The sequence below is a fragment of the Podarcis melisellensis genome (assembly GCF_964234715.1).
Source record: "Podarcis melisellensis genome assembly, chromosome: 3".
Lineage (NCBI taxonomy): Eukaryota > Metazoa > Chordata > Lepidosauria > Squamata > Lacertidae > Podarcis > Podarcis melisellensis.
This window is the reverse complement of record NC_138530.1, coordinates 108927237-108998854: the sequence shown is the minus strand read 5'-3', so window position 1 is coordinate 108998854 and position 71618 is coordinate 108927237. Positions and strand designations below refer to the sequence as shown.

The window sequence follows — 71618 nt, the reverse complement described above, 5'->3', positions numbered from 1 at the left end:
ACGCCAGGCACTTCTGTCTTCACTGTTTACCTTCTCACCACCTATTCATCTACTCACACTGGTGTGCTTTCGAGCTGCTAAGTTGGCAGGAGCTGGGGCAGAGCAACGGGAGCTAACTCCATCGCACAGACTTAAACTGTCGACCTCATGATCAGCAAGCCCAAAAGGCTCCTTGGTTTAGACCGCAGTGCCACCCGCGTCCCCCTTTTTTTTTTTTTAGAGGTATAATAGTGTTTATTCATCATGGCCCAAAGTACTTTGAGGATTTTCAGATAATTTATTGTTCTCCAAGTTCTTCAGAATAATAAGAGTTTGAAAATTTGGCTTCCTTTTGGTTTCTGAAGTTGCTTTGATCCTGTATCTCAGACATCAAAGTGCTCTCAAGTAACACCTGATGGACCGTAGGCCCTTTGATGTAATTGCATAATCCAACACAGGTGATACCTCAGTTGGTTAGAGTGTGGTGCTTTTAACGCCAAAGTTGCAAGTTTGATCCCCATATGAGAAAGCTCCATATTCCTGCATTTCAGGGGGTTGGACAAGATGATCTTCAGGGTCCCTTCCAACTCTACAGATCTATGATTTTCAAGGAGTAGTATTGGGCACCTTTCAGCATCATCATCTTGAGACAGAGAAAACACTTGTACTCAAGAGTTGGGTGAAGGTAAAATGACTGGGATGGGATGCAGGTGGTGCTGTGGGTTAAACCACAGAGCTTAGGACTTGCCGATCAGAAGGTTGGCGATTCGAATCCCCGCGACAGGATGAGCTCCCGTTGCTCGGCCCCTGCTCCTGCCAACCTAGCAGTTTGAAAGCATGTCAAAGTGCAAGTAGATAAATAGGTACCGCTCCAGCAGGAAGGTAAACGGCGTTTCCATGCGCTGCTCTGGTTCGCCAGAAGCGGCTTAGTCATGCTGGCCCCATGACCCGGAAGCTGTACGCCCACAACCACAGAGTCGGGCACGACTGGACCTAATGGTCAGGGGTCCCTTTACCTTTACCTAAAATGACTGGGATAGCCCCTCTCTCTCTGATGTGTGAATCTTCTGCCTTTGTCTTTGCTAAAGATTTTCCTTAGATACTTGTAAAGAACGGAAATATTCCAAAGTCTCCAGTTCTCTCTCTCTCAAGGACATTCAACCCCCACAGCATCGTGCTCGTCAACACATAATAAAACATTACATCCACATAAAGAGAACCTGATTTTGAAGCAGGGTTTCCCCGTTGGAGCCCACCAAGTGTCCAAGGTTCAAACCAAGTCCAAGGTGCTAATGATCAGAGTTTTGAAAGGAAAGCAGCAGGGAACGGGGTGTGTGTGTGTGTGTTGTTTTCCTGCACAGGGTCTCGAGACAAGGTTTTCATTCAGCAGCTACTGTTCATGCACGGAAAGATTTGGTAAAGAAACCCCACGGAGTTCAAAACAACGTGAGCAGCCCCCTCCCCGTTTCCAGGCGCTTTTTTTTGCCAGAGATAACAAAACAGTAACCCAGCTGATATTTGCAATAGCTGCGAATTTATGAAGGGAGGCCAAGGTGCTACCCCCTCGCACCCCATCGGCAAAATGGCAACTCCTGGAGTTCCCCTCACAGCCAAGCAGCACTTTCAGAATCCCCTAAGTGCCCTTGCAAAAGCCTTTCCAGAAAGACCCAGCCAGGTTTGTTAATGCATAAAGCAGAGTTGCTGTCTGCCTAACATTTACCTTGGGATTAAAGGAGAGGGGAGAGGGGACCTTGGACTTTTACTAAGCTTTAAACTCTGTGATGCCTTGACGTAATAGGAAGAAAAGTTGGCAGCTCTAACCTGGGTTTCTTACTGTGGATGTGAAAGCTTCAAGGCTTCCCCTCCCTGAATCAAAAAACAGACCTTTACATGGCGTTATTGTACAGAAGAGCAAGTGGTCTGTGTCCCTTAATACTGCTTTCTTAACCACCTGGCGCTGTCAGAAGGAACCACGCTGCACTGGGAAAACACATGAATCACACTTCCTTGAAGCTTGCCTTAAATAATAATTCTTTTTTTCTTCTTCTTTTAGTACTCAAGAGACCATAAAACTTCACGTGAAATCACTTCAAGGCACAAAAAGCCACCAGCCCCCCAATTGCAAGAAAGAATAAGACTTCACAAGCCCAGCCGCTGCTTGGCTCTCTCCCGGCGCCAGAGAGGAGCACAAAAGAGCTGCTTGGATCAACCCAGACCCAAATACACAGGGCCAACCCAAGACACAGGGCTGCCTGGAGCAAAGGACAACATGGAACCCCCCTTTCCATGTACTGGACTGGTAACAGGATCTTATTTTAACCCTGGCCACAGGGTAGCTTTAAGAGCGCACAGAAGGCAGCCTGGCGCACACAACTCTGTCCGCCAATCGGAAGGAACAGCCATGGTGACTGCCACCGCTGTCCGCTTCTGCATCCACTGCCCGAGGCAGCTGCCTCGCTCTGCCTAATAGTAAGACCAGCCCTGCCAATGCACCACAGGCAAATGTTCAGGGGTACTAAAGGAAGGAAATAGCTGGTGGTTGCTTTAAAAAGCGAGCCAAGCTACGTGATGCAAAGGTGTTTGCTACTAACCAACCATAGCTGGCTGATCACAATCGCCAATCATAAATATGGCAATCGGACTGAGCCAACTCATTCTTTTTTATATAAATATTTTTATTAAGTTTTCACATAATACATCTTTAAAAAAAAATCACATGTTACCATTCTTATTTTTCTGGGACTTCCCATATCGCTCAATAAGACGTGGTATCTCCACTCTTTGAACTGAGCAAACTCATTCTTTGTGTCTGCTTTCTAGGAACAGCTCAGTTGGTGGAGCATGAGACTCTCAATCCCAGGTTTGTGGGTTCAAGGCCCGCCTGGGGCAAACTTTCCTGCATTGATGACCCTGGGGGTGCCTTATGATTCTAACTATACCCCAGTGTTCTTGCCTGTCGTCATGGCAGGAAGGAAAACCAAGTAGATCTCGGCTGCAACACTAGTCAAAAGCTCCAGTCTCCCAAAACCCAATGGGTCTCAGGAACTGGCAGGACACCAAGGAAGGGGTAAAGGATCCCAGCGAGGGGTATAGCTATGATTGGTACATACTGGGACAACCTGAAGATGGGGAAGGGGAGGTCGGGGATTTAGGGGGTACTCACGGGATATCAGAGGATGTTGTAAACCACCAGAACCAGAGGTGTCCCTGTCTCCGTGGGCATGGCGGTGCTGGGAACAGTGGAAAATGCACTCCAGGAGACTGAGGAAGGCAAGGGAAGACAGCCCAGCTCACTAGTGGACCAGGAAGAGATCATGAGGCTTGTTAGGTCTGGGAGGAGGCCTGTGGTCACTCAGCTGGTGAAGATCACACATTTGTTAAGTGGAGAGACACAGCTGCTCAGCTGGAACAAGCTCAGGTGCATCAATCAAGATTGGGATGGATAAAAGGGAAGCAAGGCAGAGACTCTGTCTGCTTAACCTTAGCTCAGTTGGTGAGAGTGCAAGTGAAAACGCCAAGGTTGCAAGTTCAAACCCCAGCAGTAATACCTCAAAACATGCAGCAAAGAAAAGCATGGGAATATAGTATGTAAAACCTTTAAAATGTGCCCTTCCAGTGAGCCACAAAATGTCCCATTTTAAAAGCTCTTTCCAAGCTATCCCACTCCCCTAGTGTAGTGATAGACCCACACAAACGGTTTCCTTACAAAACTCTCAATACACAAAACTCTTTCCTACACAGCAGTCAGAAAAGATGCACAGGCAGTCAAAACATTGCTTAGTAACGAAATATAAGTGCTTTTAAACTATTGGTAGGGAAAAAACACTTGTTTCAGACTCCTTTCTGGTCTGAAACAAAAAGAGGTTGGTTAAAGCATGTGCTCAGAGCTCCTTGCATACTGAATTCCACATGGAGAGAAAGAGACCTAACAAAGGCTCGGTGACCCATTTCCTCTCAAGGTGGGAAGTGATGTCACAGGCTAAGCCTGGCAGGACAGCTTTCTCTATGGTTTAACCCCTTCCCGCACTAATTAGACATGCTAGGGTTATTTGAGGGTGGAACCCTACATGTACTTGGGGGAGGGGTCACAAAGAGCCACAAAAAATGTGTGGATGTCTTGTTTTTAATTACAGTTTGAGCAACAAATGCAACATGTAGAACTTTCAAGCTCTGAACTGGAGACATTCTCAACGGACGTATAGCCATCATACAGCGTAACCAGGTTACGCCAACCCAGGAAGTGCCCACAGTTCAGCTAGCTTTCTAAGAGTACTCTAGGAAGCCAACTTTTGCGTGATGCCCTATGATGAAGAGAGTGTTTACAAATGGGCTTCCATGTTGCCTGACGCCAGAGTTTCACATGAAAAGGAGCTCTATTAAGAGAGCAGGACCCTTAGGATGAGGTTGAGAGTACAATCATGACTTCAGAAGCCAGCTTTCCCCGTGCTCCCAGTATTTGATTTCAGGCTGAAAGCCATTCGAGGAAGCCAAAACAAGCACAGCCAGTCCTGCCTCCTTCCCCAAAAGTTTGCTTCATCTTGGAGTCTCTTGCATTTCCAACAGGACCAGGGGGAAAAAGCCACACTGCTTCATTTATCAAAAAGGAATTACTCAAGCCCCAGTTTATTAATGTTCAGTAGTTCTCAGTTAGACAGACAAGTTGCACACATAAGCGGCATTTTTTTTAAAAAAAGTCCTTCTGGTGTTATGGAAATGGTAACATTAAATAGTACTTTGCAACAGAGTTTTTCTGTTTAGGTTGGCTTCGGGAGTCAAAAAAATAAAAGAGCTCAGTGCTAAGGGGTAAGGTGAAGGTCAACAAAAGCCTGATGGGGCTGGGATGTTCATTGTGCAGAGGACAGGAAACCCTTTGACTAAAGACTCCTCATGGCCTGTGTCCCCCATATCACAAATATTCTGGAAAAGTGTATTCAGCAGAAAGATGGATTTCAGCTAGCTCAAGGAGCTGCTGTCTGTTGGCAAGAGCCACCTCCATTCACCCAAGTACTGAAATTAGGTACCTCAACCAGATGTGGCAAACCTGTGGTCTCTTGGGTACATCAGACCCACCAAACGATTGGCAGTGGCAGTGTTAGGAACTCAGATATATAAGCCAGGCATCATCATCATCATTTATTATTTATACCCCGCCCATCTGGCTGAGTTTCTCCAGCCACTCTGGGCGGCTCCCAATCAAGTGTTAAAAACAGTACAGTGTTACATATTAAAAACTTCCCTGAACAGAGCTGCCTTAAGATGTCTTCTGAATTTCAGGTAGTATTTCGTCTCTTTGACATCGAATGGGAGGGCGTTCCACAGGGTGGGCACCACTACTGAGAAGGCCCTCTGTTTGGTTCCCTGTAGCCTCACTTCTCACAATGAGGGAACCGCCAGAAGGCCCTCAGCGCTGGATCTCAGTGTCTGGGCTGAATGATGGGGGTGGAGGCGCTCCTTCAGGTATACAGGACCGAGGCCGTTTAGGGCTTTAAAGGTCAGCACCAACACTTTGAATTGTGCTCGGAAACGTACTGGGAGCCAATGCAGATCTCTGAGAACCGGTGTTATGTGGTCCCGGCGGCTACTCCCAGTCACCAGTCTAGCTGCCGCATCCTGGATTAATTGCAGTTTCCGGGTCACCTTCAAAGGTAGCCCCACGTAGAGCGCATGGCAGTAGTCCAAGCGGGAGATAACTAGAGCATGCACCACTCTGGCGAGACAGTTCGCGGGCAGGTAGGGTCTTAGCCTGCGTACCACGTGGAGCTGGTAGACAGCTGCCCTGGACACAGATTTGACCTGTCCCTCCATGGACAGCTGTGAGTCCAAAATGGCTCCCAGGCTGCGCACCTGGTCCTTCAGGGGCACAGTTACCCCATTCAGGACCAGGGAATCCTAATCCACCTAATGGCTCCCTATACCAGGGTTACAGTCGCCAAAACGGAACGTCTAGTTGCTATTTTGGGGCAAGACAGCTCAAAAGTTGTATTTTTCAACGCTTTTTTGGTCCCTGAAATTTGTTCTGATCGCGCTGATAAAATATAATGGATAGAATCCTACAGGTGGTGTTGTTAGTGTGTAGAAACAGTCAAGATCCCCAGGCAAGCACCTCCAGATGGTGGTGCCTAGTGCCTGGTGAATTTCAAACATCGCACTGACAAAATTTGCTGACAGCATCAAACATGGTTCCAAACGTATTGCTGTGTGTGATCATTACATGTTGAGTAGGGAAATGCCATTATCTCCTGTGCCTTCAAAGAAATGTGCTTTTATGTATACCATAAATGTATTGGCCTTTTGGGGTTTATTGCCACAGCATTGTACAGTGGTACCCTGGTACTCAAACGCCTTGGTACTCAAACGCCTTGGTTCCCAAACACTGAAAACCCGGAAGTGTTCTGGTTTTTGAAAGTTTTTCAGAAGCCGAACGTCCGATATGGCTGTTGGCTATTGTTTCTGGGGCACCTGCACCAATCGGAAGCTGCGCCTTGGTTTTCAAACATTACGGAAGTCAAACGGACTTCCGGAATGGATTAAGTTTGGCGCTTTTGTTTTTGCTATTTATTTTGCGTTTTTGTTCTTGAGGATTTTTTCGGTTCATTTGTTTTTGTGACTGTGTGGAACCCAGTTCAGCTACTGATTGATTGTGTGACTGAGGAAATGTATAAAAGCCCCCATCCAAACAATTACTATCATCAGTGCAGGTAAGGAAAAAATATTAATTTAATTTTTTATCATCTACAATACTCTTATTTATTTTACATTGCAGTACACTGATTATTGCTTTCATTTTATGGATCAATGGTCTCACTAGATAGTAAAATTCATGTTAAATTGCTGTTAAATTCATGTTAAATTGCTGTTTTAGGGGTTGTTTTTAAAAGTCTGGAATGGATAAATCCATTTTGCATTACTTTCTATGGGAAAGCTCGCCTTGGTTTTGAAACACTTTGGTTTTGGAACGGACTTCCGGAATGGATTAAGTTTGAGAACCAAGGTACCACTGTATACTAAGCACCTTGCATCTTGTCCTTTGGATTATTTTCCTATCCAGAGAATTCTACACACATCCTTGTTAGATATTTGCCATTATTTGTTGGATATACCAAGAAAAAAACACACCAAGAACTCAAGCCATTTGTTGGATGGCTATTAATCTGGAGCAATCTCTAACCTTAACGTACAAATCTGTTGGTGGGGTTTCAGCTTAAACAACCCCATTAAAAACAGATGCTCACATTGATGCTGTAAAGTCTGAGGGCCTGAAAAAAACGTTTGAAGGAACACTGATCTCAGACTCAGCACCCTGGGACACAGAAATGGGAATCGCACCCCCAAACCCTTTCACTCCAACCACAATCATAACCAAATTAGCCTGTCAGTGTGCAAGTTAGAAGTCAGAGGAGCACTGCTCCAAACTTCTGGGACATTCCACCCAATGATGATGACCTATAAGCTGTTGCAGAACTTTGTGATTTCCACTTAATTATCAGAGTGTTTAACTGGCCCAAGTTAGTAAACACTTTTTTAAGAATCCCCATTAACCTTCACCTTGGTTATCAGTCAGAGCAGCTGTTCTTAATGCAGAGGGGCTCAAAATCATAGAAAAGCAATCAACTCTGGGCTTTAACCAGGCTTCCTCAACCCTCTAGATGTTTTTGGCCTACAACTCCCATGATCCCTAGCTAGCAGGACCAGTGGTCAGAGATGCTGGGAATTGTAGTCTCAAAACATCTGGAGGGCCGAGGTTGAGGAAGTCTGGCTCAAAGAAACATAGAACAACAAACCTATAAGCTCATATAAGCGATAATTCTCAAATGGTTCGCATCGGGCACATGTTAATTCTCTCTCCATCTGCTGCTCAGCCAGAACATGGCAACCTTTCTCAAGCTGGGTTGGACTAAGTGCTAGAAATCCCCTTGGCAAAATTTTGGAATGAGACCCCCTAGCACATAAACACACGGCTTCGCTGTCCAATCTCTGAATTTATATTATCAAAAATAAACACTTTCTGATGTTTTCTGTAACTGACATGCAACGGATTCCACATTGCAGCAAATACGATAAGTGCAGTAAACAATAGAAATTACACTTCATTACACACGGAGAAACATTTGCTTAGCTTTCGTGCATACAAAATCAGGTTGCCATGCAACTTTCAGCATCCCACGGTAAATAAAGCGTGGAATTTTACAAACCAAGACAAGCATCGGGCTGTATCGACCCTCTCAGATCATGCCGCAGCTTGACTTCTTTCTATTCCATCATCATTTAGCATCAAGGACTTCTTAAAACTGTTGGAGAAAAAAGCTATTTAACTACTACAACACCCTCTGGTGGGAAGGAGATGTTCAAGTCAAGGATTAACCTCAAAGAGCATTTTTACACTCTGGGGGCTAAACTGCAGTTGGCAAGTTCAGTGAAAGGTTGTAGATGCATTAACTGATTCTACGGTCTTGTCGCTCACGGAGGGCACTTCAGAGTGGCATGTTTATTGAGCATCCGTCTTAATTTGTTTGCAGGGAGATTAAAAGGCACCGGCTATTTAATAAATATCCATCTTGTTTTGTTTGTGGGGAGGTTAGTGCTCTAGAGAAATGGGATCCACTGAGGGATTTGCAGCCATCCTTTGAGTATGAGAAGGCATTGGAAACTCACCTTGAGAAATGTTGCAATGGGCCCAGAAGGCGTGGCGACTGCTGCACTGGATCAATGCTGAGCAGGCAAAAAAAACCGACATAGCGTAAAAAGATGCTCACATCATCTGCCAAGTGGAGATGGAGAGGGCAGATGAAAAAAGCATTTGCAAAGAGTGGGACTTGTCTGCCTGGGAAGCAAAACTTGCATTGGAAAGGATGATAAAGCAAGTAAGTTATGAAATGTCTAGGATGCAGAAGGCACATCTCCCATGAAAGCAGTTGGCATCTGCCTCTGCTTCAGGCTGAGAGGTGCTGTGGGATTTCAGGTGGGCAAGTCTCTGTCGTGGCAAAAGGATGCTTGTGGATCTCCTTCAGGCAGGCAGCATTGGCATGAATGGGATTAATTTCTCAAAGCTAACCACCGACCGCTGGGGTTTCCGGAACACCTTTCTCCACTTCCCTAGCTAAGGACAATGTAATCTTGGCCTTCTGTGTGAAAGGACACAACAGAAACGGCAGTTTTAAATCAGACTGGGAGAGCCTCAGAGAGGACTGAGTTTTGGGGCTCTGTAAGCTAACACCATCTAAGCATAAATGGGAAACTGATGTGGAGCAATGGGTTTCGCTATTGATGCATTTTGGCTGTGTGACTCCATCCATGCCCAGCTCGTACATTTGTAAATAACATTTGCAAATGTTGCAAAGCATCTTTAAACCCCAGTACAGTGGTACCTCAGGTTACATACGCTTCAGGTTACAGACTCCGCTAACCCAGAAATAGTGCTTCAGGTTAAGAACTTTGCTTCAGGATGAGAACAGAAATCGTGCTCTGGCGGTGCAGCGGCGGCAGCAGGAGGCCCCATTAGCTAAAGTGGTGCTTCAAGTTAAGAACAGTTTCAGGTTAAGTACGGACCTCCGAATGAATTAAGTACTTAACCTGAGGTACCACTGTAATACCTTCTTCCAAAGGAAACCAAACTTGATAAGGCTTCAGTCTTTAAAAAGAATTATAATACTCTTGTTTCAACAACAAGCACTTTAGTTTGCACCGTTTAGAGCAGAAGTGAATAATATCAGAGAGTCTTAAGGCACCTCTTACATTTTGGCTAAAGAATCTGGAAAACCATAGACGCCAATGTTATATTACTGCCAACAATCCGCTAACATCTTCCAGGATACTTGGTTTGACAAATGCTTGGTTCTCATCGATACAATAAGCCTGTGTTTGCGGCTCTGCCTTTTCAGGCTGTGGGGGCTCACATGACTGATCTGTCACACACACACACACACACACACACACACACACACACACAAAACTAGGTTAGAATTCTTCTTTCCTCTGACAGCTAGTTTTCTATGTAATGGGGCTTGGGGTGTGGGGGTGAAGAGTATTCAGTCATTTAAGTCCTCACCTGCCGCATGAAGAACCCACATACTGGTTGACTACCTCAGTGAGAACTAAGTCAACATTAGTGCACACTACATAAGCCCTGAGCTTATGTATTTTTTAAAAAAAGATTTTTAAAAAAATCAGCGGCTAAACTACTGAGATTCTAATGATAGGGTTAGCAGCCATCACTTATCTGGGAAGCATGAAGCAGTCTGACCCCTTCTCTCTCCCGCAGCTCTTTCCATACGGCCAGGTTCCCAGAACCTCTTTTATGACAGAAACATTACTTCAGAACTCCCAACAGGAGAGAAAGTGGTAAGGAACTTCCTAATGGAAGGTAGAACAGGGAACACAGTACAGTGGTACCTTGGTTTCCAAACAACTTGGCTCCCGAATGCAGCAAACCCGGAAGTAAGTGTTCCGGTTTGCAAACTTTTTTTGGAAGACAAATGTTCGTTTCAGCTGTTGGCATTGTTTCCGGGGCCAATCAGCCAATTAGAAGCCTTGGTTTGCGAATGTTTTGGAAGTCGAACGGACTTCCAGAATGGATTGAGTTCAGGAACCAAGGTACCACTGTATTGCTAAGAAATAAGAAATAAGACCTAGCCATGGTGGGTTTTCCATCGCTTTCATTTTTCAGCAAATCCTTTATGATGGGCAACTATTTGTCTAGTCATCTCTTGAGATGGGCTCTTTCATGTTGAAAGTCCCAGTCAATAGCTATCAAGTGTACCTTCAGACTATCCTCGTGTTGTGGGACGGATTCAAGCATATACCAGAACTTCAGGATGATGGGAAGGCCATAGCTCTGTGCTGGAGCATCTGCACATGGAAGGTTCTAGTTTCAGACCCCAGCATCTCCAGGTAGAGAAACCAGCCTGAAACCCTGAAGATCAGTTGCCAGTCGGTGCTAGGTGGACCAGTGGCCTGACTCTGTAAAAGGAAGTTTTCTATGTTCCTGATTAAAGTGGGTGAAACGGCTCTCTCTTTGTCCTTCCAGATGTTGTTGAACCACTCAAGCCAAAAGCTTTTAGGTGTGGACATAATTCTGTTTTGCTTTCCCCTCCATCCAAACAAAAGGCATTATTATAGTTCAAAGATACATCCCATCAGTGGTGTACGGTCAGTGGACTAGTCCCCAGAAGGGTTCAAGAGCGCTCCCGCCACCTTCCCAAAGCCTGCTTTCTTTGGGAAGGAGGCAATAGGGCTTTAGCATATTGTCAGAGGCCTGGCACCTCCTTCCCAAAGTCTGGGAAGCTTCTGTCCAGCTTGGGAGGGAGATGCAATGCTCACACACATGATGTCAGCGCCCCAACCCCAACTGACCTCGAAAGATGGCATCTCTTGCCCTAACTATTCCCCTATGGAAAATCTCACTGCACATCTCCTCGGCATTCCATCCAGGAAGATGCAGAATACAGTGGTACCTCAGGTTACATACTCTTCAGGTTACATACGCTTCAGGTTACAGACTCCGCTAACCCAGAAATAGTGCTTCAGGTTAAGAACTTTGCTTCAGGATGAGAACAGAAATCGTGCTGCGGTGGCAGCAGGAGGCCCCATTAGCTAAAGTGGTGCTTCAGGTTAAGAACAGTTTCAGGTTAAGTACGGACCTCCGGAACAAATTAAGTACTTAAGCAGAGGTACCATTGTAGGCCCATGAGAAGTGTGGCCTGGGCTAAGACCTGAGGGTTTGAAAAAGAGGCCTGGACCACCCCCACCGCCTGGGCCTGAGTTTCTTCTCCCCTGATATAACTAGTTTTCAGTGTAGCTAGGTGTGTACCATGTAAAAAGGCCTTTTCCACACCTCCATTTCCCCAGATCTTCAGCTTGCCAACCTCTGGGAAACCCAGATTACCTTCCTTCATAGCTGCCAAGGGTAGAGTTAATTCAGGTTGCTATGTTTAGAGCCCAGCTTGGGTAGGATTAGATAGTTAAAAGCAATGGCAAAGAGGTATCTTTCAGCCTTCACACTGGAACCGTTCTTTTCATCGAGTGCACCCTCCAAACATCTGCTTAGCGTTTTAGCAGCTCAGCCGCTCCCAGTCATGTGAGCCAAGAACTTCAAAGCAACACCACTAATATCTGTGCAACTGCAGTTCAGCAGTTCCCATCAGAAAACGCGCAACTTTGGTAATTAATGATGTATTTAGATCAGCCCATTTAAGAACAACGCAGGCTCTTATTTGGGCAATAAGTACTCACATTTCATTGCAAATGACTGAACACTGGATAATAATAAACAGGATATAAACCTATCTATCAAGGTGTTGCCAATATTTTCCAATACTGTACTTTACGCATTAAAATGATGCCTTGATATATTTGATATATATATTTGTGGAAGATTAGGCCTGTTAATCCAGCCTAAACCTGTACTGGAGGCATAAATTCACTTTGCAGTTTGCTGTCAACTAATTTGTAACCAACTGGACAAGTTACAGTGCCGGCAGCAAATACAGCTAGATCTTGGAGGCAGCCCGTGGGTCTCTCCGCACCAATGTTCTGTCTATTGCTTCCACATTCTGACAACCTAGAAGGGGAAAAAAAGGAAAGAGCAGGGGAGATAAAAGCAACTTGTAGTCCGAATTATTTTCTGTTCCTAGTGACCGCTCCAGTCATTTTACCTGGGGGACGGGTCTTCTCCTATACTTGTTCAACCATATCAGCATCAGGACATGTTTTGAAAGACCCCACCACCTTCTGGAGCTTAGATGGGTGGTGATCACTAACAAGGTGCGACCCCTGGAACTGGCGGAAATGACTGGCAGAATCCGAGACCAGGGAGAAGAGACGGTGGAGGAAGATTGGAATAAATTTAAAGACTATTTACAAAGGTATTGTAAGATCAATGAATGTTAGAATGATGTTGGAATGAATTTATGTGACTCTAGCAGAAATGTAACAAAGATTTAAGAAAAATAGACTGTTAATTGGTGAAAGGAGGGAAAGTAAACTTATATTAGTATCAAGAAAAATTCTCAGGACAAAAATTTGAAAAGAGGGAAAGGATTTGCTGAAATGGATAATTGACTTAGAATACAAGAAAGGGAGGTGTGAGGAGGTCAGGGAAATAAGCTAATAAAAGGAAAGTAATGGGAAGATTTGTTGTATTGTTTCCTTTTTCTTTTTTTTCTTACTGATTTTTCTTTTTTCCTTTTTGTATTTTATTTTTTTCTTGTTTAAAAGGATGGTTTTTTTATTTCTCTTTTTGTACTTCTAAAACTTTAATAAATATCTTATAAAAAAATAAATAACAAGGTGCGACCCTGTGTCTGAACGCCCCTCTCAAAGTAGCCCATTTGCCATAATCCCATCAAACTTCCAAGCGGCAAGTAAAGAACTCATTTTTCCATGCTGTCTCCAGTGATATTGACGCCAATGGGAGATTCCCACCCACAAGGCAAATCCCACCTTCAGAGGAGGCAGGAGTTAAGCTCTCCATCCATGCTTATTTGCCATCTCGATAATTTATCAACCCAATCCCATGTGCTTTAGAATGTGATTTAAAGGTACAGTGTAGACAGAGCCAATAATTCCAATATATTTTGCATCTTACCAGAAAGTGCCATTGCCAACTGGAACTCTTCTTTCAATATCTTAAGAACTTCCTTCACACCTTCTTCACCCTAATTAAATTAAGCATATCACATAAACATAGATTTTGAGGTTTCAGCTTTAAGTCAGGCAATGCCCTCAAGTGTGGTGGCAAAAATATTGGTTTGTTCAGTAAACACCGAGTGGTCTTTCCAAATCCTGCCACTTGGCTGCTACCGTGAGATATAGCATGAGTTCTGCTATAATTACAATGCTTTGTCCCCTATAGTTTAAGATGGCTAGACTGGTCGTATGCTAAAACAAACAAACCATGAATGAATGCTGAAAAACAGACACTGGACAGCAAAGAATTCCATCCCCAAATTGGAACTAACTTTCATCTGTCTTCAATTTAAAAGGTGGGGAAGAGCGAGAAATCTGGATCAAAGAATTCCATCCATTAGTCAAAAAGCAGAAAAGGCTTTGCATAAAATAGAACATTTGTATCAGTGTATTGGAAAGGAGATTTATAGCTATTTTAACCTACACAATATACAAGTCTTGAAAATCCAATGCATCCTGCCAGCAGGACTTATAAGCCGAATCCCTCCCTATGAGTCCAACTCAGTAATTAATGTGCAGATCTGCTTTTCCAGTAAACTAGCAAAAGCTACGGAACAGGCATTCGTACTACTGCTTTAAATTACCTTATAGGCAAGTCCCCAGATGACAGGCCGTCCTACGAACACAGCTCGGGCTCCAAGGGCGAGGGCCTTGAGGACATCTGTGCCTTTCCTTACTCCACCATCTAGGAACACCTCCACTTTTCCTCCCACAGCCTCAATGATCTCAGGCAGGACCTCAACCTGCAAAGGAAAGGGGGACAGGGGGTGGGAACAGCCTCTGAACACTTTCAAACTACCGGGGCCCAACGTTTGTTTGTTTTTATCAAGCCGCCATTTTTATTTCCATGTGTGAGAATGTAAGTTTGGCAAGTGCAAATGTTAATTAAAAAACGAATGATCCAAAGCGGGGACAGAGAACTTAAGGCCCTCCAGATTTTGCCCAAATATGGCTCCCATCAATCTTCATGATTGCTGGCTGGGACTGATGGGAGTTGGAGAGCAACAACATCTGGAAGACCCCAGGTTCCCCATCCCTGATTTGAAACATCAACACCTGGCGCCAAAGAGACCCAGTTGTGACCGAAAGCACTTGTGCACATACTCTGGGATATCACTGGTCCTATACTGCACACTGCTCTGGAAGGTCCACTGCCACCAGCACTTGGGAGCAGCTTTCTGGGAGTCCAATGTGTCAGTTTGCATTTCTTAGTGCAGAAAGTATTGATTAATTCAAGAGGGTTCTGGAAGCTTTCTTGTGTGAAAGAAACAAGCAGAAGGTTCATGATGTTTGAGTTATTCCTTCAGAGAAGCTGAGTACAGCTGGTTTAAACTGGTTCTCTTATCTCTTCTGACAAGATCATGCTGACTATAAAAGTAGGGCCAGAAGGAGCCTGGGTTTCACTTTCTCTTTCTATCACTTTTCCTTCTGGTGTGGTGTTCTATACATAGCATGCTTAGTGTAAAGGTTTAGACTTATCATAAGTTATTGTAAGTTTAAGTGAAGTCTGCTGCAACTAGATTTCTTATGGACAGTGCCAGTCCTGAATGTATTGGATTTCTGATCGTGATGCTCATTTGCCTTCAGCAACAGTAAAGTTCTGCTTGATGAAATACAATCGCTCCTTGTCTCTTTTTGGGGAATCCTGCAACGTGTTTAAGTTTTCACTCTGCTAACTATATGTTGCAGTTCAGCTCTGGATCAATACTAAGTAGAATTTCAATGACACAATAAGAAAATTGGCTTCCAGGTGGAAAAATCAAAACTAGAAACAGAGCTGTTAGAACCTAAGACTAAGATTGTGTCAAAGATGTATAACTTGCTGCTGAAATGGAACACCCAGGATGAAACAGTGAAATCTGCTATGATTAAATGGGCACAAGACGTTGGACATAACATTATGTTTGCTGACTGGGAACAGTTATGGACCACAGGTATAAAGTTTACGGCATGTAATGTCTTAAGAGAGAATATTATGAAAATGATTTACAGGTGGTACATGACCCCAGTCAAGCTTGCAAAAATTTATTATTTGCCCAATAACAAATGTTGGAAATGTAAAGAAAATGAAGGTACATTCTTTCACCTTTGGTGGACGTGCCCAATGATTAAGGCTTTCTGGGAAATGATATATAATGAAATGAAAAAGGTATTTAAATATACCTTCCTGAAGAAACCAGAGGCCTTTCTCCTGGGCATGGTCGGCCAATTGGTGCCAAAGAAGGATAGAACTTTCTTTATGTATGCTACAACAGCAGCAAGAATACTCATTGCAAAGTATTGGAAGACACAGGATCTACCCACTCTGGAAGAATGGCAGATGAAGGTGATGGACTATATGGGATTGGCAGAAATGACTGGCAGAATCCGAGACCAGGGAGAAGAGTCGGCGGAAGAAGATTGGAAGAAATTCAAAGACTATTTACAGAAATATTGCAAAATCAATGAATGTTAGAACGATGTCGGATAGAAATTAAGTGGTTTCCAGCTGCAATGTTTAAGAGAATATGGAAAAAAGGTTTAGAAGTAGGTTAAAGCTTATTGATAAGGATTTGCTGAACTAACAATTTGAATTGGAATACAAAAAAAGGAGGTGTGAGGAGGTCTGGGAAATAAGTTAATGGAAAATAAGTTATGGAACCTTTGTGTGTTTTTAATTATTTTTATTTTTTTGTATTTTTGTTATTTTTTTCTTTTTTCTGATTTTTTATCGTATTAATATTGAAAACTTTAATAAATATCTTTTAAAAAAAAGAGAGAGAGTTTCAATGACACAATGGCACTGCAGGGAGGGAGGAGTAGAACAGTTCTAGCGCATGCATCCCTTTGAGTTGCAGCCCATCCCCATAAAACACAAGCATCTTTTATGGGAAAGTGCATCCCAGACAGCACCATCCCTCTGTGCCCTGTGCCCTGCCTCCTTCCCATGGCACTGGCTGCTTTAACAAACTGTAGGATTGGTTAGTGCTTGAGCTGTTTTATCCTCCTTTCATTTGGCTGCCTGATTTGTGCTTGCATGCATCCACCATCTTAACCAAGTCCTATTGAATTCAACGGGGCTTACTCCCAGGGAAGTGGAGTTAGGATTGCAACTTTAGACTGTTAAGAATGGAGCCTTCAACTGCTGAGCCTAGACTAATTCTATTGGAGTTAAAAGGGACAACTCCATTAGATTTTTTCTGACTCCAAACAGCATAGCAGTAAGATCAGCAGAATGACTCCCCCTCTGATCCAAAAATATTTGTGTGGATATTTGTGCTGAAGTGCTATGGGTGCCATTCAGTTACTCAGAATGAATTCCTCATCTCAGAATTCTTTAATTCTCAGTAAGAACAACAAAGAAAAACAAATCTTTTTGTGACAGAAGTTTTCAGAAGAAGATTAGTAGGTGGGAGTTGGATGGCAATGAAATTCAAATAATACAGTTGTACCAGAAGCTGTGTTGGATGTTCGGGTTCCAAAGAACATTCACAAACTGGAACACTCCCGGGTTTGCGGCATTTGGGAGCCAAAACATTCAAGTCGCAAGGCTTTCATCAACCAAGGTATGACTGAACGGTTTAAATGTCTGCTCAATTGGCACCCCTTTTACACTTGCCAATAGGTGGTAATTAGCGGAACCAAAAGGGAGTGGTGTGGTTTGAGGTGGAAAGGAAGGACCCAAGGGAACCACTGACACTGCGCCCAAGCATGCCCAAATCCTGGAGCGAGCCCTAACTCCATTGCACTTTGTGTTTGGTGCATTGGGTTGGTTTTTAACAGAGCTCCCGGCACCTGGTGCAGGCACATATGCATGCCAGAGGGGCGCACGGAGGGTGATCCCACCACAGCACCCCAACCCTCACCGCCAACACAGCTGGAGCAACCTCGCCCTGCACTGGAGCCAAACAGGGCCATGCTGCACCTCCTGCGCAGGGGGGAGCCCAGTCAGCCGACACAGCACTTGACAGGCGCAAACTATGTTCCCCATGTCAGCACCCCCAGCATGGCATGGCCCAGTGCTCCTCTCCTTGAATGCTGGTTCCTCTAACACCGGGAGAGGAGGGCCGGGCCAGACTGTGCAGTGAGCCTGCTTCATGGACCCTCAAAAATCCAGGGCCAGGGCTTCCCTGGCACCCACATATTATGCCCCTGAGACCCAGGTAGTGAGATATCCTGCAGCAACAACAGTGGCAGGGGCATTTGCAGACTTTAAAAACACAAGAAAAGTTATATGAGAACAAATTTCCTAAAAGATACTACACTGCAACAAAAAGAACAGAATTCAGCTAAGATTCTACTTTTTTATCTGTTGCTGTCGCTTAATTGCAAGGTGAACATTTAGCTCGTTTTGTGAAATATGGCTGCGAAATGGGAGGGGAAAAGTTCTTGTTTAAGAACTGTGTTGTGGCTCCAGTGAAGATAACGGATAGGCCTCTCTTTTGAACAGGGCAAAATAATAAGATGCTAGCAGACTGTTGAATTGTTTCGGCAAGGTAACAAAACCACTTTATATTGCACGCCAAAACCTGAGATCTGGTAATTCAGCTCTTTGCTCAGGACAGGTGAATGTGAGAAACCTATGACAGATGACTGATAGATAGCTGATATGATGGATGATAAACCTGTGACCAGGCAGTTTAACTACATGCACAGGACCACTGGATATAACAAGGCTATGATAGATGAGTTCAAAGTCTCAAAGAGTCCTCCAAAGTCTAATGTGTTGATGGGTAAGGAGCTTATACAAGTAGAAACCAATGTTTCATACACAGAAAACGATGCTGCAGAAGACAAGCAGAGGCAATATTCATTTCTTTGAAGGCAAAACAGAGTGGCCAGAGGGAATCAAAACTTGCAAGTTCAATTTGCTTGTATATTCTTTCTGACTGAGGTTTCTAGTCATCTGGCACACAATAAAAGGGCTTGTTTTTCCTCTTTAGGTTTTGCTTTGTTGCCAGAAATACTTTGGTTCCACTTCCGCATATGTATGCTCACTTTCACATCCAGGCAGATTGTGCCAAGTGCTGTTACTTGAGTCTCATACAAGCCATAATTAAAGCGCACATTTCATCAGTGTGTAACAAGACACAGGGAAACATTCACCAGTTTGGACTTGATTTGTTCTCAAAACCAAAATAAAGCTAAACTATGTAGTCAGGTTTCAAGAACGTAAGGGTTTCAATCAGACACTAAATAGTTATATTTCCCCCTCCAGGGCAAAAAATACATGCTTTACATGTGTAAGATCCCCGGTTCAATCCCTGACATCTACAGTTTAAAGTTTTCAGGGCTGAATTTACTAAATATATAAATTATGAGTACCTTTCACCCACAAACCCTGACAGCCAAAACTTATGGCAACAACAGGGTTTTGCCAATACCATAGGAGCCAATTCCTAGGGGCCACAGTCCCTTCGTGTGCCACCCCCCCAAAAAAAATTATGTTCTGGAACCTAGGAGTAAATCAGGAAGCAATCCTTTTTTAAAAAAACCCTGCAGCTGAAAGCACAAGGCAACAAGGCTTCTAGCTCATTTTCCAACGATCAGGCAAACCATAAGGTAAAGGTAAAGGGACCCTTGACCTTTAGGTCCAGTCATGACCAACTCTGGGGTTACGGTGCTCATCTCACTTTATTGGCCGAGGGAGCCAGCCTACAGCTTCCGGGTCCTGTGGCCAGCATGACTAAGCCGCTTCTGGCGAACCAGAGCAGCTCACGGAAACGCCGTTTACCTTCCCGCCAGAGTGGTACCTATTTATCTACTTGCACTTTGATGTGCTTTCGAACTGCTAGGTTGGCAGGAGCAGGGACCGAGCAGCAGGAGCTCATCCTGTCGTGGAGATTCGAACCGCCGACCTTCTGACCGGCAAGTCCTAGGCTCTGTGGTTTAACCCACAGCACCACCCGTGTCCCCAGGCAAACCATAGGCTAGCACATATGCCTAGAATGCACCCTTGAAAGCCACATTTTTATTTGTATACCCAACTGTTAATTGCTTAAACTGCATTTAAAAAAATTTGTCAATCATTGCGGCCAACTCTCAGTTGCTTTACTAATACTTACGGTGGCTGGAACTCCATCCAACTGGCGCGCACCGTGATTTGACACCAGGATCCCATTTACGCCATGCTTCACTGCTTCCCGAGCATCATCGGCTAGGGAAGAAAACACGGGGCCTTTACAAATTGCAGCTGTCATTGTGGGAATTACAACATCCATAAAACTCTTTAATGAACACATAGAACTAAGGCCAGCTTTTCTGAAGAAGTTGCGCGAGGAATGCGATTCAGCAACTAAACTTCACTGTGTGACTGTCTCCCAAGTCAAAGACAACATTTTAATTGTTATGGGAAGACCCTTAGTGAAGGTTAATTCTGTGTCCAGGGCAGCTATCTACTAGCTCCATCTGGTACGCAGGCTGAGACCCTACCTGCCTGTGGACTGTCTTGCCAGAGTGGTGCATTCTCTAGTTATCTCCCGCTTGGACTACTGCAATGCTCTCTACATGGGGCTACCTTTGAAGGTGACCCAGAAACTGCAATTAATTCAGAATGCGGCAGCTAGACTGGTGACTGACTGGGAGTGGCCGCCGGGACCACATAACACCGGTCCTGAGAGATCTGCATTGGCTCCCAGTACGTTTCTGAGCACAATTCAAAGTGTTGGTGCTGACCTTTAAAGCCCTAAACTGCCTCGGTCCTGTATACCTGAAGAAGTGTCTCCACCCCAATCGTTCAGCCCGGACACTGAGGTCCAGCTCCGAGGGCCTTCTGGCGGTTCTCTCCCTGCGAGAAGTGAGGCTACAGGGAACCAGGCAGAGGGCCTTCTCGGTAGTGGCTCCCGCCCCGTGGAACACCCTCCCTTCAGATGTGAAGGAAATAAGCAGCTATCCTATCTTTAAAAGACATCTGAAGGCAGCCCTGTTTAGGGAAGTTTTTAATATTTAATGCTGTATTGTTTTTAGCACTTGATTGGAAGCTGCCCAGAGTGGCTGGGGAAACTCAGCCAGATGGGCGGGGTATAAATAATAAATTATTATAAATTATTATTATTGTTGTTCTGAAGAGCTGGTAAATGTTCATTCTACTGATCCCCATCAAAACTAGCCCTTTGGCTCAGAGATTTACTGTACACAGACAATAACGATTACCTTAATCTCTCTCACACACAATGTAATCATTTCGTATTCCGATGGCTTTCGATTCATTATAAAAACAGAGAAAGGAAGAGGCCTCATAATTCCATATATCATATGCAGCCCAGAGGAGAATGTGGGCCTGTTTGTACAGTATATTGAGCAAGTTTAGACACAATCCATTTCCTATTGTACCTTCCCTCAAAGTTAGATACAAGCAAATGTCAGTTCTGACATCCGCTTAAAGATAATTGCTTTCAAAAGGAACAACACTTTATAGCTTATTTTATGGGTTTGGACTAAACCTTAAGAAGTGTTACATTAACCAAAAGATTCAATTTCCTGGAAGACCAGGGATCCCAACCTACCCCTCAAGAAACAAGAGGCAAACAAACAAATTCCTTTAGGGAAAAAAGAGTTCATGATCTAAAATGCTCCAAAGCTCCAACCAGCTAAAGAATGTGCCTTTCATGGTTTATAAAAAGAAAAAGCTGGCTTTGTTTTAACAATTTACACACTTACGAGATAGAATGTTGCACATTTCTTCTACAACTGTATGTTAAACATTCATCTTCTAAGGTGTACTGTCATACCTCGGGTTACAGACAGTTCAGGTTGAGTTTTTTCAGGTTACGGAAAGCCGAAACCCGGAAGTATCGGGAACAGGTTACTTCCGGGTTTCGGCAGTCGCGCATGTGCAGAAGCACTAAATCGCACTTTGCTTATGTGTAGAAGTGCCAAATCGCACTTCTAAATCCCAAATGCGGGTTGCGAACGTGTATCCCACACAGATCACGTTTGCAACCCGATCGTCCACTGTACTGCAACTTACTGAATAAATTAAATTAACTGAACAAAATAAATTGCCATGCTCTGTGACTTCGAGCTCAAAGTGCATAATAATAATAATAATAATAATAATAATAATAATAATAATAATAATAATAATTTATTATTTATACCCTGCCCATCTGGCTGGGCTTCCCCAGCTACTCTGGGCAGCTTCGAACAAAATATTAAAATACCGCAATACATCAAACATTAAAAGCCTCCCTAAACAGGGCTGCCTTCAGATGTCTTCTAAAAGTCTGGTAGTTGTTGTTCTCTTTGACATCTGGTGGGAAGGCATTCCACAGGGCAGGTGCCACTACCAAGAAGGCCCTGCACCTGGTTCCCTGTAACTTGGCTTCTCGTAGCGAGGGAACCGCCAGAAGGCCCTCAGCGCTGGACCTCATGCACATGTTGGTTGGGTGTGGGTGGGTGCAGATAGGGACACATAGTAGCATTCATTTTAAAAAAGAGATGATTCAGACCAGCACTGCTAATACATAACGTATATTCTTTATTAAGCCCTTTATCAGCTTTCACACTAACTCAGGACTGGTGAGCCTGGTATTCAGTTTGCATCTTCAAAGCTAAGGGAACAAAAGAAAGACAATTTGGCTTCTTGCTTAAAATATAGGGGGAGATCCAGCCTTCAGGTGAACTTGAAAGCCCTTTTGTGAAGGACACTTGAAATCTTGAAGTGCTTCCTAGCCAATCAAACATAGGTTTGGTAGGAAACATCCTCTCATCCTGGCCTGCCAGATTTTTAGCAGCTCCCGTTTCTAGACAAGATGGAAACACTTTGAACCAAGGTGATAAGTGTGAGGAGAGAAGGAAAGAAGGATATAAAATCAAACTGCAAAAATAAACAGGGCTGTTGAGAAAAACATATATTCTGTTTGTCATCAAAAATAGCCTCTGCATTCTCTCTCTCTCAACCTTCTGTAAGCCTCGTCCGATATCCCTCAATAGTTACATTTAACTCAAGTTGAACAAACCTCTAAGGATGCCTTTGGCAACAATTGGCAGCGAAGTCAATCCTCTGAGCCACTTCATATCCTCCCAGTTGATTGATGGATCAATTGCCTCCGCTACATAAACAGACAGGCCACTGTTTTCGCCATAGCCCGTCTCCGATGAAAATGCCAGGTCATTCGTTTCAAAATTTTTCATTCTGGAGTTCAAGAGCGGGGGAGAAAACACTTTCAGAAAACTCAGCTGGATGCGGAAAAATTTAATGCCAGTACAGCTTCAACTCTCAACAAAACCTCTCAAATGGCTATTTAAAATAAATTAATTAATTACATACTTCACATTTAATGAATGGACTTGGAAGCCTCTGAGGTACCACCTACTGATTTGTCTACCGTGGTGTGGAGCAATGCATCCTAAATATTTGAGGTGGTCTTGTGGTCATTGACAGCCACCCAGAGTGGCTGGGGAAACCCAGCCAGATGGGCGGAGTATAAATAATAAATTATTTTCTATTATTATTATTATTATTATTATTATTATTATTATTATTATTATTATTATTGTGGCACATGTCATTATAATGAAATGATTTTAGAATGTTGTAACATTTTACTGTTGTTAGCCGCTCTGAGCCCAGACTCAGCTGGGGAGGGCGGGATATAAATAATAATAATAATTATTATTATTATTATTATTATGAAACTTATTATGCTTTTATATTCTGCTGGAAGCCGCCCAGAGTGGCTGGGGAAACCCAGCCAGATGGGCAGGGTATAAATAATAAAATTGTTGTTGTCGTTGTTGTTGTTGTTGTCGTCATCAGCATCACCACCATCATCAATCTCAGAGCTGCAGGTCTGAGCCCCAAATTGGGCAAAGGATTTCTGTATTGCAGGGATTGAACCAGATGGCTTTGGGGTGTCTTCCAACGCTACAAATCTATGATTCTATTATGTTAAAACAAAGTACTTCATGACACGACGTGTCACTGACTCACAGAATTCATTACCATATGAAATTGTGAGAGCCACTGGCTTTAAAAGGACATTAGCCAATGGGTTATTGGCAGCTATTGGGCATGACTGCAAATAGAACCTGCATGTTCAGAGGCAGTACAGTGGTACCTCGGCTTACAGACGCTTCAGGTTTACAGACGCTTCAGGTTACACACTCCACTAACCCAGAAATAGTACCTCGGGTTAAGAACTTTGCTTCAGGATGAGAACAGAAATCGTGCTCCGGCGGCGCGGCAGCAGCAGGAGGCCCATTAGCTAATGTGGTGCTTCAGGTTAAGAACAGTTTCAGGTTAAGAATGGACCTCCGGAACGAATTAAGTACTTAACCCGAGGTACCACTGTATACCTCTGAAGACCTGGTGCCAAGGGTGCCAAAACTGAGATGCCCCACAAGGGTGTTTCTCTCATATACCCTCATCGTGGCCGCCTTGTACACATTTGGCTGGCCATGGCTGAAAGCAGCTTGCTGAACTAGATGGATTCCTCAACTGAGCCAGCGGTGTCTGTTTTGCACCACGGTTCAGGATTTCAGCATCCGGAAACCAGGAGTGGACACCTACCCTCTATTCTGTTCTTAACAGTGAGGAGATATACAAAGTTTCCATCCATCAGCAAGCATGGTAGGTACTGATGTAGATGCCTCTCCCTGCGCTGAAATGGGGACATGCTTGGTCCTGTCTAGGGACGCAGGTGGCCAGAAGCGGTTGAGTCCTGCTGGCCACATGACCCGGAAAGCTGTCTGTGGACAAACACCGGCTCCCTTGGCCTGAAAGCAAGATGTGAGCCAGTGTGGTGTAGTGGTTAAGAGCAGTAGTCTCGTAATCTGGGGAACCGGGTTCGCGTCTCCACTTCTCCACATGCAGCTGCTGGGTGACCTTGGGCCAGTCCCACTTCTTGGAAGTCCCTCAGCCCCACTCACCTCACAGAGTGTTTGTTGTGGGGGAGGAAGGGAAAGCAGAATGTTAGCCGCTTTGAGACTCCTTCGGGTAGGGATAAAGCGGGATATCAAATCCAAACTACTCCAAACCCCGTAGTCGCCTTTGACTGGACTTAACCGTCCAGGGGTCCTTTACCTTTTTTTTTTTTTTTAACCTTGCTTGGTCCTGTCTCTTTTACAACATTTTTCAGGAGACACAACATCCGCTTTGTATTATGCCACACCCCATGGAAGCCATTTGGTATTATGCCCTGCACCCCTGTCAACCATTTTGTGACTGCTGCCCATGGTGTTCTCTCAAAATTCCAAATGTGCCCACTGTCCCCAAAGTGTTGAGGAGCCAGGGCGGATAAAATTTATTGATTTTAAAAATAAAAAATTTTAAAAATCTGATTTTAAAAAAATTAAATTGGGTTTTTAAATTTAAATTGGATTTTTAAAATAAAATGCTTTGGGAGAAAAAATCTTTCTAAAGATAGTTTTATATTTAAGTTATATTATAGTCCAAAGGCTATTCATCAGCAAATAAGGTTTTAAATTTTTCATCTGTTCTAAAACTCAGTCTAAGTTTTTTTTAAAAAAAATTGTTTAACCACACCAGTTAACTAACATGGATACATATGCTATAATGCTATTGTTTTAGTTAAATAATTTTTTTAAATTGTTATTAAGGAAATGATTATTTTTCTCCTTCCAATAAAGTGCAGCAGAAAAGTTGTCCAAATATAAACAGTTAACTTATTAAACCTCACAATAATTTCATAATTATCCATCAATGTATTTCTAAAAGTACAACCAAATCAGTAATTTTTATATAACTGTAAAAAACTACTCTGAAAATTTATTATTCCAAAAAAGAAACCTTAATCTGGCTGTAAATATTAAGATTATAGCAGCAAGAATCAGTATTTTTATTTTAAAAAATGATTTAAATCAAGTCTTACTGAGTAATGGGACTATGGGATGCGGGTGGAGCTGTGGGTTAAACCACAGAATCTAGGACTTGTTGATCGGAAGGTCGGCGATTTGAATCACCACAATGGGGTGAGCTCCTGTTGCTCGGGCCCTGCTCCTGCCAACCTAGCAGTTTGAAAGCACGTCAAAGTGCAAGTAGATAAATAGGTACTGCTCCGGCGGGAAGGTAAACGGCATTTCCATGCACTGCTCTGACTTAGTCATGCTGGCCACAGGACCTGGAAGCTGTACGCCAGCTCCCTCAGCCAGTAAAGCGAGATGAGCGCCGCAACCCCAGAGTCGGCCACAACTGGACCTAATTGTCAGGGGTCCCTTTACCTTTACCTTTTACTCACTGGTGATTTAAATTGATGTGATTTAAATCAAATCCACCCTGTGGGGAGCCCTGGTGTATAGGATCTGAGCACCAAAAGAAGTGAAGAATGCTGGAAGATGACCAAAACCTGTAAGTACCTGTGTTCTTTTGGAATGCAGACATAAAGAATCAAATCTAGCACACGGGGGGTGGGGGGTGGCACTTTATCTAAATTAATTCAGTATTGGAATGATTGGTATTAATAATTGTATTATAAATTGGTATTGTTATAATGAGGCTATTATTGGATTGTAATTGAAAACTAATAAAACATATTTTTTAAAAAAAGAAACAACAACCTGTAAGTACCTGAGATTCGGGGGAAGCTGAAATTTGTTGCGCACATCATCTAAGCGTTTCCCAAGAAATGGTGTATCTACAGTCACAAAGATGCCTTTGTATCCAGCTTTTTCTGCCCGCTTCACTAAGGACCTGGTGACTTCACGGTCTTTATAGATGTAGAGCTGTAACCAACGAATTGCCTCTGGAGCCTCCTGGGCAACTTCTTCTATAGATGTTGTGGACCACGAACTCAGCATCATTCCCGTTCCCATTGATCTGCAAGCTAAAGATCAGGAAGTAAGTGCCTCCAAATATTTTCAATAATAATACTAATACTAATACTACTACTACTACTACTACTACTAATAATAATAATAATAATTTATTATTTGTACCCCACCCATCTGGTGGCATCCAAAAATACACTAAAATGTCACACATTAAAAACTTCCCTGAACAGGGCTGCCTTCAGATGTCTTCTGAATGTCAGGTAGTTGTTTATCTCTTTGACATCTGATGGGAGGGCGTTCCACAGGGCGGGCGCCACTACCGAGAAGGCCCTCTGCCTGGTTCCCTGTAGCTTTGCTTCTCGCAATGGGGGAACTGCCAGAAGGCCCTTGGTGCTGGACCTCAGCGTCCGGGCAGAACGATGGGGGTGGAGATGCTCCTTCAGGGATACTGGACTGAGGCTGTTTAGGGCTTTAAAGGTCAGCACCAACACTTTGAATTGTGCTCGGAAACGTACTGGGAGCCAATGTAGGTCTTTCAAGACCAGTGTTATGTGGTCTCGGCGGCCGCCCCCAGTCACCAGTCTAGCTGCCGCATTCTGGATTAGTTGTACTTTCCGGGTCACCTTCAAAAGTAGCCCCACGTAGAGCGCAAGTAGTTCAAGACCCTATCAAGAAACTAGGTACTACACATTTATATTATGGGCTGGGGGGGAAATCTCTTGAGCTTTCTAATTGCTCTGTTCTCTTTATAGCAGCCAAAGGTGTGAATTTTATCAAATCAGCACTTTCTGATATTACACGAGAACCAAAACACAGCCACAGTGCATTTCGTCAACCCATCAAAATTTACAAAAATGCATTTGCTATGGTAAGATATGTATAAAAATGAGTATACGTTTCTGAAAATAATATACAGTTGGGAGACATTGCTTGCAAAGCATGTGTACGTTAGTCAAAACTGCACTAGGTGGCACATTGGAAGATGGCTGACAATAACATCTCTCCGACCCACACGAGGTAATTTGGAGGCTATGATGGGGGTAATTAGCCTCCTTAATCCCCCCAGGATTGTGGGGGGGGGAGACGGCCCCTAGCTGCTGTGTCCTATAGCACCCCCGAATTTGTGGGGGTGGGGGCACTAGGCACAAAGCCCTCCTGTGGGATTCCGGCACTCCTGGACGCCGTCCCTGATTCGCGCGGCTAGTTGCAAGGATCTTCAAAAGAAACAATTTGGACGAGATAAATTGCACATGCTTCAAGGAAAAAGGGGAGTAAAGACTGCTGACAGAAGAGATCTCTGATAACAAGACAAGAATAAAATATGAGAAGATACGTCAAGATACGGTACGACAAATGACTGAGGGGGGAGGGGGGAAAAACCTGCCTTCCCTTTTTTATGTGATTTAACAAGAATCCCCTCCCCTAATGAGTCAGAAATCAAGGACTTAAGCTGTGTATTTAAGGCTGTGTGGAGATAAACTTTCGATCCAAAGCAATGTTTCAAGATGAAGCTGGAAAGCTAAGAGTTTTGGAATGACACAGTTAAAAATGCCGTCGCCATCTTGGGAGGCATTGTTGGAGCTCTTGGGTCTGGGAGGAGAAAGAGAGAAATAGAGTTGTTTACATGTCGTGGATCAACTCCTCGGTGGGACTTAAGAGCAACGAATGCCCAAATTTATGATGGAAAGAGTGATGTTATCTACGAAGGAGATATATGGAAACCATCTGGACTTAGTGGAGGAACGGGAAATCCACACAGGATTATTATACTTGCTATCGGCTTAAGGAGACTAACAGAAGAGATCGTAAAGGAAAAAGAGAAATTATATGAACAAGATATGATGTGGAAACACCAAGATAAGACTGGATAGAATTATGAACTTTGTCTGGACTGATTGGGACTGATTTGGACATTAACGCAGTAATGAGAAGATGATCTGAATCCCCCTTTGGATCTTGAAGTATGGGTTCCCCCAACAAAATTTAAAAATTTGGGTTTGTAATTTGGAATTTATGCAATGTGATTTAATTTGATGTGATTGGCCAGTTAATAAAAAATATTTAAAAAAACAAAAAACAAAACTGCAGACGGGCCACAAGTTAGTCACCCTTGCTTTATGTTCTATTCCCTGAATTACCTACAGTGCATTGGGAGAAAGTTTGCACACTTATTAATTATCTAGACACCCTCACAAGGAATAAGCCAGAAGAACATTTCTAGCTTAGTAGTCACGGAACTGGGTTCCACCAAATGCATGGCTGCTTCAGTGGCTTCTGTGGGGCAAGAGGTCACTTGGACCAGAACATTGTAGCTGGACTTCTCCACATTTATTTCCATCTTTTATCAACTACCCCATTTATTTCAACACTGTTCTCAGTACCTCCAGGTACAGAATTCATATAATCATTTTATTGATTGATTGAATTTATATATCGCCCTATACCCGGAGGTCTCAGGGCGGTTCACAGAAAAGATGACAATCTACAAAATCAAAGTTAAAAACAATAACCCAATAACACCCCCCCAATTAATTTTTACATAAATAGTGTTCATCACTGAACAGAATATGCTGTTTGGGTAAGGTGACTAAAGCTCCAATTAAGGCTTAGAATAAAACCAAACACTTTTTTACTTTAGATGTCATCAATATTATGGTAATTTGCCTTTTAAATAATATACTGATTTCTCTGAAACTTTTCAATGTACCAAAGATCACCTAATCAGAAAATAAAAAAATAAGCACTGTGTTATGTATTTACCTACGGTGGTTACCTGAGTGACAGCTTAACATTAAAATGCTTAGGTATTGAGAAATACTGTATCTCACTAGACATAGGTTTTTTTGTCCTCAGGATAGCATCACCATTTAGGATACAAATGCACGAACTTCTAGATTATGTACTATATTGCAGGCATAGCAGACTGTCCCAAGTACACTTTAAGCAATATTATTTCATACTGAGATTCTTGTATCGGTCCCTAGTGACTGCCATTATAATAATCCTTTGTGTTGATTGGGATTACTGGGTTTCTATTCAAGGTATTAGAGCTCCACCATGTGGAACATCTACTTAATCATAGCATATTCTTGCAATTTACTTCACTTCCTAAACAAACCATTCCCCTCAATCTCTCCTGCTCTTATTGAGAATTTATGCGGACTGCTTTATAAAAAAAACCACAATGTCCCCATTCCAACATTCACAGAGTCCATGTAGTGGTGGCTCCAAGCCGCAGCCCAAACATTTGAAGCCCTCTCCCCATGTGCAACACTCCCATCTGAGTGGAGCAGAACCTCCCAAGCAATTCTATCATCTGCCCGATAATAAATGTTGAAAATGTAAAGAAACTGAAGGTACATTCTTTCACCTTTGGTGGACGTGCCCAAGGATCAAGGCTTTCTATAATGAAATGAAAAAGGTATTTAAAGAACTTTAAGAAACCAGAGGCCTTCCTTCTGGGCATTGTCGGCCAATTGGTGTCAAAGAAAGATAGAACGTTTTTTATGTACACCACAACAGCAGCAAGAATACTTATTGCAAAGTATTGGAAGACACAAGATCTACCCACTTTGGAAGAATGGCAGACGAAGGTGATGGACTATATGGGACTGGCAGAAATGACTGGCAGAATCCGAGACCAGGGAGAAGAGTCGGTGGAAGAAGATTGGAAGAAATTTAAAGACTATCTACAGAAATATTGTAAAATTAATGAATGTTAGAACGATGTTGGATAGAAATTAAGTGGTTTCCAGCTGTAATGCTTTAAGAGAATATGAAAAAAGGGTTATAAACAGGTAAAAATCTAAGGGTAAGGATTTGCTGAACCAACAATTCGAAGTGGAATACAAAAAAGGGAGGTATGAGGAGGTCCGGGAAATAAGTTAAAGGAAAAGTAGTAAATGGAAAATCTGTGTGTTTTTAATTATTTTTATTTTGTACTTTTGTTATTTTCTTTTTTTTCATTTTTATTGTAACACTTTAAAAAATCTTAATAAATATTCTATATAAAAAAAAAGAACCTCCCAAGCAAATTCCTGAGAGCTCCCTGGGGCAGAGACTCCATGTAATCAAAACAAGATGGGCATATGGGTTGCTTCCAGGTGGCCTGTTTAGTGAGCATCCAGCCAGCTTGTTTGCGAGAGAGATTAGATGGCAGCCTGATTTCTTTGCAAGGAGGTCAGTTGGTGTTACGCCACAATTTCCAGTGCATTTTGCCATCCCTTTCCTTACTGCAAAAAGTCTTATTTATTGCATCAGGATATTTGTTTTGAAACAGCTCCAAACCAGCTTTAATTGTGTAGCCTGAATTTGTCGGGATGTGATTGAGTCCACCTGAAAATAGTGACCGTATAGAAGTGCCCATGAGAGGAGCCATTGCTACGTGAATATTTATAATGGATTCTGTTAGTTCTTTTTATTATTATTATTAAGGATTTTCTTGTTTTACAGAAGTGTAGCGCCTCGTATTTTTCTTCTTCTTCCATGTAACGTTCTTACAAATCCATTTCATTTGTTGAGGCATTCGACCCCACCCCCATCCATCTTCCCTCTCTCCACCCCCCTTTTTTTTCTTTCTTTTTTCTTCTGTTAGTTCTTTTATAGAAATATATATTATTGCATCTCCTCTGGGGGATCTGCTGTCTACTTTTAGAAAATAAAGCAAATATAGTCGTCCTTGGTTCTCAAATGTAAACTGTTCCAGAAGTCCATTCATCTTCCGAAAACGTTCGAAAACCAAGACGCAGCTTCCGATTGGCTGCATCAGCTTCCTGCACTTCATTGGAAGCTGTGGAAGCGCCGATAGACGTTCAGCTTCCAAAGAACATTAGAAAACCGGAACACTTACTTCCGGGTTTTCGGCGTTTGGGAGCCAAAACGTACGAATACCAAGGTGTCCGAGAACCAAGGCATGACTGTAAGGTAAAGGGACCCCTGACCATTAGGTCCAGTCATGACCGACTCTGCGGTTACGGTGCTCATCTCGCTTTACTGGCCGAGGGAGCTGGCGTACAGCTTCTGGGTCATGTGGCCAGCATGACTAAGCCACTTCTGGTGAACCAGAGCAGCTCACGGAAACGCCGTTTACCTTCCCACCGGAGCGGTACCTATTTATATACTTGCACTTTGACGTGCTTTCGAACTGCTAGGTTGGCATGAGCAGGGACCGAGCAATGGGAGCTCACCCTGTCACGCGGATTGGAACCGCTGATCTTCTGATTGGCAAGTCCTAGGCTCTGTGGTTTAACCCACAGCGCCACCCATGTCCCTCTTAAGGCACGACTGTAGATTCATCATAATTCTTCATTACTCTCACCCAAAAGCAGCTCAATACTGCCATCCAGGAACTTCCCATTGCATGGAAGTTGTAACAACACGATTGTGCTCCTTCCCTCTTAGATGGTCCATCTTTAAACTTTACCTCCATTAGGTTTCAGCTCCTTCTAAAAAGCCAAAATGACCACAATGTCAACTTGAAAGCAACATCTCAAACCAAGTTGACCACTAGATGGAGCTGGTTTGTCAGTCACTTGAAATTTCTTGCCCTCAAAAAGGAGTGGATGTTCTGTGTCAATAGATTCCTGTGATGTGAGCAGTCAAGTGAAGCTGGGAAAGCTAAGAGAATATTATCCCCAAGTACCTTTGGGAATGTGTTAGATGTAAACTGAGGCCAAAACTGACAGCACACTACTCAGAGTGACAGACACACTGGTATGGAGGCCTTTTGCCAAGTTTCCTTGCAGGAAAAAAAGAATGAACGGGGAAACTCATCAAATTCTTCATAACCAACAAACATCTGTAACCAGATGACCAAGTCCACAGGTCTATGTATGGGCAGTATAAGAATAAAATGCCTGTTTCATAGGATTTAAAAAAAAAAAAATCAGAAGCTTTTCCCTACTAAACATAACCACGTTCCTTAAAATAAACGAGAACTATAAATTACCTTTCTCACAGAGAAACACAACTTTTAAATATGATGCGATGCTCACAGTCACAGAAACTTAAATATCCTGTCCCTCCTCAATGTCACTTGAAAGCATTAGGGGGATGGTTATTGTGAGCAATCCATCCTGTGTTGGAGGAAGCAGTTCCTTTGACAGGCAAGAGTTGTGTGACATCCCTACACCTGCTGGGTGGAACTGATGGAAGCTGAAGTCCGACAATGTCCGGCAGGCTAGTCCCCACGCAATCCATTTCTAATACAGTGGTACCTTGGGTTCCAGATGCTTCAGGTTCCAGATGCTTCAGGTTACAGACTCCGCTAACCCAGAAATAGTACCTCGGGTTAAGAACTTTGCTTCAGGATGAGAACAGAAATCGTGCTCTGGCAGCGTGGCAGCAGCAGGAGGCCCCATTAGCTAAAGTGGTGCTTCAGGTTAAGAACAGTTTCAGGTTAAGAACGGACCTCCAGAACCAATTAAGTTCTTAACCCAAGGTACCACTGTATACTAACCATCAGAAGTAAAGGACTTGCATGCCGCGTTTTGAAACGTAACAATGAATTTTAGAACTGGAATGGTGTTGTCTTCATTTCTTGGCAAATTTGACAAAAGCCAACATCTCAAAACTACACAGAGAGGTTCATTAGGGTGGAGGTGTGGAACTCTGGCAACTCTCTCCCCCAACTCTGGCAACTTTGACAGGAAGCTGTGGTCCTCGCAGCGCCGGATTTAGGGTGATGTGGGTCATTCCCCCGCACAAGGGGCACAAAAGTGAGTAGATCCATAACTGAGAAGCTCCCATTTGGGCGTGCCAAATGTTGGCCTCACACAGGATGCCTTATGACAGATTACCAAAGTCTACCCCTGGTCCTAGCTTCCTGTCAATCATCTGGTGTCATCAAACTTTTCCTTTGCAGCGTGGGAAGAAAATCCAAGTCAAGCTAAGCTTGAAGTTATAACCTGCCAGCTGATGGGTGGTGACTGTGAGTTCACCAGAATTCCTTGTGCCCCGTTTGGGGCAAGGGTCAACGGGTTTGCCAGAAGGGTTTGCCAGAAGGCTCTCTCTCACTGTCAACCAGCTGATTGTGCATTGGCAAAGGGGAGCCTTGCTCTCACTGCCAATCAGGAGTGTGTTTTACAGTTTCCCAACTCTGAATTGACAGGCATATCTCTACCTGCGTCACACCTGATGTCAGCCATGATTAGGATATTGTTTTGAGATGCCACAAAGTGGGGAAAGCTTTGTTCCGATTAAAAAACAACAGCACTAGTCCAATCAACTGAAGCTTTTAATTCTAGGTTCACATTTAAACCCCAGATCACTTCTGCCAGAAACAAGTGATTTTGGGAAAGGTCCGAGACAGTGCAGGACAAACCAACCACCTTGGCATCAAATTTCATCAGTAAAACTCCTATGGGTGTGTTTTTTCACATTTCAATCCAATCTGTGTTCAAAGCTAGACGTTCTGCTAAAAAGCAAGAATAGTAGCAGGCCTCTAATTGAAAACTGATGCCTCATTCAAGGCTTGCTCTTGGCACTATTTATATGCCCTGAAGGTACTCATTTTTATGGTTGTTTTGGCTCAGGGTTGTGGACAGAGCAACTAGAAAATTCTCAAGTTTCATTTTCTCAGGATTTCTGCTTTAAACAATGAGAAGCAATTTTGGCCTTGGCCTAGCATACCTGAAGGAGTGTCTCCACTCCCATTGTTCAGCCAGGACACTGATGTCCAGCTCTAAGGGCAGTTCCCTCACTGTGAGAAGTGAGGTTACAGGGAACCAGGCAGAGGGCCTTCTCGGTAGTAGCACCCACCCTGTGGAACGCCCTCCCATCAGATGTCAAGGAGAGAAAGAACTACACAGCTTTTAGAAGACATCTGAAGGCAGCCCTGTTTAGGGAAGTTTTCAATGTTAGATGTTTTATCGTGTTTTTAATATTCTATTGGGAGCCGCCCAGAGTGGCTGGGGAAACCCAGTCAGATGGGCAGGGTATAAGTTGTTGTTGTTGTTGTTTAGTCGTTTAGTCGTGTCCGACTCTTCGTGACCCCATGGACCAGAGAACGCCAGGCACCTCTGTCCTCCACTGCCTCCCGCAGTTTGGTTAAACTCATGCTGGTAACCTCGAAAACACTATCCAACCATCTCGTCCTCTGTCGCCCCCTTCTCCTTGTGCCCTCCATCTTTCCCAACATCAGGGTCTTCTCCAGGGAGTTTTCTCTTCTCATGAGGTGGCCAAAGTACTGGAGCCTCAGCTTCACAATCTGTCCTTCCAGTGAGCACTCAGGGTTGATTTCCTTCAGTATGGAGAGGTTTGATCTTCTTGCAGTCCATGGGACTCTCAAGAGTCTCCTCCAGCACCATAATTCAAAAGCATCAATTCTTCGGCGATCAGCCTTCTTTATGGTCCAGCTCTCACTTCCATACATCACTACTGGGAAAACCATAGCTTTAACTATACGAACCTTTGTTGGCAAGGTGATGTCTCTACTTCTCAAGATGCTGTCTAGTCCTGTCATTGCCCTTCTCCCAAGAAGCAGGCGTCTCTTAATTTCGTGGCTGCTGTCACCATCTGCAGTGATCATTGAGCCCAAGAAGGTAAAATCTCTCACTACCTCCATTTCTTCTCCTTCTATTTGCCAGGAGGTGATGGGACCAGTGGCCATGATCTTCGTAATAAATTATTATTAATTATTATTGACAGCTTTATTTATACATCTTCTGATAAGAGGCACTAGAAGTTCTGGGGGTTCTCCCAACTCCCCAGGAGTCATTTTCAGGGTGAATGGAGGAGCACACAGAGGAAGAGGAGGGAAGTCCCACTACAACAATGGAAATCCTTGCACAGGGCGTTCGCTGATGGAGCTCAATAGGGGAATTCCACCCAAGGTTTCTTTAACATTGCTGAGCTCCTTCCTGGGTTATATTATTCACAGCTGGGTTTTCCAACATACCTCTGGCGGTTGCAATTTCTCCATCCGCATGAGCCATGCATTGCATGGCAGTCGCTGCTACACATATCGGCATGCTGAGTTTCTGGCCCAAGATGGAAGTCGACAGGTCCAGAGCAGACACATTCCTCAGCATCCGAGGGTACAGTCTTAACCTAGCACAGATGGAAATGGAGAAGTCAACTTATCAGACAGACGGGAATCATACTCCAGAGTTTGCACTGCACTTTTTGTCTTTGTTTACTGGTGAGCAAACGCTATCATTTAATGCTCCCACCGGTACGGACTGGAACCAGCTCTTCCTTAACTTTCTTTTTTTAAAAAAAGCTTTTACTTATACTTTTCAAATTTATACATTTCATTAATTTTACAATCAGTTTAACATTTCAGAGTTTGACTTCCTTCCCCCCTCTTTCTGCAGTTCCTTAAATTTATTTTTTAATATCTTCTGCATATCCAAATTCATTTTATTTGCTCATTGAATTATCTACTTCAAATATAAACTCCTATGAAACTGCAGGTTATTACAATAATCCTGCCAATGTTTTCATCTGTTTGCACTTTATATGTAAATATTCAATAAACCATTTCCATTATTTTATAAAAAGTTTGTTATCTTGATTTCTTATTCTTCCAGTAAGATTCACCATTTCTGCATAATCCACAAGTTTTTGTATCCATTCTTCCTTTGCCGGGACTTCTGCTTCTTTCCATTTTGGGGCAAGTAGCATTCTTGCCCCTGTAGTAGCATACATAAATAAATTTCTATACAATTTAGGTAGTTCTGTCCCTATAGCTGTTCCTGAACCTTCAGGTAGTGTGAAGATACCCAGAAGAAGATAATTTGGGTGGCGACTTCAAAGTTCTAGAAATGTAAAGAGGCAGGGTCAACACACACTTATCAACTTTTGGCAGGTAAAGAAGGTCTGGCAGGAAAGCAAGTTACCGTATTTTTTGCTCCATAAGATGTGCCAAACCATAAGACGCACCTAGTTTTTAGAGGAGGAAAACAAGGAAAAAAAGTATTCTGAACGAAACAGTGGATGTATGGTTTTTGTGGTTCATGCTGTGGCCACAGACATGTGATCTGATGGTGAATTTGGGGTGACCCAATGCAAAAATCCTGAGGATCCATGTGGATCCGTGCTTTGTAACCACATTTTTGCACCATTGCAGACCCAGGAAACACTGGGTGCGTGATTTCTTTGGTACTGGCTGTAGCCATGGACATGCTATGTGATCTGATGGTGAATTTGGGGTGACCCAATGTAAAAATCCTGAGGATCCATGGACTTTTACCTCCCCCCTCCCAGGCAGTCTCCGCTAGCGTCCCTTATCTCTCTTCCGATCCCACCGATCAGATGTTTCCTTTCAACACTCCCTTCCCTCTTGTTTGCCTTAGTGTTGTGTCTTTTCCTTAGCTGGAGCAGTTTTTTGCTCCTCCTTTTCTTCTAATTTCTCTCCTTGTTGCTTTAGCCTTCCTGTCCCCCCCCCCTTTGCAAGTTTGCTGTCTTTACCTCCCCCCTCCCAGGCAGCCTCCTTTATCTCTAGCGTCCCTTATCTCTCTCCCTGATCGGCAAATGATCAGCAGCTTTGTTTCAACACCCACTTCCCTCTTTCAAAAAAAAAGCACGATCTGCTTTTTGCCCCTGGGCAATTCGGCTCCAGGAACCACACATTTACTCCATAAGACGCACAGACATTTCCGCTTACTTTTTAGGAAGAAAAAAGTGTATCTTATGGAGCGAAAAATACAGTACATCCTACAATGCAGGCATACTGTCAAGCACTAGGGGATTTCGGGCTGGGACTTTTGCCATCACTGAGGCTGCGCAACCGCTGAAGGAATCAGGCCACATTCACACCATGCATTTAGGGTGCTACACTACCACTTTAAAACATCCTGGCTTCCCTCAAAGAATTCTGGGGTTTGTTAAGGGAATTGAGAGTACTTATGGAGCCTCATCCCCCATCACACTTACAATTTTCAGTTCCCTGTGAAGAGGGACTGGTTGTTAAACCACTCTGGAAATTGTAGCTCTCGGGGCAGGGAACAGGCATCTCCCAACAGCTTAAAAAATTACAGCTCCCAGAATTCTTTGGGGGAGTCGTGAGCGCTTAAAGTCGTATCACAGACCTAGGTATGGTGTGAACGTGGCTGCAGACTAAACTGTGCTAGCTACAGAAAGCATTTCAATAACATCACAAGCTCCAGGAACCACTCATGTTTCATCTGTCCCAACAACCTATTGCATTCCCTGGAATTGGATGTTCTTTCTATAAAGCATAAGCACTGAGGCATGGGACGCAGGTGGCGCTGTGGGTTAAACCACAGAGCCTAGGACTTGCCTATCCGAAGGTCAGCGGTTCGAATCCCCACGATGGGGTGAGCTCCCATTGCTCAGTCCCTGCTCCTGCCAACTTAGCAGTTCGAAAGCACGTCAAAGTGCAAGTAGATAAATAGGTACTGCTCCGGTGAGAAGGTAAACAGCGTTTCCATGCGCTGCTCTGGTTCGCCAGAAGTGGCTTAGTCATGCTGGCCACATGACCTGGAAGCTATACGCTGGCTCCCTTGACCAATAAAGCGAGATGAGCGCCCCAACCCCAGAGTTGGCCACGACTGGACCTAATGGTCAGGGGTCCCTTTACCTTTAAGCACTGAGACAGGTAGACTGATGCCACAATAAATATAGTCCACATTGTGTTCTTTAAAGCCACTCCTGAGAAATGGAATAACCTATGTCCAAACATTCAGAATGGGAAAGTCATGAAACCATGTTGCATTGTGTGTTGATAAGCCTCCACTAGCTTCTCTGTGTTCCTCAGAAATGTTTTAGTAAACAGCTCAACCATGTATTCTCGATGTACCAGTTGTCTGTATCATTGTCTGTTAGGAGCTGTGAACTCTGCCTAGCCTCCCATTCCTTCCTCTCCATGTTTGAGACAAAGTCTCATTTCGGTGTCCTTCCTCGCACTCAGCTTCAGGGAAGCAATGACACGCATTGCGTGAACAACTTTGGTAAACAAGCTGTCATTGGTCCCACATTTATCAGCGAAGGGCAGCTCATTGTCCAAAGGCTTTGGGAAAGTCAGGGATGCAATGTGTCGGAACTGATTATCAGAGGTTTGATCATTTTCTCCCACTCTAATTTAAAATGCTGAAAGATGTGGTTTCAAATTGATTTCCTTGAATGTCATCAGGCCCACAGGCGTCATGACCTTGCCACAAAATCTATTTTCGAAGAAACGATCTGGCTGAAGGAGACTTTGGGATAGAATTTTACCCACCAAGAACAGAAATATTGGAGGACAATCTTTTTTTAGTTCCCCAGCCCTAACCTGGAGAGGGTGAAGCCAGCTCGGTTATCTCTTGTTTGGCAGGGGGCAGATTTCGAAATAGCATGTTCACAAATTGTTACAGAAACGCTGGTGCCATCATCCACACTGCAGATGTTTAGGATTCTTTTACGATAACCAAGTCCAAAGAGAATGGGAAGCAGCCACATCTCAATTTGTCTCATGGCTTAAGCCACCAGCCTGAAAACCTAACTGCTGACTCCCTGGGAGACCATGGCCTCTTGACTCCACGAGAACCAACAAAGCAAAAAGTTACTGCATTGCATGCATAACCCTCACACCTTCCCATCCAAATATTCATCAACTTCACTGCTGATCAGTGGCAGGTGATGAAGGGACACAGAAGAGATAGCAATCCATCTTGCCTGCCCATGAGCATATTACTGTTGTTGTTGTTTAGTCGTTTAGTCATGTCCAACTCTTCGTGACCCCATGGACCAGAGCACACCAGGCATTCCTGTCTTCCACTGCCTCCCGCAGTTTGGTCAAACTCCATGCTGGTAGCTTCGAGAACACTGTCCAGCCATCTCGTCCTCTGTCGTCCCCCTCTCCTTGTGCCCTCCATCTTTCCCAACATCAGGGTCTTTTCCAGGGAGTCTTCTCTTCTCATGAGGTGGCTAAAGTATTGGAGTCTCAGCTTCAAGATCTGTCCTTCCAGTGAGCACTCAGGGCTGATTTCCTTCAGAATGGATAGGTTTGATCTTCTTGCAGTCCATGGGACTCTCAAGAGTCTCCTCCAGCACCATAATTCAAAAGCATCAATTCTTCAGCGATCAGCCTCCTTTATGGTCCAGCTCTCACTTCCATACATCACTACTGGGAAAACCATGGCTTTAACTATACGGACCTTTGTTGGCAAGGTGATGTCTCTGCTTTTTAAGATGCTGTCTAGGTTTGTCATTGCTTTCCTCCCAAGAAGCAGGCGTCTTCAAACATTTTACACTGCCATTCTTTCTTAGTGGGTACTAGACTTGTTCTCCACCTTTGTGCCAATAAGGCACTATAAGTACAAGCTGGTGGGAATTAGTCCAGACCACTTGGAACTGGTTGAAGCTGGTTTGAATCGGTCCAAGCTGTTTGGAACCAGTTGGAACCGGTTCAGACTGGCTGGAATTGGTTGAAGCCGGTTTGAACCTGTCCAAGCTGGTTGGAACTGGTCGAGACAGGTTGGGACCGGTTCAAACCGGTTGGAACCGGTTCAGACCGGTAGGGACCAGTTGAAGCCAGTTTGAACCGGTCTAGACTGGTTGGAACAGGTTGAAACCGGTTTCAGCCTGCCTAGACTGGTTGGAACCGGTCCAGACCGATTTAAACTGGTTGAAGGCGGTTTCAGCCGGACTAGACCTGTTGGAACCGGTCTAAGCTGGTTGGAACCAGTCTAGACCCGTCTGAACCGGTTCAGACCGGTAAGAACCGGTTGAAGCCGATTTGAACCGGTACAAGCTGGTTGGAACCGGTCGAGATTGGTAGGAACTGGTTGAAGCCGGTTTGAACTGGTCTAGACTTCTTGTAACCGGTTTAAGCCGGTTTGAATCGGTCCAAGCTGTTTGGAACCGGTGTAGACCGCTTTGAACCGATCCAGACCGGTTTGAACCGGTTGAAGCTGGTTTGAACCGGTACAAGCTGGTTGGAACCGGTCGAGAGAGGTTGGAACCGGTTGAAGCAGGTTTGAACCGGTCTAGACCGGTTGGAACCGGTTGAAACTGGTTTCAGCCTGCCTAGACTGGTTGGAACCGGTCCAGACCGATTTAAACCGGTTGAAGGCGGTTTCAGTCGGACAAGACCTGTTGGAACCGGTCTAAGCTGGTTGGAACCGGTCTAGACCAGTCTGAACCGGTTCAGACCGGTAAGAACCGGTTGACGCCAGTTTCAGCCGGTCTAGATCGGTTGAAACCGGTCCAAGCTGGTTGGAATCGATCCAGACCGGTTAGAACTGGTTGAAGCCGGTTTGAATCGGTCCAAGCTTTTTGGAACTCGTCTAGACTGGTTGGAACCGATCCAAACCGGTTTGAACTGGTTGAAGCCTGTTTCGTCCGGTCTAGATTGGTTGAAACCGGTACAAGCTGGTTGGAACCGGTCTAGACCGGTTGGAACCGGTTGAAGCCGGTTTGAACCGGTACAAGCTGGTTGGAACCGGTCGAGATTGGTAGGAACTGGTTGAAGCCGGTTTGAACTGGTCTAGACTTGTTGTAACCGGTTTAAGCCGGTTTGAATCGGTCCAAGCTGTTTGGAACCGGTGTAGACCGCTTTGAACCGATCCAGACCGGTTTGAACCGGTTGAAGCTGGTTTCAGCCGGTCTAGAGCGGTTGGAACAGATCCAAGATGGTTCAAACTGGTCTAGACTGGTTCAGACCAGTTGGAACCTCTTCAAACCGGATGGAACCAATCTAGACCGTTTGGAACCGGTACAAGCTGGTTGGAACCGGTCGAGACAGGTTGGAACCGGTTGAAGCAGGTTTCAGCTGGTCTAGATCGGTTGGAAGCGGTCCAGACCAAACCAATTTAAACCGGTTGAAGCCGGTTTCATCCAGACTAGACCGGTTGGACCGGTTCAGACCGGTTGGAACCGGTTGACCCCGGTTGGAACCAGTCCAAGATGCTTGGATCCGGTCTAGACCGGTTGGAACCGGTCTAAGCTGGTTGGAACCGGTCTAGACCAGTTGGAACTGGTCCGGACCAGTTAGCAATCCCTCTTGCTGTTCTGGCTTCTGAGATTCAGAATATTTTTTTTCTTCTTTTCCTCCTCCAAAAACTAGGTGCATCTTGTGGTCTGGTGCGTCTTATAGAGCGAAAAATACGGTAAAAGGCTTGGATGAATAAAAAAAGTGTGTTAAGAAATACAGGTAAGGGGGTGTGCAAGCCTCCCTCAGGAAGACATTCTTCGTTCCTTCCATGCATGGCTATTATGTTGGCTATTAACTTGTTTCGCCTCACCACCCCCATGTCCTGGACTGTTTTGAAGCATACATCTTCAAATTTTGCCGAAATACATCTATTCTCTTCAATACCCCTTCATCTCAACAAGCAAGGAGACAAAGAGGGGTGCGATGAAGTTGTTGCTTCTTTCCATGCTGAAGGAAAGAAGGGAGAAATTGTTGGGTTGAGAGAACAAGCGTATCAAGATAATCCCACCCTTACCAGTCACTCAAAAAGTGGCCTTTGGGGCACAGTGTGGTTGTCCGAACTGTTTACTCCAACTCAGGAACCACGAGACATGGACACAGTGAAAGTTAAGACTATTTAGCCAGAAGCTCCAGCAGCAGTTAAGCATGACTCCTGTAGACAACCAAGCTGTCCACTGTCACTGCAGCTTAACTCCATTACAGACATGCTTCAGAGCTTCATATTCCCCATTGCCCTGTTTAATTACATGCAAGCTTATTTATTTACCTTGAAAATGCAGATACATTTTCAGCTAAGGTCTGCTGATCATCAGCTCCAGACTTATAGTAGTCATACACAGATTTCCGAAGAAATTTCTTAGCATGTTCCTCAAAGTCAGCAATGCAAATTGGTTTTTCGGACATGATGCAGGTTACTCAGTTTTTGTTGCACTTGGATCATTTAAAGTTTCTGCCTGTTAATCATTAAATTAAAGCAAGTAACCCAAGTAAAATGCAAGCCCCCTGTTGACATTTCTGGACAACAGCTTTGGACTTTGGCATCTATTTCTCATTTACCGAATTCGGATATGTGCCAATGCATATCAACCAGGGAAACTAGAAGCATGCTTGGGGGTTATGTAAAAGTTGCTATGAGGGCTCAGATAGACCACAGCTTATAAAAGGAACAAACAAGTCTAAAAAAAGTTACAGGCTCTCAAGGAGGCTACATAAGACAAAAGACCTTTAAAAGGAAGTCTAGGCCAAAAAAGAGGAAAAGCAAGAACAAAAGTACTTTTAGAATTAAGGCATGCCAAGGTGGTATTTGGAGAGAACACAGGAAGAGAGAAAATAGTAACCAACTTTGCTAAATGCTAAATTTAAATTTCCTTTCTTGTTAGGGATGTAACGGGTCACTGCAACATAGCGGGAGGGAAAATGAACCTAGTTTATAAATAAATTTGCAATCTAGTACACATGGGACAGGAACCCCATCTTGAAAGTGCCTTTAAGTCAAGTTCAGCTTTAACACAGCTCCCTTCTTCAAGGGCTTGTGCTGTGCATCCCTGGTAGAATCTTGTTGCAATAAACTTTAACTTTTGAATCTGAGAAGTACAGCAAGTCCTTCACACCCACCTTTGTTTCACGAAATGACTGAAAGAGAACCATTTCCATTGACCTTCAAAGCTACAGAGAAAATAAGATTGCATATTCAACAGCAGCACCAATTTAAAGGTACACAGCAAAGTCTGCAGTGTAGACATATTGGTCCTAGGTTTTCCACCTGGCATCTTCAGGGCACAAGAAAACAAACTCACTTCAAGTGTGCAATTGAGGCTTTGTAAGTAGAGCAGATTGTTTTAGAGTTACTAGGGAAAACAACATTGTGATAATCAAGACATTCTCATCAATAGAACTAAATGCTATCTACATCACAATACATTTTGGTCAGCATCAACTGGGAACCTGAAGGATGGAATATTAATATATAGAAATGATGTAATGTTTTTAACACCATTAAATTACATGGACACAGGACATGTAATAAATAATTTTTATATAGCGAGTAAGGAAATAAACAGTAACATTTTTAGTATATATATTTTTTGCATAAAAATTATGTCAAACTAAACTAACCGTTTCGACTAGACAATCAGAAGCACAAAAATAATATTGCCTTTATTCAGAATGATTTGCTTTAAACTTGAGATTCATTTGCTTGGCCCAATACCAATTAATCCCTCTATTTACTGAAAACTTGGCATCCATGCAAGTTAAAACCCTGATGCGACCCTTTGGACCATAGTGCATTTATTTATACATAGTAGTTTATGTGACCATCGGTTTCAACACTTCATTTTTGCACATGTTGAAAAAGGGTACTTCCATAGCATCCTTTGGGATACAGTGGTTCCTCGCAAGACGAAAAGAATCCGTTCCGCGAGTCTCTTCGTCTTGCGGTTTTTTCGTCTTGCAAAGCAAGCCCATTAGCAGTTTAGCGGCTTAGCGCTGTTAGCGGTTTAGCGGATCAGCTGTTAAGCGGCTTAGCGGATCAGCTGTTAAGCGGCTTAGTGGATCAGCTGATAACCGGCTTAGCGGATCAGCTGATAAGCGGCTTAGCGGCTTGGGGGAAAGGGGGGGAGGGGGGAAAAACCGCAGGAACTCGCAAGACATTTTCGTCTTGCAAAGCAAGCCCATAGGAAATTGGTTTTGCGAAGCACCTCCAAACCGGAAAACCCTTACGTCTAGCGGGTTTTCCGTCTTGCGAGGCATTCGTCTTGCGGGGCACCACTGTATCTGTGTCCTAAACTAACTTAAGCAATTCTTCATAACACCCCCTACTCCATATCTGCATCCCTACAGCAAACCTTCTAGGATAAACCAGCAGAGTTGGAAAACCTGATCAACAGAGTTCTAAAGTGCCAATTCCATATCTAATACTGCAACATGAGGATGAATTCCTAAGTATGGCAGTGACAAATATACAGTGGTACCTTGGTTCTCAATCGCCTTGGTTCCCAAACGCCAAAACCCCTGAAGTGTTCCGGTATTCGGATGTGTTTCGGAAGCCGAACATCCAATGCGGCTGTCGGCTATTGTTTCCGGGGCACTGGCACCAATCAGAAGCTGCGCCTTGGTTTTCGGACATTTCAGAAGTCAAACGGACTTCCAGAACGGATTAAGTCTGGCACTTTTGTTTTTGCTATTTATTTTGTGTTTTTGAGGCTTTTTCAGTTAATTTGTTTTTGTGACTGTGTGGAACCCAGTTCAGCTACTGATTGACTGATTGTGTGACTGTGGAAATGGATAAAAGCCCCCCATCCAAACAATGACTATCATCAGTACAGGTAAGGAGGAAAAAAAATTATCATCTACAATGCTGTCTTATTTATTTTATAGTACAGTACATTGATTATTGCTTTCATTTTATGGATCAATAGTCTCATTGGATAGCAAAATTCATGTTAAATTGCTCTTTTAGGGGTTGCTTTTAAAAGTCTGGAACAGATTAATCCATTTTGCATTACTTTCTATGGGAAAGCACACCTTGGTTTTGGAACGCTTGGGTTTTGGAACAAACTTCTGGAATGGATTAAGTTTGAGAACCAAGGTACCACAGCATTGATGATTGTCTTGTTAAGAGACCATGATAATTTCATTCCAAACCAGTTTACTTGGAACTAAGTCTTACTGAATTCAACAGAGTTTACCTCCAATTATGAATGCTTAGAATTGCAAACTTGGTGTACTTTCTCCTGAGAGTGCCTAACAAAAAATGCCAGTATTGTATTGCGTTTTTAGGAAAACTTCACTTGTGCATGAAGTGACCTTCTGAAACATGAAAATGCTATTAAATAATAAAATGCTGCACATACATTATTAGTTGAGATTGTAATTATGACAGACTTTACCTGTACCAATGCAACAACAGTCAATTAGCTATTGTCTATCTGTCTTTCATGGGAACATGGAGAGGTCAACTTCTAATGCTTTAATCCTTTTCTCATGTACCTGAAAAATAAACTTGGCCACACGGCTAAGGCATTGTGCTAGGATGGTTTCAGAATCAAATCAAGAAGCGTGGCCATGTTATTTCTTTTGCTACTTTAATTGCATGAAAAGTGCACTTGGTGCACAACTGAACCATTCCTAGGACGTTTAAATTTAGGCTTCTCAATTACACATCATTTTAATTGGTCCTGTTAAGCTTTTTGGGTCGCATCATCTCAGACTATCAACATTTTTGCTATACGTTAAATGTGCACATTAAAGCAATTCTAGCAATTTACCCAGCACCTAGCAGTTTTAAAACTTAATGCATTTTATGCCCTTGAGTCAATCTGGCTTATGTTCAGAACAACTTGGATTTGAGCAATGCTGTCAAGATGCAACTAGAATTTTGACCTCAGCATATTTTGAACTGACACAGCACAGGGTTTCTGAAGATGCCATAGCTTAATACACACATGGTTGGCCTTTGGAACTCAAGATGGGCTGGGCTGCAAATCTCATCATCCCTGAGGCTGTGCTGGCTACAGGTAATAGTTCTGGTCTGACCAACACAGCAAGGAGGTCCACATGTTCCCCGCTCCTGATTTAGTGCAATGAAGGACTTTAATTCAAGGTGCTCCATTGGCAAGAGCCACAGGATGGGCATTGTGACACTATGTATGCTTGTTACTGTTAGTTTAAACCTACCATTTAGTTACTAGAGAGGTAGTTAACCTGTGGACCGCCATACGTTGCCTGGAGTCCGACTCCCATCAGCTCCTATAGGTAAGATGGGAGTTGTAGTCCAACAATATCCTGAGAGCCACAGGTTAGCCACCTTTGGCGTAACAGAATGATCTCTTGCCATGTCAGCTGATTATATCCAGCAATTAGCTGCCCTTCATTCTCTGCTCTGCATTCCTTATTCTCTTAGCCTAGCCATCCAATTATGCTGCCACTAAATTGCTTTTGTTTCACACTGTAAGCTTAATTCACTCCAATGCATTGCAGAGAGCATTTAGGTAGGGTGACAACCGTCACTGCTATACTGAAGCTATATTTACACAGCTATACTACACTGATCAATATATGGGATGTATGAAGTCAGTAAACATTCTTAAACACTTAGAAACAAACCGCCGTTCGTTAAATAAATCAACTGAAACCATTACGGATATTTCTTTCAGACAGCATTACGTTTAAGCAGTTGCTGCAATCTAAACCTTTTAAAATCAAATGAGTATTTTGGTCATCAGGAATAAGTGATCATCTGCAAGTCACTTCAGGCATCATCCATTCTTTTAAACTAAGCAATGTTTTTAAATTCTGAATCTTCCTTGTGCTGGAATGCATTTTAGGTATCAACATGATCAAAGCCACATTGAGTAACCTGGAGTTCACCTTACAGACAAGTGTTTGGGCAACCCATATGGAAGCCTGATACACTAACAACAAGAAACAGATAGTGCATAGTTTTAAAATGCTTTTTCGAGACAAGTCAGCACATCCAAAATAAAATTTGTAGGTTTATAAACCTACACTATTTGTTGCACTGGGAGCTGTGCTGTTTACATGTTGTAGATGTACACCAGGGAACTGCAAGCAACGTATTTTTCTGTGTATAACATGCCCCCTGTTTTGGGGGACTCAAAATTAAGAAAATGGGGGGAGATTGTCAAGAGTTGTTGAGCTTTTGGGGGGGATTGCCCTCAGCTGTTGAGCTTTTTTGGGGTGAGGTTGCCGAAAAACGCTCACCCGACTCAAAAACAATTAAAATCAAAAGCGGCGCAAAAGCTGCCAGTCGCCCACCCAATTGACGCAGAGGCAGCCAATCGACAACAGCCCTTGACACACTCACAAATCAATAGCCCAATAGCTGCTGACAATCTCCTGCTCGCGACTGCAACCAATCGCCCATCCCCCCCTCTGCACTATCCGTGTATGAGACAACCCCAAATTTTTAACATAATTTCTTAATACAAAATCTTATACAGAGAAAAATACGGTAAGCACCTTCGATGTGTTCTTATATGCAATCTATGCATTTAACCACTTCAAAAATAACAGTGCACTGCATGTATATGCAAGTGAATTCTTCACTGATAATAATGGAAGCTGCCTTATATCTAACAAGGAACTACTATAGGGTTTTTACAGAAAGCTTTGAATTCCATGGCTGACTAGCTTCTGCCAACAAAGACCAAAGCATGCCTTAGATTAACTAAAATCTGTAAGCACATAATACTGAAACACAAAAATTATATCTGTGTGCAGTGTGCCTTGCCTATGTCATCCTAGCCAAAAGTTAACGCCTCTCATCGACACCACCCCTGCACCAAGTACAAAATCAGAGTTACGTGATTGTCATGGCTTCAATCTGAACATTAAAAATGTATCTTCCAGAAATTACTGGCCCTAAAGACAATGACAGCAAGCAGCCTTCTGACACAAAGCATGGATTTAACTGTAACAGTTTACAGGTCAAGTGTTTGGCTTCAGCTGCAATCAAGGATGGTCCCTGACGCTTCTTTGGTCCAGATAAAAGTACATACACAGCTAATTGCACTATAGTCCATCAGCCTCCACCTGGTTTTTACGTTGCCTTAGAGAGCTTTGCTCCACTTTGTCAGATGCATGGTGCTCAGAGTCATTTTCAGTCTCAGATCCTTCAACTGCAGAGTCCTCCGAAGAGTTTCCCTGAGACTCATCTTCCTCATCTTCTCCATCAGACAAACCTTTTTCTGCAACTGGTTCTTCGGCTATATGCTCTGCTGTCTCCTGTTGCTCCTCTGTTTTATCATCACTGCGGTCCACCAAGTCTGTTGGCAGGAAGAATTGAGGAAAAAAACTGATATACATTATGTTAAAGTTGCTGTTAAACTTAAAATCTTCAACAGCCTCCATCTGGTGGGTCTCCTATATTCTGTCATTCTTCTTATGCTTGCTGTGAAGAAGCAGACCACATGTGCCATGTATTTGCTAATGGAATTACATGTTAACTGCATCACCTTGCAACTTGGCATTACCTAAAAGGGCCAGACCACTACCCTTCTAATATCTCTCCCACACGCAGATACTCATTCACACGCTCAATGCAAGTTATTCATCCTCCTTTGCAAGTGGAAATGCTTTAAGTCCCTGATTTTGCCTGTTCCTCTTCTACCAGCCATCCAATTATTTTCCCCCAGTTGAAAATAAGGCTGCAGTCTTCAGCAAACCTATTTGGCAATACATTCCTTTGGTAGCATTCTTTATGGATCACAGTTGACATTACAATACAGTGGGACCTCGGGTTACATACGCTTCAGATTACATACGCATCAGGTTACAGACTCCGCTAACCCAGAAATAGTACCTCGGGTTAAGAACTTTGCTTGAGGATGAGAACAGAAATCGTGCTCCGGCGGCATGGCAGCAGCGGGAGGCCCCATTAGCTAAAGAGGTGCTTCAGGTTAAGAACAGTTTCAGGTTAAGTACGGACCTCAGAAACGAATTAAGTACTTAACCAGAGGTACCACTGTAATGTCTTTTTAAAATGCAGATTATTAATGTGCCACAGATCTTGAATATCCCAATTGCCCAAGCAAACTATTTACCTTCAACTCCACTTAATTTTTATAAATGCCCACACTTCTTCATACTTGGTTAGGAAGACCCATTACACATTTCCAGTGTCACCAGCCCAACAGCTACTCTCATGCTGCTTACAGTACTTGAAAAATATTGCACCTATCTATTTCCAATTTGGAAAAGGACTCCTCTCTTCACAGGTGCAGTATCACTTGCTTAGTATAATTAACTGGTATCCCACAATTCAAATACTATTCAAACTTTCATATCAAAAACTGGCCATGTCAACTCCTTTAACACTTGCATACAGAAATCTGATCACTATTGGAAACAGAATGTCTAGTTTTCAAACCAAACTTTACATGAACAGCTGAAAACATTACATTTTAGGTTATCTGCCTTTCATTAATGATGCAGTTTGCCTCGCAAAATTGTACCCTGAGCTTAGTTTTTTTATTACATACTTACCAGAATCTTCCAATTCGGACCTAGGTGGGAAAATGCAGTCTGTAAGTAGAACCAGTATCTGAAGGAAAGGAAAAAGTATTACAAAGGTATCCCGCAAGCTCTCCAACCAGAACCAGGTTTCTTCATGTCTGAACACTATTCTTTAAGAATTTGTTGGGGTTTTACCATTCACCTGTATCTCAGCGCTACTTATCCACAGAGATGCAATGGCTGTATCTTTAGTACACTTGTAATTTAATTTTATTCAGCTGCTGGAAAAAACCATGAACACAACTGACAATTATGAACATTATACTGTGCTGTTGCTTGTCCTTATGAGCATGACATTTTCAACTGCATACAGATTGGCATGCTCTGTTTGAACAAGCTTCCATCAAATTGCCAGTGTTACAAGAATGAGCCATGATGAGCCCTAGGCTCACATGACCTCCACCCTTTTGCATGCAATGGGAGGTGATCTAAAGCATTCTCCTTAAATTGTTCCCTTTTTTGCTGGGTTTTAACAACTCCAGGTGCATCAGCAAAAATTAGATACAAACCAAGCTTACCCAACTCCCCACATATTAAAAATGCAAAAGATCTACTAATTTTAGCCTTCATGCACCTTACTTCTGTAACAGCAGAAAAACATTAACATTTGTGAAAGCATTTTATGGTATCCTCTAGAGAGGAAAGGTGGGGGTTTTACAGGAATGAAGCAACATAACATTAAATCAGGTACTTATGACAAGGACCACAGGAAATAAGGAGAAATGATTCATAGTAAGTGGAATGACTTATTCTAATGTGCAACTCACAAATCAGTTTCTGCAGACAACTCACACAGTTGAGAACCTGAGGAGTTCAGGGGTCTAAATTGTGTAGAAAATGTTTCCACAGGCAGAGTAGGCTGCCTCCTTCCAACTTCACCCTCAACCTCATGGAAGATGGCAGGCAAAGGTAAAGTAAAAAGGTAAAGGACCCCTGGACAGTTAAGTCTAGCCCAGGCTTCCTCAACCTCAGCCCTCCAGATGTTTTTGGCCTACAACTCCCATGATCCCTAGCTAGCAGCCAGTGGTCAGGGATGTTGGGAATTGTAGTCTCAAAACATCGGGAGGGCCAAGGTTGAGGAAGCCTGGTCTGGCGACTATAGGGTTGCAGAGCTTGTCTCGCTTTCAGGCCGAGGGAGCCAGCATTTGTCCACAGACAACTTTCTGGGTCATGTGGCCAGCAGGACTAAACTGCTTCTGGCACAACGGGACACCGTGACGGAAACCAGAGCGCACGGAAACACCGTTTACCTTCCTGCCAGAATGGTACCTATTTATCTACATGCAATGGCGTGCTTTCGAACTGCTAGGTTGGCAGGAACTGGGACAGAGCAACAGGAGCTCACCCCATCACAGGGATTCGAAACGCCAACCTTCTGATCAGCGAGCCCAAGAGGCTCAGTGATCTAGACCACAGCGTCCCTGATAAGATGGCAGACAGAGCAATGCAGAGGGTATGGCTCTCAGTGTGTTTGTGCCTTGCTCGCGTGTAGCATTTAGAGGCAAGCAACTGTCTGGCATCAAGAGCAAACTGCCCTAGGAAGGAACATGGCAGTACAGTCAATCCTAGTGGCGCACCAATCAGCTCTTCAGCACTGTCAGCAAGCCCTACTCGCCAAGGAACCATAAGTAGTGCACACTCCTTACTGTTCCTTTGCAGCCACATCTTTTGTTGCCCCACCCAATGTCACATATGACTTCAGGTGTGGGGCAGGTGGGCCTGGCTTAGGGGAAATGGCCTCATGGGCCAAACTGACCCCCGCTGTACCCAACTTGGCCTGCAAGCTGGAGGGTGCCCAAGCCCACCTTGAACTATCTCCTGAAAGGCTACTCTTTGCTTTAAAATGGTAGGCTCAATATTTTTTTAAAAAACAGAGACATCACCTTGCCAACAAAGGTCTGTATGGTGAAAGCTATGGCTTTCCCAGTAGTGATGTATGGAAGTGAGAGCTGGACCATAAAGAAGGCTGGTCGCCAAAGAATTGATGCTTTTGAATTATGGTGCTGGAGGAGACTCTTGAGAGTCCCATGGACTGCAAGAAGATCAAACCTTTCCATTCTTAAGGAAATCAGCCCTGAGTGCTCACTGGAAGGACAGATCCTGAAGCTGAGGCTCCAATACTTTGGCCACCTCATGAGAAGAGAAGACTCCCTGGAAAAGACCCTGATGTTGGGAAAGATGGAGGGCACAAGGAGAAGGGGACGACAGAGGACGAGATGGTTGGGACAGTGTTCTCGAAGCTACCAACATGAGTTTGACCAAACTGCGGGAGGCAGTGGAAGACAGGCGTGCCTGGCGTGCTCTGGTCCATGGGGTCACGAAGAGTTGGACACGACTGAACAACAACAACAACATGCATGCTGATTTGGGAGATAGTCTGACTCATTTTTTGGGGGGGAAATGAACACAGGATTCAGTTGTTAGATGTCAGTTTAAGGTGTTCTAGCCTGGAGTTTGCCCATTTTGTTTCAGGGACAGCACATGGGGGAAAGTGCGTCAAAACTGTCTCAAGCCTGTATCTGCGCTTGTTCTTCTGGCATTTCTTGTGACATGGACCAAGTGCATGGAATCGGCCTTTCTCTTACTCCCCTAATGAACTGAGGATCTCTTCTTCCTCTCTAGTAAAGTGTCAGTATTCTAGACCCCGTGTATCTTCCACAATTCTTATTTGAATGGTAGGATGGAAGGTGAACCTTAACACTGAAAAATCACAAATGGCTAAGCCCACTACAAACTTCCAGGCTGATGTGACTGCTATATTATCTACAGTAAAGACTGCTTACAATTCTCTTTAATAATATATATATATATATAAAACTTACCAAGCCCAGGATTAGACCAATCAATAAAGTGGCCAATATGAAGACTGCATAAGAACCCCAAACGTGAATTCCAAGAGTGACTGTTAAGTAGTTGTGGATTTGCTATAAAAAGAGACAAAGAAACAGCTTAAAATAAAATTGGGATTTTAGTACCGGACATGACAATTCGGACAAATCAATTGATCGTCTTTACTTTCAAAAAAATCCTTAGTCACTAACCAAAGGAGAAAACAAATTCTTACTAGTCTGAAGCAGTGTCAAATGAGTTGCACACAGTCTGAACATCCATCGAAAACTAATATTTGCTAGGATGACTGCAAAGCAATGTCATTTTGGCATTTCTGTGATGAAAAGCCTATATACTCTGCACCAGAAGACAGAGTGGAAAACCAGTTATTTTAGACCAGAAATACAAATTGGGACTCAGATTATAAGCAAATCTATTCTTTTTTTCTTCTGGGTCTTTAGTCTTTTGTCTCCCTAACGAGGCTTTTTGATTTTTTAAGTAATCCCTGAGGACTTCATTCCCCCCAATTCATCATTAACAATTAATATCAATCAATATCACGCTGACCATCTCCATCCTAAGAAACAATCTGAAGTAGCAATTCATGTGGTTATAGAACACATTTGTAGAATTCCACGTTCTCTCTAACTTAAAGTGGTTTAAATGGTCAAAAATGCTATCTCACAGACACCAGGAAACAGAATAGTATCAATATAGCTGGTGTTAGTATTCATCATCTCACTCAATATACAAATGTGCAGCTTATAGATAAAATGCTTCCTTACACCTCACCTGTTGTACTATGGTCCAACTGTTCAACACCAACTGGAAAACAAGCCGATCTAAACCCTGAATTTGCATGCAAGCGCCATCACAGTTACAAGTTGCCAGAAAATTAATCTGACCGTAGGCCAGATTATTGATAGATTTCTCTGGATGAACACCACCTTAGAAAGCAGAGACAAGCTCTGCACTTATTATAATTATAATTTCATGCCATGCAATTTTGCCTTCAGGCCTGTCTAAAAATGTCACGTGGTTTACATTCCACAGATAAGAATAGAAACCATACATAATTACTGATATTTCCCATATTACGTTTTGGATGGATGGCAAGACTTCTTTCACAAAAACAGCTATCACAATGAAGTCATCTGAACAAGCATTTCTGCTTGCGGGCGGGGGGGGGGTTATGACCATGTTTTCCGTTACAACTTTAATAGTACAAAGAATTCTAAATTTAAGCCCTAGGAGGCAATGGAAGACAGGAGTGCCTGGCGTGCTCTGATTCATGGGGTCACGAAGAGTCGGACACGAGTAAACAACTAAACAACAACGACATGCAGCAAAACACACATTGTGTGTGGAAGTACAGTTAGCAGGTCTAGCAAAACCATGCAGTCCAAGTCCATGCTGCTCAGATATAAATTTTACTATTGTTATCATACAGACTTTAACACATCTCTGCTGCCCAGGCTTTAAGGACGGCTCACATTAGCAGACAACCTGTGCTGAAACCTACTTGTGTAACAAGACTTCCCTTTATTCTCCCAAATCTGTGGAGGGGTTACAAGGGCGGGGCTGGAAGGAGAGGACAGGAGAGGAAAGGCATTTTTTTCCCCACTCATGGATTGACATAACTGGCTATACCCACATTTTTTAACTTACCGTATTTTTCTGTGTATAACACGCCCCCATATATAAGACAACCCCCCTTTCTAAACTTTTTTTAGTAAAAAAAAACACCTAGTCATACACGGAAAAGTATGGTAAATAATAAAACCTAAGCTACTCTATCTGGATGGACAGCTGCTGTGTTAATTTGCATGGTTTATTTTCTATTTTTTTGCAGCATTGTCATCAACAACAACATCAAGACCCCAGTATTCCTTTCTCAGAGTGCAACATGATAAAATGCAATAAAACCTAACTATGTCAGGACTAGCCACGTCTCCCTGTGATTGTTTCTTACAGCACTGTTAGCCTCCCTGGGAACATAAACTTACACTGAAGGTCATGATATAAATTATGAAAATAAATAAATGCAGTTTGGTAAAAAATTAAAGCCAGCTACAAACTAGTTAATGTCACTGCACACTGTAATTATCAGAGTGGAAATTGTACTCCTTGCTTTTTTTTAAAAAAAAAGCCTCTTGCAGCATATTCTGGTGACTAGAATTTAAGCATGCAATATGGAAAATATGAGCCCTTTCCAAGGGTTTGCTTGTGACAGCCTCATAAATTTCCCATTCCAACAGCTAGTGTTCCAATTACTAGAGTACAGAACTTTTGATATGATAAACCACCACCATTTTGAAATTTACTATATAGCTGAAATAAAGTAAATTAGCCAACAGCGTATGAACTGAGTTCTGAAAAGTACAAAGGCTTCTACATGGGATACAGAGCTAACCTCACATTTCATTAGCATTAAGTATGGGGTTATACCATTAGTTCCATGACAATGCCATTGACAATGCATTGTGCAAGCTGCTTATGATATAGAATTAATTGGTGAACATTTACTCACCCTGATCCATGCAGATAAATGGAAGAGTCCTGCCATTCCATGCATCCTAACAGAGAACAAATATCTGGTTTATACCAATGTCAATGAATAAAGCATGACAAATTAAGTATTCTTGCATGTTCTATGTCACATCCTTCTTGATCGGCACTAATCTTTGACCATCTGCACCATAATTTAACAGTGTAGTAGGGGATAATGACAGAAATTATGTGTTTTAACCATTATGAGAGCTAGGTCCCCTTCGTGGATCACTGCCTTGCCATGGCAAAGGGGCTTGAATAACTCAGAGAAGCTATGAACTATGCCGAGCAGGGCACCCAAGATGGACAGGTCATAGTGGAGAGTTTTGACCAAACGGGATCCACCTGGAGCAGGAACCGGCAAGCCACTCCAGTATCCCTGCCAAGAAAACTCCATGGACAAAAACAACAGGTATATAAAAGTTATGACACTGGAAGATGAGCCCCTCAGGTTCATCTTCTTTTCTTGGGAGAAAAGCAATGGCAAACCTAGACAGCATCTTAAAAAGCAGAGATATCACCTTGCCAACAAAGGTCCGAATAGTTAAAGCTATGGTTTTCCCAGTAGTGATGTATGGAAGTGAAAGCTGGACCATAAAGAAGGCTGATCACCGAAGAATTGATGCTTTTGAATTATGGCGCTGGAGGAGACTCTTGAGAGTCCCATGGACTGCAAGAAGATCAAACCTTTCCATTCTTAAGGAAATCAGCCCTGAGTGCTCACTGGAAGGACAGATCCTGAAGCTGAGGCTCCAATACTTTGGCCACCTCATGAGAAGAGAAGACTCCCTGGAAAAGACCCTGATGTTGGGAAAGATGGAGGGCACATCACTGTAGAAGGTTCTTACCTTCCTGTGACAGTTTCGCGCAAAGAGTTAAACAGATTTTCACAGAGAAGCGGCCGGTTTCTCAGCTCTTACATAAAAACTGCAAAAACCGTGCCTAATTACTCAATTGTGCTTCATATTTTACTATTACCATTTTATCACCATATTTTATGCTAATTGGGTCTCACTACTCAATATTAATACACTTAAATGTAGTAAAAGAATTTTGGGAAATGATATATAATGAATTGGAAAAAAAATTAAAATTACTTTTTTCTAAAAAAAACCCTGAAGGCTTTCTTTTAGGAATTCTAGGTGCCAAAATCCCAATGGAACAGAAAAGATTATGTATGCGACCACGGCTGCGCGGATGCTATTGGCCCAGAGATGGAAAGAAGATAAAGTCCTGGCTACATAAAATGGCAGATGGATTATGCCAAAAAGGCAAAAATGGCTGGAAGAATCAGAAATCAGGAAGACCAAAATTTTAATAAGGAATGAGGGAAATTATAATTTATCTTAAATAACACTTGTAGTTTAATGGTGAATTTTAGATATAATGGAGATGTAAAAGATTTGGATTATAATAAAAGATGCAGGAGAAAATGATTAACAATAGGACCCACAAAGGGGAGGAGGGGAGTCCAGGAGATTCTTTGACATCTTGTTTTTATGATGTATGTTGGATATCTGATTGTAAAACCTTAATTTGAAAAACCAAATGAATAAATTTATTAAAAATAATATTAATACACTTAGTTACTACAAGCACGTGGCTACTGTCCGAACAGCAAGTGAACATTCAAATCACTCATTCCATGACATCTAGAACAATTACCTGTTTTCTGATGTCACAAGTGTGGCACATTCCCTACCAGTGAGTGGTAGCCAATGATATGGGCTGGGGAAATACAGACCACAGAAAGTCACCCTAAATATTAAGGAGCTAGAACATGGGTAAACGAACTAAGGCCTGGGGGCCAGATCCGGCCCAATAGCCTTCTAAATCTGGCCCACGGACGGTCCGGGAATCAGCATGTTTTTACATGAGTAGAATGTGTCCTTTTATTTAAAATGCATCTCTGGGTTATTTGTGGGTCCTGCCTGGTGTTTTTACATGAGTATAATATGTCCTTTTATTTAAAATGCATCTCTGGGTTATTTGTGGGGCCTGCCTGGTGTTTTCACATGAGTAGAATGTGTGCTTTTATTTAAAATGCATCTTTGGGTTATTTGTGGGGCATAGGAATTTATTTATTTTTTCCCCTTTAGAATAGAGTCCGGCCCCCCACAAAGTATGAGGGGCAGTGGACCGGCATCCTGCTGAAAATGTTTGCTGACCCCTGATTTAAACCATGGGAAGGCAAACTAAGGCCCGGGGGCCGGATCTGGCCCAATTGCCTGCGGACAGTCTGGGAATCAGCATGTTTTTACATGAGTAGAATGTGTCCTTTTATTTAAAATGCACCTCTGGGTTATTTATGGGGCATAGGAATTTGTTCATTCCCTCCCCCCCCAAAAAAATATATATATAGCCCGGCCGCCCACAAGGTCTGAGGGACAGTGGACCGGCCCCCTGCTGAAAAAGTTTGCTGACCCCTGAGCTAGAATAATTAAAGCTAGTTTTCAACTCCCCCCACCTGCAAAAATATATAAAGATGCAATTTCAACAAGACAAGGTACTGTAACGCAATTACATAATAGATGACGGGGACTTCCATCCAGCCACAGGTTCTACAGCTTCCCACTTTCTCTCCAGGATATAGGCTTCTAAGTCCTCCAGCGTCCTCAAGCCACGGTATCTTCGAAACACTCCATCCTTTGCGCTAAACAGGTAATTGTATAAAACCAGGTAATTGTATAAAAACAGGTAATTGTATAAAACCAAAACACACAGAAGGAGCTATGGTTACCCCCCTTCCACACATGGAAATGAATCTCGCTGCTGTTAATCAAAGGCCAACAACCACATCCTGGGACCCCCTCTCACTGCCCATGTAAACCAACAAATGTACAGAAGAGAACCTACCCAAATGATGCTGACATAAAAACCTCACACATATAGCAAGTTGGAAAAATGGGGGGGGGGGGAATAGTGTGCAAGTTTATCACCCACTCTCTCCCCCTACCTCTGGATATCATATTGTCTTACATTGAAAGTAACCAAAACACTTTATAATTTGATTAAAAAAGAGAGAAGAGAGATTGCATGTTCTTTTGTAGTCCATGAAAATCTTTAATAAAAATTATTTTTTTAAGAAGGAAAAGGAACTATTGTGTTGATGCATCTGCAGTGTTAATAGAAATTGCTGCAGGGAGAATCATTTGTGATCCCTCACTGTAGCACAGTGAATTCAGTGTTGCCTCATCTTCACTTAGTTACTTTATTTAAAGGGATTCCTGTTTTATCTGCGCCAGGAACTGTGGAGAAAACAGTGCACCTTTGAACCTGAAAAACCTTTAATTCAAACATAATAATAATAATAATAATAATAATAATAATAATAATAATTTATACCTCAACCTCCCCGGCCAAGACCGGGCTCAGGGAGGCTAACACTGAATATAAATACAGTAAAAACATTAAAAATAAAAGAGCTGATTAAAATATAAGTTAGAATACAGTTTAAAATGCAGCTTAAAATGCAGCCTCGTTTTAGTGGTAGCCTATAGATCAAAGCCGTAAGGGGAGAAAACGTCAAATATTCACCGGGGCCAACTATCCATGCTGGTTCTACATGGGTCAGCAAAAAGAGCCGAGAGAAAATGAATATACAAATCCCATAAAAGGGGTTCCATCAAAAAAAAAAAAAAAATGAGAGGGGGGGTTAGACTGAGTCCAGCCCAGAGGCCAGGCGGAACAGCTCCATCTTGAAGGCCCTGCAGAAAGGTGTCAAATCACACAGGGCCCTGATCTCCTGCGGTAGGACGTTCCACCAGGCCGGGGCCAGAGCTGAAAAGGCCCTGGCTCTGGTTGAGGCCAATCTAACCTCCTTGGGGCTCGGGACTTCCAAAGTATTATTTATGGACCTTAGCATCATCCACAGGGCATACCAGGAGACAGTTGCTACATTCTCCAGAACACCAACAGTTGACCCACGTTTTTCCATGACTTCTGTTGTTCTGCTTATCCTAACAATATCCCAGCCCCCGAAAACTGGCACAGACAGATACTGTCTTCCAATAGCAAACGGTTGCCATTTTCAGACAAATGAAATGAGATACTTACTGGTAAATAGTGGGGAGTGTCGTAACAAAGAAGCGACCACTTACGCCTAAGGAAGTAAAAAAGTATTTTCATTAGTTTCCCTCCAAGACATTATTTTGCTTTCCTAAACAGTCGTATAAGAAACCAAATTAATTAATTAATTCCTGATGGCTAGGCTTCGGACTATAATGCAACTTAAATAGAAAACTGTCTTTAGAAAGATTTTTCTTCCAAAAGCATTTTATTTTAAAAATTCAATTTAAAATTAAAAAAAAATCTGGTTATCAATCAGCATATGATAGATTTGTATGGGCCGACTTAAAGCAGGCCACACAGATTGCTATTAAACTGAGCGACAGCAATTGCCTTCCAAAGGAGGAGTGGAACTATAGCTGCAGCTACTGCACAGCTGGCTTTATCTCTACAACAAAAGGAACAACAAACCTTATAAACAAATGGAACAAAAAACTAATAGCCATTAGTGACATGCAGTGGTGGAATGGCTGAAAATGTTAATCACCATCACCAAGGGAGGAGCAAAAAGTGAAGTTGGAGCATGAATAACCAATCACTGAATTAAATGCAAATATGTTATCAGTATGTGTTTTTGTGAGCTACCTGCAGCAGCATATAAGGTTAAGGAAAAAGACAGGCGCACCCAGCAAGAACTTTTGCTAATCAAAACTCTTTTAGCTTCTCTTGAAATTCATACTGATATTTTTGCCCAAGCCTCAAAGCCTCACTTACAATTAGGTGACAACTCCTACTCTTCAGATTCAATTATTTCCTCATTTTAATGGATAATTTTAAAGATCTCCTCCAGCAAAACTCTGAACATCCTCTAGTTAGCATGCATAAAAGCACTGCTAACTTTAAGTGAGCAGATGAGCAGTAGCACAACTCAGGTCAAGGGTAGAAAATTTACATAAAGGGTTCCCAGACCTCTTGCCATCAGGGGCAAATTGAATACATCAAAGAACACCGTGTTCCAGCTCGTCCAGCCAAACGCTCAAGTTAACTTGTAGTTAAGTTATCTTATTCCCACAATAGCAGCAATGTTCAAGTACAGAGTTAAAATATGTCTAGTTAACAATGTACGCTGTAGTACAGAGTTGGGGACCTGGCGGCTTCCCCCAACCGAAAAATGCTTATGTCCACACAAAAAATGCTTATGTCCCTGCAGAGATGGCAGTACGAAATCAGTGGCACATGCCCTCCTGGCGTGCACTCTTTAGAAAGACCTGAGGACCAAGATTACCACCCCTCTTTTATTGTCCATTCTGGGTCACCCAACCACTGCCACAATGTCCTTTCTCCTGGCAGATCAAAAGGAACAGATGACAGCAAAGGTTGCAATGTTTTTAGCTGGAGCAATCAGAATAAGGTCCACTATTTGACAGCTGATTCAGGACTCTAAACTGTGTTTTATATAATCAACTTTTATTTTGTTCTGTGTATATCGCAATGTTCTTTTGTTGCTATGGCCGATGGCTGACGCAAATAAATTTTCATTCATTCATTCAATCTGCCCCACGTATGACCAAAAAAAAGCAGCTGTGGTTTGGGGAAAATACCATCCCAGGCCAGTTGGGAACCCTGCAGCCAGAGGTTTGCCACACCTGCTGAAGAAGTAATGTCTAGAATTTGAAAGGAAATGCTGGATTTTCAGTTCCACAAATTAACAATGCATAAGGAATACCCTATTGAAAACAAGCATGTAAATATATTTGTATTAAAGTTCCCCACTAAAAAGAGAATTTTGGCTTACCTGGTTCTTGAGTGACATCCACCTTGCCCACACTGAGTTCATGGTCTTTGCTGTTTTCTGCAAAAGCCTCCCATGCCGATTCCATCTCCTGACAAGCGGGACACCAAGGGGCATAGCTAAGGAAAGTGACAACATGATTTAGTGATTGCACACATTTCCATATCTGGAAAGTCTGCAATGTATCACCAATGGGAAATTCCCTGAGGAATATCAGTCACAGGCAGAGAAAAATTTAGGCATGTCCAATGTGTGTGCTACATCATACCAAACCCGGAAGTGACCCGAAAACATCACAAAAATGCCACAAAACGAGGTGGAGTGGGGTGTTTCAAATATACACAATCTCACTTAAACACACAGTGCTTTGGAACATAACCCCCGTGTAAATTTGGAGCTGCCTGTATATTTCTGCCACATTACTCCATACTAGGTTACTGTCATGTTTGCTGCCTTTAAAAGTAGTCCTAAGACTTCCACCTGGCACAAAATGCTTTCTGGCACTAGAAGCAAGAAAGCGAGCAACTCCAGTCTTATATCACCTGAACGGATTGCCCGTTTGTTTCCTGACCTGTTTCAAAGCCCTGGTGTTTGCCTTTAATGGCTTTAGACCAGGCCACCTCAGAAATATTCCCATATGAACTTGGCTGGCCTTTTAGGCTCAGCTGTGGTGTCCATTCATATAAGACTGGCACAAAGGGGGGCAATGTGTTGCTGGACCAGATCTTCTGTCATCACTGACCATTGGCCAGGCTGGGGATGATGGGAATCGAGTCTAACAACATCCAGAGGTTCCCCAGCCTGAAAAACGAGATCCGGCAGGCAGGCACAAGAACAGGGCCATCTCACTGGTGGCAAGACTGCAAATCTCCCTCTTAATGAATATACACTTGGAGCCCTATTTGCCGATTTTAAGACTATTAACAGCTGCCTCTCACATATCAAAATATATCTATGAGATTTTTTAAACTAAGTTGCTGTATTCTAATTGTTTCCATTGCGGCTGAATCTAGTGTACATAACAGAATGATAGTTAAAATTCTTGTTTTGGGGTATTTTTATCTTTTAATGTAAGCCACTTTGTCTTGACAGAAGAAACATATATGGTAAGCAAACTAAACAAGCTAAACTAAACAAACAGAAACATAACTTTCTCTGCCTTCTTCCTCTTACATATACTCCCCATGCAGTTCTTGGAATTTCCAGAAAATAAAGGATGGGAAATTTATTTCTAGGTCATTGTATCGGCATCCAAGACAACGAACTATTTCTATGATGATGACCCAGAGCATGGGCTCTCTTCCAGACCCAAAATGTCAACACTCGTTTCAGACGCTATTATTATTATTAGTTTCTACTGATTTATTGGTTTGTTTGTTGCTTGTATAGGATATTTTGTTTTTCAATGTTTGATGTTTATATAGCATGTATCTGGGGCCAAGTGGGCTGCTGGGTGACGTGAGCACAACCAAATCCTCATATGCTCAGTAATGTGCAGTTGGATAATACATGATGGGCTGCTGGTTGGGTAAGGTGAAACAAGACCTGGGAAATAAATGTATGAGAGAGCATGCATGCTCTCAGCTACACAATGCCAGAATAGGGATCAGTGGCATCCACATACAGACCTGCAACATGCTTTGCTGCAGATGTACATGCTGTGTGCTCTAGCAAGGAGAGTTTCTACTTTGAAACAAATTATTGAGAAAGTGTGTGAATTTACACTTATGAATTGCTCCAGTCTCGCCTGGATTGACCTTCAACCATAGTTACCATTGTGTAGCAACAGCAGCAACAGTGATTTGGTAGGAGTAGCATTGTGGGAGGCAAACTGAACTGGCAAATTCATGTCTTTTAGACTGTAACCCTGAATGCTGAGAATGTCTTTTGAGAAACCTTTCGGCCAAAGAGCATGGCAAAGATTCCTTTGAATGAAAAAGAATTTGAGAATAAATAGTGGGCTCCCAATTTTAACCTTTCAGCTTAAGGATATTAATGTTGCCCTGAAAATTTTTAATGAGCGAAGCTATCCCCCTGCTGCACCAATACCTCACCATTTTGCGATTCTTCCTTTACATTCATTGAATTAGACAGTTCCCACCTCCAAACTCTTCTTCTTTTTCAGTGTATATCCCACCAAAATTGCTAACATCTGAAGCTCCCTACCCATGCAGAAAGTGTCAGGATAATATGCTGCTGGACAGAGACCAATGCTAATGTCCCCTTAACACCAACTATTCTGTTATAATATAATAAAATAAATAATTAAAGAACATGCCTGTCAATATCCTCTTTGTCCACAAAGTAAACTAACATGAGTTCAGGTTTACCAAAGGATTTACTGCTATTTAATAGCAGCGTTTCTAGAAACTTTCTAGAAACTGTCCATCTAGGAATAAAGACAAATTAAGAGGACAACTGCAGCAAACTTTGGATTCCAAACTACAGCCACTTTCAGCGCCTTAAAAACCGTTATACAAAAATATAACTCTGGGCAGTCTAACTAGATTCAGTTCATAGATCCTGATCCAAGCAGGAAAACCGCAAAGGGGCCATACCTTCTCTATACTCATAAAACACATTTCTTCAGATGTGGTTGTCATTTCTTTGCTAGAAAACAGCTAAGTTCTTGAACGAGCAGCTTCTCACACAATATTTTTTGCTTTTAAACTGTAGTGGATCCCTCTCTTGAATTGCTATTACAGTGGTACCTCAGGTTAAATACACTTCAGGTTACATACACTTCAGGTTACAGACTCCGCTAACCCAGAAATAGTGCTTCAGGTTAAGAACTTTGCTTCAGGATGAGAACAGAAATCGTGCTCTGGCGGCGCTGCGGCAGCAGGAGGCCCCATTAGCTAAAGTGGTGCTTCAGGTTAAGAACAGTTTCAGGTTAACGGACCTCCGAAACGAATTAAGTACTTAACCCGAGGTACCACTGAATTCAAATTATCTTTTTTTAAAAAAAATCAAAAAATCAACCGGAGCTGTAAGCAGATTATCAGTCTTCCAGTTTCTAACAAGTGGTTTTACAACACTTCAGCAGTTTCCATACAAATTAGATTCCATCCTATGAAGGCCCAAAATGTGCAAAAGGAAGCTGTGCTTGAGTTACCAGCTGCCATGTTAACAAACATCCTCTAGAACATGTGTATGCAAATGGTTCAGGTGAAACATTTTTTAAGCTGTCTATTGCTCTCTTTTTATTTTTTAAAAAAGTTATCTATGCCTGCATGGCCTAAACTAAGACAGCCTTCTCTGTCCCAGTCAGATGTATGAAATGACCAGTTATAGTACAGATCGCTTAAAGCAATCTCGGCCATAAATTCAGAAAGTAAGTGGCCATTTGCAGATCCACCGTTCTTCCTCCGTCTAACCTTTAATCTGCAATACAGAGATATAGTTATTTACTTTACAAAGTTGGCAGAATGACTACAGAAACTCTACATACAGTTACACCCTAAATGCAAAGAAAGAGAGAGAGAATTTGGAGATCAATGGTTTCTACTCACAGTAGCAGAGGCAGAATATGCCTCTGAATACTCATGACTGGGGAGCATAGGGGGGTGCTGTTTCCTTCATGTGTAGGGGTTGCCCATAAGCAGCTGGGTGTCACAGTGGGAAACAGGGATGCTAGGTTAGCTGGACCTTTGGCCCAAGCCAACAGGGCTCTTCTGTAAATTCCTAAAAAGGTGTCTCCTTTTTCAATACGCCTCCAACAAGCCTACCAAGGCAAGAGAAAAGCTGTGCCGCATTATTAGGTAGCTAAGAAGCTATGGGAGACGCGGGTGGCGCTGTGGTCTAAACCACAGAGCCTAGGGCTTGCTGCTCGGAAGGTCGGCAGTTCGAATCCCCATGATGGGGTGAACAACTGTTGCTCAGTTCCTGCTCCTGCCAACCTAGCAGTTCGAAAGCACGTCAAAGTGCAAGTAGATAAATAGGTACCACTGCCGGCGGGAAGGTAAACGGTGTTTCCGTGCGCTGCTCTGGTTCGCCAGAAGCGGCTTAGTCATGCTGGCCATATGACCTGGAAGCTGTACTCCGACTCCCTCGGCCAACAAAGCAAGATGAGCGCCGCAACCCCAGAGTCGTCTGTGACTGGACCTAACAGTCAGGGGTACCTTTACCTTTAAGAAGCTATGGGTGGGATTTGACATCCCTAAAATTAAAAAAAGCCATGGGCATACACATCTCTAAATGACGTGAAGATTCATAGGCAGGACCGGCCTAATACATTGAGCACCTGTGGCAATCGATCCCCCACAAAAGAGCATCCTCCCCAACAAGGAAGAAGGAGCGAGTGGAGATTTACATCAAGAACAGAGGCGGGATGGTGAGATTGAAATTAGGAATTGTTGTCCCTTGGATGCTGTTGTCTTGAGGCCATCACCTCACCTGGCCTCCTGAGTGGGCCAGCCCTGAGATGGGAGCATAGGTAAGAAACGCAATCCATGCCACCAGGTGAGAGTGATGTTGCTTGATAATCAGTGACCAGCAAACAGAACAAGACCAACAATGCACCATAAAAAACCCTGGAAGGGCAGGATGTGAGGAACATTTGAGGGAGTTACCTGTGTTTACCCTGGGAAAGAGGAGTCTGAGGTGAGACAGGATAGCCATCTTCTAGTATCTAAAGGGCTGTCACATAAAGGATGCAGCAAGTTTCTCCTGCTCTGGAAGCTAGGGCCCGAACCCATGGATTTACAAGAACGGAGATTCCGCCTCAACATCAGGAATAATTTTCTGATGGTAAACGCTGTTTGACAGTGGAAAGGACCCCCCTCCAACTCTATAATTCTATGATTCTAAGTTGGACGCCTCTTAGAATCCTAGAATTGCAGATCTGAAAGGGATGCTGAGGAATCATCTAGACCCGTGGTTCCCAACATGGGGCACACAGCCCACAAGGGGGCAATTCAAGAATGAGTTAGACCAGGGGGCAGCAACATGAGGCCCATGGGCCAGATGCGGCCCACAAAGACCATTTTACCAGCCCACGAGCCACCCCTGAACTGAGCCACCCGCTTGGCAAGTTCCCCACATGCTGCGCCAAACGCAGTGTAGCGTGGGGACTCACCAAGCAGCACCGGAAATCACGTTTGTGCATGCGCAGATACTGGAAATCGCATCTGCGCATGTCCAAACACCGGAAATCAGTTCTGTGCAGGCATGATTTTCAGCATCTGGGCATGAGCAGAAGCGATTTCCGGCACCGCGCTGCGCCAGTTCGGCCCACGGTCAATCTCCATGGGAGTGATCCGGCCCATGGCTGGTAAACCTCGCCAACCCCTGGTTAGACCAAGTTCATGGCCTTTTAGGCTTCCTCCACGTGAACAGGAGTTCACTTTTTGAATAAAAAGAATTATATGTCACGGGGGTGGGGGTGGGGTCAGGGTTTTAGAGATACTTAGGTGAGACATGGCCAGAAAAAGGTTGGGAACGATTGATCTAGTCCAACCCTCTGCAATGCAAGAATATGCACCTGTCCCATACAGGGATCAGAACCTGCAACCTTGCCGTTATTAGCACCATGCTCCAACCCACTGACCTATCCAGGCTGACTTGTCAGGACGGACTCCATAGTTGTCTTGCTTTAATCCCCAGCATCAAAACAAGAAAACTATGAACGCTTGTGCCTCCCCACCCCCGCACCCCCACCCGCAAGCCACCTAAAATGAAATGACCCTAACTGTATTGCAGAAGACAATCAGAGAGTCTGAATCAACTCCAGAAGAAGGGTCTGGTATGGTTTTGAATCACATTAGGGCCGGCATCTTAATATCCCTGCAGGGCAGGGGAGCGGGCTGGACTAGATGACCTGCTGGGGTCCCTCCCATTTCTCCAGGTATAAATTTAATCAAGGTAAAAAAATAAAATAAAATTGTGCCCGGTGAAGCCCAAAGGAACCAGAGGGAGGGAGTCTCCAAACCCACCCACTGCCACCCACCAGAGTCCAGCTTCCTCCATTGAGATCCTGAGCAATTCTGAAACCAGCCTGCTTAGTGGTGTCCCCGCCCCGCCCTTCCTGGAAGCTTTGGACTACAACTCCCAGCAGCCCCGGAGGGCCGCGCTCGCGCAGGGGCCGCCGGGAGTCGTAGTCCGAGAGTCTCCGAAGCGCCGCAAGCGACTCACAATTGGACCATCCACTGGCCTTGCAGCAGGAGGCTCCAGTTGGACCCGCTCAGCTCCCTCACTGGCCGCCCCGCCGCGCCGGGGTCCTGCGAAGCCGAGGCGACGGCGGCGACGGCGGCCGCCAACGCCACCAAGGCCGGAGCAGCCGCCGCCGCCGCTCTCCTTCCCGCCGTCCCGTCCCAGCCAGAGCGGCTGCGGCGAGAGCCGAACGACTGAGGGAAAGCCGCCGCCATCTTGGGAGGAATCAAACCGCCGCCAAAAAAAAAAAAATCCCGTAGAGTTCCGCGCTCCCGTGACGCAGCGACGCAGCCCTCCTTCCGGTTGCCATTGGGCGGCCTCCGCCATGTGCGGGGAAGCGAGTGGCGGAGGTGCCTGTTCGTGCGACGCGCTTGGAGTGGGGGGGTGGGGAAAGTGGCTTGAAGAGCAGCGCGCCTCTCCTCTCTCTTTGTCAGGGCCAGGCTCCTGCGCAATTAACAGGGGAGATCTAGCCCGGCTTTTTTTTTTTTGCACGGTTGTATATATGCCCGTCGGCTGCGCATGTGTACCGGACGTCTTGGCGTTTGCGTGACCTTTGTTGGAGGCGGGACTTCGGTGGCGCGAAGCGTCATCCGTGCTGTTACCCAATGCTTTCTTCCTTTTAATTGGTTTTTATTTGCATTTTCAAGAACAGAGAGAGTCTTTAGCCCCCTCCCCGTGTCCCATTTGCAACTTCGTGCCAAATGCATGATGTCTACATATGACTTCCCTTCCAGCCTTTACCTGGTTCCTCTGCTTTTCTGCTAGTCCGCGTAATCCGCATCTTTTCAACAATGCAATTTGTCATCTATTAAAAATAAGTTATGTATTTGTCTATATTGGTTCTTAATATATTGAATAAACATTATCCATTCCTCCTTGTATATTCCTCCTCATCTTCGTTTTCTCTTATCCTGTTCATCAGACCAGGCAGTTCAGCATGATGTTGGTGTTGTTGTTTAGTCATTTAGTCGTGTCCGACTCTTCGTGACCCCATGGACCAGAGCATGCCAGGCACTTCTGTCTTCCACTCCCTCCCGCATTTTGGTCAAACTCATGCTGGTAACTTCGAGAACACTGTCCAACCATCTCATCCTCTGTCGTCCCCTTCTCCTTGTGCCCTCCATCTTTCCCAACATCAGGGTCTTTTCCAGGGAGTCTTCTCTTCTCATGAGGTGGCCAAAGTACTCAACAGTCTCCTCCAGCACCATAATTCAAAAGCATCAATTCTTCGGCGACCAGCCTTCTTTATGGTCCAGCTCTCACTTCCATACATCACTACTGGGAAAACCATAGCTTTAACTATACGGACCTTTGTTGGCAAGGTGATGTCTCTGCTTTTTAAGATGCTGTCTAGGTTTGTCATTGCTTTCCTCCCAAGAAGCAGGCGTCTTCAAACATTTTACAATGCCATTCTTCCTTAGTGGGTACTAGACTTGTTCTCCACCTTTGTGCCAATAAGGCTTATAGTACAAGCTGGTGGGAATCGGTCCAGACCGGTTGGAACCGGTTGAAGCCGGTTTGAATCGGTCCAAGCTGCTTGGAACTGGTTCAGACTGGTTGGAATTGGTTGAAGCCGGTTTGAACCTGTCCAAGCTGGTTGGAACCGGTCGAGACAGGTTGGAACCGGTCTAGACCGGTTGTACCCGGTCCAAACTGGTTGGAATTGGTTGAAGCCAGTTGGAACCGGTTGAAGCCAATTTCAGACGGTGTAGACCAGTTGTAACCGGTTCAGACCGGTCTAAACCGGTTGGAACCAGTCCCGACCAGTTTGAACTGGTTGAAACCGGTTTCAGCCAGTCGTAACCAGTCCAAACTGGTTGGAACTGGTCTAGACCGGTTTGAACCGGGTTCAGACCAGTTGGAACCGTTTCAAACCGTTTGGAACCGATCTAGACCGGTTGAAACCTGTTCAGACCAGTTGGAACCAGTTCAAGCCGGTTTGAACGGATCTAGACCGGTTGGAACTGATATAGACTGGTTGGAACTGGTTCAGACCGGTTGGAACCGGTTGAAGCCAGTTGAAACCGGTTGAAGCTGGTTTGAACCGCTCCAAGCTGGTTGCAACCGGTCGACATCGGTTGGAACTCGTTGAAGCCGGCTTGAACCAATCTAGACTGGTTGGAACTGGTTGAAGCCGGTTTAAGCCGGTGTAGACCAGTTGTAACCGGTCCAACCTGGTTGGAACTGGTCTAGACCGGTTGGAACCGATTTAGACCGGTAGAAACCAGTTCAGACCAGTTGGAACCAGTTCAAGCCGGTTTGAATGGATCTAGACCGGTTTGAACCGATCTACACCGGTTGGAACCGGTCCAAGCTGGCTGGAACCGGTTGAGACCGGTTGGAACTGGTTGAAGCCGGTTTGAACCGGTCTAGACCGGTTGGAACAGGTTGAAACCGGTTTCAGCCGGCCTAGACTGGTTGGAAACGGTCCAGACCGATTTAAACCGGTTGAAGGCGGTTTCATCCAGACTAGACCTGTTGGAACCGGTCCAAGCTGGTTGGAACCGGTCTAGACCAGTCTGAACCGGTTCAGAGCAGTAAGAACCGGTTGACGCCGGTTTCAGCCAGTCTAGATCGGTTGAAACCGGTACAAGCTGGTTGGAATCGATGCAGACCGGTTTGAACTGGTTGAAGCACGTTTCGTCTGGTCTAGAACAGTTGGAACCGGTCCAAGCTGCTTGGAACCAGTCTAGACCGGTGGGAAACGGCTGAAGCCGGTTTGAACCAGTAGAAGGTGGTTGGAAAAGGTCGAGATTGGTTAGAACTGGTTGAAGTCGGTTTGAACTGGTCTAGACTGGTTGTAACCGGTTTAAGCCGGTTTGAATCGGTCCAAGCTGTTTGGAACAGATCCAAGATGGTTCGAACTGGTCTAGACCGGTTCAGACCAGTTGGATCCTCTTTAAACCGGATGGAACCGATCTAGACCGTTTAGAACCGGTTCAAGCTAGTTTGAACCGGGTTCAGACCAGTTGGAACCATTTCAGACCGGTTGGAACCCGTTGACGCCGGTTGGAACCAGTCCAAGATGCTTGGATCCGGTCTAGACTGAACTGGTCTAAGCTGGTTGGAACTGGTCTAGACCAGTTGGAACTGGTCCGGACCCGTTAGAACCGGTTGAAGCCGGTTTGAACCTATCCAAGCTGGTTACAACGGGTCTAGACTGGTTGGAACCGGTTGAAGCCGGTTTCATCCGGTCTAGACCAGTTGGAACCGGTTCAGACCAGTTGACGCAGGTTTGAACCGGTCTAAGCCTGTTGGAACTGGTCCAGACCAGTTGACGCTGGTTGGAACCAGTCCAAGCTGGTTGGAACGGGTCTAGTTTGGTTGGAACCAGTTTAAGCCGGTTTGAACGGATCTAGACAGGTTGGACCCGGTTGAAGCCAGTTGGAACCGGTTGAAGCCAGTTGGAACCGGTCCAAGCTGGTTGGAACCGGTCGAGACCGGTTGGAACTGGTTGAAGCCAGTTTGAACCAATCTAGACTGGTTGGAACCGGTTGAAGCTGGTTTCAGCCGGTGGACACTAGTTGTAACCGGTCCAACCTGGTTGAAACTGGTATGGACCGGTTGGAACAGGTTAAGAACAGTTGGAACCAGTTTGGAACCGATCTAGACCGGTTGATACCGGTTTCAGCCAGTCTAGACCGGTCGTAACCAGTCCAAAGTGGTTGGAACTGGTCTAGACTGGTTTGAAGCGGGTTCAGACCAGTTGGAACCCTTTCAAACCGTTTGGAAGCGATCTAGACCGGTTGAAACAAGGTTAAGACCAGTTGGAACCAGTTCAAGCCGGTTTGAACGGATCTAGACAGGTTGGAACCGATCTAGACTGGTTGGAACCGGGTTCAGACCGATTGGAAACGGTTGAAGCCAGTTGGAACCGGTTGAAGCCGGTTTCAGACGGTGTAGACCGGTTGTAACCGGTTCAGACCGGTCGGAACCGGTTGGAACCAGTCCCGACCGGTTGGAACCAGTTGAAACCAGTTTCAGACGGTCTAGACCGGTCATAACGGGTCCAAACTGGTTGGAATTGGTCTAGACTGGTTTGAACCGGGTTCAGACCAGTTGGAACCGTTTGCAACCGATCTAGACCGGTTGAAACCGGTTCAGACCAGTTGGAACCAGTTCAAGCCGGTTTGAACGGATCTAGACTGGTTTGAATGGATCTAGACCGGTTGGAACCGGTCCAAGCCGGTTGGAACCAGTCGAAACCGTTTGGAACTGGTTGAAGCCGGTTTGAACCAATCTAGACTGGTTGGAACCGGTTGAAGCCGGTTTCATCTGGTCTAGGCCAGTTGTAACCGGTTCAGACCGGTCTAAACCGGTTGGAACCAGTCCAGACTGGTTTGAACCGGTTGAAACCGGTAGCAGCCGGTCTAGACCGAGCCAAACTTGTTTGGAACTGGTCTAGACTGGTTTGAACCACGTTCAGACCAGTTGGAACCGTTTCAAACCATTTGGAACCGGTATAGACCGGTTGAAACAAGTTCAAAACAGTTGGAACCAGTTCAAGCCGGTTTGAACGGATCTAGACCGGTTGGAACCGATCTAGACTGGTTGGAACCGGTTCAGACCGGTTGAAGCCAGTTGGAACCGGTTGAAGCCAGTTTGAACCGGTCCAAACTGGTCGGAACCGGTTGACACCGGTTGGAACTGGTTGAAGCCGGCTTGAACCAATCTATACTGGTTGGAACCTGTTGAAGCCGGTTTCATCTGGTCTAGGCCAGTTGTAACCGGTTTAGACCGGTCTAAACCGGTTGGAACCAGTCTCGACCGGTTTGAACCGGTTCAAACCAGTTTCAGCCGGTCTAGACCGGTCATAACCGGTCCAAACTGGTTGGAACTGGTCTAGACCGGTTTGAACCGGGTTCAGACCAGTTGGAACCGTTTCAAACCATTTGGAACCAATCTAGACTGGTAGAAACAAGTTCAGACCAGTTGGAACCAGTTCAAGCCGGTTTGAACGGATCTAGACCGGTTGGAACCGGTTCAGACCGGTTGGAACCGGTT

At 43.9% G+C, this 71618-nt stretch overlaps 2 protein-coding genes and 2 long non-coding RNA genes across 4 annotated transcripts; all 4 read right to left on the bottom strand.

The window, feature by feature from the left end:
* Positions 1-12164: 12164 nt before the first annotated feature.
* On the bottom strand, positions 12165-42188 carry HAO1 (hydroxyacid oxidase 1). Its single transcript, XM_081906482.1, has 8 exons — positions 42015-42188; positions 35270-35421; positions 26171-26426; positions 22602-22777; positions 19707-19798; positions 14247-14405; positions 13562-13631; positions 12165-12535 (listed from the first exon to the last, which is right to left on the bottom strand). Exons 1-8 carry the CDS (start codon positions 42149-42151, stop codon positions 12465-12467), a joined length of 1113 nt encoding a protein of 370 aa, XP_081762608.1. The 5' UTR covers positions 42152-42188; the 3' UTR covers positions 12165-12464.
* Positions 35428-41586, bottom strand: LOC309367401. The gene is made up of 3 exons (XR_014167136.1): positions 41559-41586; positions 37916-38003; positions 35428-36131 (listed from the first exon to the last, which is right to left on the bottom strand). It is a non-coding gene; the product is annotated as an uncharacterized lncRNA (long non-coding RNA).
* Positions 42189-45103: 2915 nt separating the features above from the next.
* On the bottom strand, positions 45104-46616 carry LOC309367330. Its single transcript, XR_014167048.1, has 2 exons — positions 46056-46616; positions 45104-45952 (listed from the first exon to the last, which is right to left on the bottom strand). It is a non-coding gene; the product is annotated as an uncharacterized lncRNA (long non-coding RNA).
* Positions 46617-46687: 71 nt separating this feature from the next.
* Positions 46688-66844, bottom strand: TMX4 (thioredoxin related transmembrane protein 4). The gene is made up of 8 exons (XM_081906511.1): positions 66597-66844; positions 60468-60583; positions 58721-58766; positions 57189-57317; positions 54645-54690; positions 52108-52209; positions 49256-49313; positions 46688-48036 (listed from the first exon to the last, which is right to left on the bottom strand). The coding sequence occupies exons 1-8, from the start codon at positions 66827-66829 to the stop codon at positions 47783-47785; spliced, it is 984 nt and encodes a 327-aa protein (XP_081762637.1). The 5' UTR covers positions 66830-66844; the 3' UTR covers positions 46688-47782.
* Positions 66845-71618: the final 4774 nt, after the last annotated feature.

Bases quoted from the DNA above. Each gene is read 5' to 3' on its own strand.
- HAO1 (XM_081906482.1), bottom strand. From the start codon at position 42,151: ATGTCCGAAAAACCAATTTGCATTGCTGACTTTGAGGAACATGCTAAG. The intron at 22,778-26,170 runs GTACTTACAGGT...CTTGAACTCCAG, and splicing joins CAGCTTCCCCCGAATCTCAG to AATGAAAAATTTTGAAACGA. The intron at 14,406-19,706 runs GTAAGTATTAGT...TTTCCTTTGCAG, and splicing joins TGGATGGAGTTCCAGCCACC to GTTGAGGTCCTGCCTGAGAT.
- TMX4 (XM_081906511.1), bottom strand. From the start codon at position 66,829: ATGGCGGCGGCTTTCCCTCAGTCGTTCGGCTCTCGCCGCAGCCGCTCT. The intron at 57,318-58,720 runs GTAAGTATCTCA...TTACCTGTTTAG, and splicing joins ACACTCCCCACTATTTACCA to CGCAAAGGATGGAGTGTTTC. The intron at 49,314-52,107 runs GTAAGTTTTATA...CCTTTCCTTCAG, and splicing joins TTGGTCTAATCCTGGGCTTG to ATACTGGTTCTACTTACAGA.